Source organism: Centruroides sculpturatus, unplaced genomic scaffold (assembly GCF_000671375.1).
Source record: "Centruroides sculpturatus isolate CEXI.00-Female unplaced genomic scaffold, Cexi_2.0 scaffold98, whole genome shotgun sequence".
NCBI lineage: Eukaryota > Metazoa > Arthropoda > Arachnida > Scorpiones > Buthidae > Centruroides > Centruroides sculpturatus.
The window spans coordinates 430,236-502,324 of record NW_019384476.1 but is presented as its reverse complement, the minus strand read 5'-3'; the positions used below and the strand labels follow the sequence as shown (position 1 = coordinate 502,324).

The 72,089-nt window shown below is 31.4% G+C and overlaps 4 protein-coding genes across 8 annotated transcripts in view; 1 reads left to right on the top strand and 3 right to left on the bottom strand.

The window, feature by feature from the left end:
• Positions 1–14,413: 14,413 nt before the first annotated feature.
• Positions 14,414–46,511, top strand: LOC111621326 (heat shock 70 kDa protein 14-like). Of its 2 annotated transcripts, none has more exons than XM_023363422.1 (12): positions 14,414–14,563; positions 21,921–22,001; positions 22,077–22,302; positions 22,375–22,468; positions 30,180–30,284; positions 30,371–30,532; positions 39,076–39,231; positions 39,336–39,438; positions 39,513–39,731; positions 39,800–39,970; positions 40,051–40,109; positions 46,340–46,511. In XM_023363422.1, exons 1-12 carry the CDS (start codon positions 14,507–14,509, stop codon positions 46,413–46,415), a joined length of 1,509 nt encoding a protein of 502 aa, XP_023219190.1. In that variant the 5' UTR covers positions 14,414–14,506; the 3' UTR covers positions 46,416–46,511. The 2 variants fall into 2 exon arrangements, with proteins under 2 accessions (XP_023219190.1, XP_023219191.1); XM_023363423.1 differs by having other exon boundaries at positions 46,326–46,491.
• Positions 46,512–48,076: 1,565 nt separating this feature from the next.
• LOC111621325 (UPF0687 protein C20orf27 homolog) lies at positions 48,077–51,162 on the bottom strand. The gene is made up of 2 exons (XM_023363421.1): positions 50,816–51,162; positions 48,077–50,282 (listed from the first exon to the last, which is right to left on the bottom strand). The coding sequence occupies exon 2, from the start codon at positions 50,067–50,069 to the stop codon at positions 49,587–49,589; it is 483 nt and encodes a 160-aa protein (XP_023219189.1). The 5' UTR covers positions 50,070–50,282; positions 50,816–51,162; the 3' UTR covers positions 48,077–49,586.
• Positions 51,163–53,766: 2,604 nt separating this feature from the next.
• Positions 53,767–61,377, bottom strand: LOC111621341. The gene is made up of 3 exons (XM_023363437.1): positions 58,095–61,377; positions 56,172–58,012; positions 53,767–53,925 (listed from the first exon to the last, which is right to left on the bottom strand). Exons 2-3 carry the CDS (start codon positions 57,948–57,950, stop codon positions 53,767–53,769), a joined length of 1,938 nt encoding a protein of 645 aa, XP_023219205.1. The 5' UTR covers positions 57,951–58,012; positions 58,095–61,377.
• Positions 61,378–64,660: 3,283 nt separating this feature from the next.
• LOC111621324 (ADP-sugar pyrophosphatase-like) overlaps positions 64,661–72,089 on the bottom strand; it is a 34,128-nt gene continuing 26,699 nt past the window's right edge. For all 4 annotated transcript variants that reach the window (XM_023363420.1, XM_023363418.1, XM_023363419.1 and 1 more), the window contains exons 5-10: positions 66,993–67,100; positions 66,810–66,908; positions 65,123–65,178; positions 64,989–65,043; positions 64,868–64,921; positions 64,661–64,779 (exon numbers count right to left, since the gene is read on the bottom strand). In XM_023363420.1, the coding sequence (XP_023219188.1) occupies positions 64,664–64,779; positions 64,868–64,921; positions 64,989–65,043; positions 65,123–65,178; positions 66,810–66,908; positions 66,993–67,100 (488 nt within the window). In that variant the 3' untranslated portion in view covers positions 64,661–64,663. The remainder of the gene's footprint in view (positions 64,780–64,867; positions 64,922–64,988; positions 65,044–65,122; positions 65,179–66,809; positions 66,909–66,992; positions 67,101–72,089) is intronic.

Genomic DNA, 72,089 nt, shown 5'->3' with positions numbered 1-72,089 from the left:
GGCCACCTTCCCGTAGGAACTCCTCCCGGGGTATCTCTCCTCAGCAGATCGTTACGATATATTCGATACTTTTAATGCATTGTGTTTCTGTGTAGTTTTTAAGAAAGTGACAAAACACTACTGACAAAAATTATTTTAAAATACTTTTGAAATTTCTGTCGGGTGTACTTAGTCTGCGGAAAATATTGTCTGTAAAACTTCGATCAAATTTTCGCACATTAAGCCACAAAGCCACGTCAAGGCGACACCCATTTTGTGGTAGTTTTTAGGTTTCCAGAAACTGACCCTGATTGCTTGACAGAATAACAATCAGAAAATAAAACTGGATATTTGTTGCTATTCGATTAATTCAATAAACTCAAATCGTTCTCAAAAACTCCAATTTTTATATCATTAATCAAATGTTCTTACTGAAAAAGAAGTACAGTATTCTCGATACAGATTTGTCATTATAAATTAAATTTAGCAACGAATAAAAGATTACTTTTAAAATGTAAACAATTCATAACATATTTGCACATTTTAAAAATAGATATTGTATAGTAAAATATATAATTATAAAATATATAGACTACTACATAATTATTATATATGGTATCACCAAGTTGATGATTCATTTCCTAGTCATGATGTACCGTTACGAAGTTTGCCACCATAAATTGTTAACTTTTCCGATCACTTGCTTTTCTTTTGGATATTTGGTAGCTAGGAATGCTAACCTATCTTTGAAATCCCGAAACCAAGTTTCTCCTTGTCCTATCGCATTTAAGATCTCTTTTAGTAAAACTTTCCACTGTTAAAAGTGTGTTTTTGCAAGAAGAGCATGTTAGAACATATCCTGCAAACTCTATTTTATGCTCTTTAACAGTCCTGAGAAGACATGGAATGGCATGAGATGATCTCAACACTTTTTCATTAGTAATTTTATCAGTCCTACTAATTTTCAGAATTCTACCACAGAACTGTGATCACCAGATTTTACCGAAACTCCTCCTCATCAACCTTTTAGTTCAGAATATCAGTTTCATCAGGATTTTTGAATTAAGTATGTAATGCGGGAAATCTCAGAAAGCCTTAGGCATCGTTGATTTATTTATAAATTATTTCATTCAGAAGAAATACAGGCAGAATTATAAAAACCGGAATTAGAGACACGTGGTACAAAAATAGATTCAAATAGAATTTTTACGTAGAATTTTAGTAATACTTGACATTATGCATATATTATGAATATTTTTCTACTATTATGCCAACGTAATGAATTTCCAATTGCTTTTGTTATAGGTTATGATAGAATAACAGCAAAAAACTATAAAAAAATATTTGCAAATTCGTAATAAAATCGTTGTCTCATTTAATAAAGTTATCTTTTAATTAAGGTTGATACTGATCCGAGTATTTTAAATATAACATAGCATATCCTATATATAAAACGAGCAACTTATATGTCAGCATTATCGGCGTATTTCAGTTTTCTCCGTTTTTGGAAATTGCATTGATTATATTAACTGTTTATTTGATAAGTTATTTGTTGTAGTATGAGAATATATCCATTCTGTAAAAGTTCTTTCCGAGATATTACTGTATTTAAAAAAAGGAATTTAGGAAGTGTACTGATTTGTCAAATTATAACGTTAAATATTATACAATCTAAGCTTATATACTTATTAAATTTTACAAAAAATTATCATATTGAAGATATTAGAAATTACTTATCCCAATTCTTCCTTCTTGTATTACGACAAAGAAATGTCAAAATAAATTCTATCTTGAAGCAGTACAAACCAGATGATATTCTTATCAAATATCTGAAATTAAATGATGAACGACGTAAATATATATCAAAATTAACGAATTTAATTGTTTATATTAAAAATTTAAATATTATTTTCAGAAATTCGTTATTCTATTTATTCCCGAGAAGAAACTGATTTGAGGAAATCACGCAATATTATTTCTGAATGATTTTCTTATATCATAATTCTGAATGTTATGTTATTAATGTTGTGTGATTTAGATGTTACAATTCTATTTCTATAAGTGATAATATTCATTTTCTTGTTTATTTGACTTTTAATATCTTCAAGTTTTCTGTTTAAAACATGAAAATCTCGCTTATGTAACACAACACAATTTTGGTTTCTGTATCGATTAGGCTACAACATTTATTAAGAAATAACTTACCAGTTAAATTCTTTATGGAAAAAATAAAGAGATAGTCTCCTTTATGTATCCGCTATGGCCTATTGATATTCAAACACGAAACACTACTTACAGATATCGGAAACTTCTACGTATATAAAATTCTATTTTCCATACAATATGTTAAAAGAAATAACCGGATCTCTGAATTAATTTCTGTTAATGAAAATTCTCAATTTAAAATCGTTTGAATTTAAGCAGATTTTGCATTTTATATCGTCCGTTGATTTTCGATTGCAACCCTCGCCTGTCAATAGTTAAGCATTAATATAATATCGAATTTTTTAAATAAATTAATCATATAACCGTAGTTTATTACCTATATGTCCAACATCGCCTGATTTTAATTTCGTCCTTCACTTTTCTAAAACATAAAAAATGTGATTAATAGTGAGATATTCTAAATAGATTAATCACATACCTAAATTCATTTCGAATCCTCCAACGTCCCGATTTTCGATTTAAATCCACGTCTGTTAATACATTTTGCAACAATAAAATTCTAAAATTAATCACTTTTATTGCTTCCAATTCGCCCAATGACTTGATTTTTCATTTTGTCTTTCGTTTGCTGAAATTCTAATTAATTTTAATCACAAACCAAGAAAAGAAGTAATACTTACCTTCTCGAGATATTTCTATTCAAAATAGCGTCGAAGTACAACGTTGATAAGTCGGAATTTCTGGAAAGATTCTATATTATTGCACGCCAATACAATAATAGAAAAAGGAACAATTGGAAATAATTGTTAGATAAATATGACGTCTCGATAAATGTAGCAAGCATTACTGTACGTCAAAGTATTAAATCACTACTACAAATATCCAATTTTATGTATAATATAATTTTAAAACATATCCCAGTTTACCATAAAGATTTATTCAAAAATAAATAAAAATATGAATTTAAAATGATTAAATCGATGTCAAATAACTGGCATCTCATAGCAACACGCTTATATTGAAAAAGTCACTTTATCCCCATCTCTTTTATATTAAAAAACAATTTTTATATCCAAATTTAATTCTTATAACTTTTATTAATATTTTAAATTTTTTAACCTTATTTTTAATTTCTCTATTTTAACCAAAATAACTTATTTTTGCCCAAGATGATTTTCATTGTTGAGCAAAATTTATTTGATAAATCAACATGAAATCTTTCATTTGATGTAAAATTTCAAAAATATACAAGCGAATTTCATTACAAAAATATAAAATATTAGCAATCTGAAAGTTTTTTAAGCCTGCTTTTACTTATTACACTCAATATTAAGAAAGTACCGTGATCAAAATACCTTTTAGTTTGGCCGGGCATATTCGGCGCTTTATAAGTCTCGCTTCTGTTAATTTTCAACTTCTGAATCGAACATTTTCCAACAACAAAATACGAACAATAAAGTTCAACAGCGTTATTCTCTGTTATGTTGTTTGATTAATTTTTAAAATAATTTTTGACGTCGATTTTTTTATGCCGAATAGTACAGTAGAAAGATTGTGTGACGTAAGTCACGCCACAAAAAAAAACAAATAACGCTTAATAATACGCGATCTTTAAGTGGGAGAATAATAAACCCTATAAATTACATAAAACGAAGTATATTTAATAAATTTTCGTTATCTGTAATTTCTTTTATTCCAATTAATATAGGCCTAATTGTAGAAATATTTTGTTTGTAGATTTTATGTAGAACGAACGGTTTGTAAGTTACAGGCATATACAGTAATTGCTGCACAAAAAGAAATAGAAACCATAATATTTTAAGTGCTTTTGAATAGTTATTCCCAACGAGCTAGAATACATACATCACCTTTTTTTTTCTTTATAAATAAATAAACCCACTACATAGAGTGGCTGTAGCGACGCAATGTTAAAAAAAAAAAAGTGAATACACGTTCGCCATTTCCCTTTAGTGAAGGAGCATGTCATTAGTGTTGTGTAAAGGCAACGAGTTAGAATATTCTAACTTGTTTAAAAGTGTGCAAAGGAAAGGGAGTTTTAACCTTTAACTGCAATGGTGAAAGCCAATGACATCACTTAGTTTTTTTTTTTTTTTTTTAATTTTGAAAGTAAATAATAAGACATTTCTTTCTTTAACTTTTTATTTAAATGTTTCTGAACAAGATAAAATATTCTGTATCGATAAGTTAAATGCATTTCTAAACATTCTTAGAAATCTTTGGTAGAATTTTATCTATGTGCGCCAGGGCTGTGAGGTCGGAGTCGGGAGGAATTTCTGGCCAGAGGAGTCGGAGTAGGAGTCGGAAAAAAATGTGTCGACTCCGACTCCCGCATTTTAACTTTACTTTAGTTTTTTTATTTAAATGAAAAAAAATTTATTATATATTTATTAATTTTTAAAAATCTTTTTATATTTTGTAATAATTCATTTATTTTAAATACAAAATATATCAATTTAATTTATTGAATATGTAGTGTTCTTTGTAATATTTGTGTTTAGTAATAAAATTATTTTGACCCAATTGAATTTAAATATTTTGGATCATTCCTTTATTATCCCTGCTCTAAATAAGTAATCCATTTTTTTGAATGAGCCAGACTAATCGATCAGAATTCATATTTTTCTTTGCTGAACAGGGGGCTGAAGTAGCTAGATCGCACACTTTTTAATTGAACTAACTATTCTGGAAGGGTAAAATTGAAGTGCAAATGCTGTCGAATATATGTAGATGTAGAATTTTATCTCCCGCTTTCTCCTCTTATTAAATATTTGTTAAAAATTAATTTTTTTATATAAATAACTTTTCTGACCAAGGGGCTGAAGTAGCTAGATCGCACACTTTTTAATTGAACTAACTATTCTGGAAGGGTAAACTTGAAGTGCAAATGATGCCGAATATATGTAGATGTAGAATTTTATCTCCCGCTTTCTCCTCTTATTAAATATTTGTTAAAAATTAATTTTTTATTATAAATAAATATTAAAAATACTAACTACGAGGGCGGTTTTTCTCAAGCTCAGATGGTCCATAAAACAAGGACAAGTGTAAATAACAAAATAAATTTATTACCTAAAGTTAGCTACAAACATTGTTATTTTTCGACAAAATCACCGCGAAGATTGAGGCATTTGTCATATCTGTGGACGAGCTTTTCCATCCCTTGTCATAGAATGTTGCCGCCAGTGAATTGAGATGGCCTTAACGTTGTTTTGAAGATCGTCATTAATTCATTAGTCTCAAACCACTGCCCTGCTAGCCACGTTTTCAGTTCAGGAAAGAGGTGGAAGTCTTCAACACCTTCAAATACCCAGCGTATAACCCCAATTTAGCGCCGAGCGACTTCCACATATTTCCTGAACAGGAAAGGTGGCTTGGAGAGCAAAGGTTCGAGACTAATGACAATCTTCAAAACAACATTATGGTCCATCTCGAGTCATTGGCGGCAACATTCTATGACAAGGGAATGGAAAAGCTCTTCCACAGATATAACAAATTTGAGGAATTTGTTATATCTTCACGGTGATTATGTCGAAAAGTAACCACGTCTGTACCTAACTTTTGGTAATGAATTCANCTTTATTGCAATATGATTACTATAAAAAAAATCAGAAAATTTTTCATTATAATGGGAAATGAACTTATTTGATGATAACTTTACTTGAATTAATTTTAAATTCTAAAATCTAAAAAACTTGTTTTGAACATTATATTTCCAATTCAATATTTCGAATTTTCGAATTTAGAACAAATTCAAATAGTCGTTCGAATTCGTTTATTTTGGATTTATTGTTTTGGGATTACTTGAAAGGTGAAAATGATTAAAATATTTATTAATTGGCAAAATGTATACTATATTTGGCATCATTTTATTATCTTCTTTGTTATTTACACTTTATACTGACTAAAAGTAACTCTCTCTTCTTTCCTCGAGATGGAATTTTCAAAAATATTTCCTTAGTATAAATTCTCATGGCGTATCCTAACTGTGTACTAAATTTCAATTTTCATCTCCTAACCGTTTGGGCTCTGCGCTTATCGGTGACCACCAGTGGCCAAGCGATCTTCATACCCTGAACATTGAGAGTTCGGTCGTGGGTTCGCGCGTCGCTCGGACGGGCTGGCCACGTGGAATTATTCGGGTTTTCTCCACGTCTGTAACCCCTAAACGGGCCAGTTTCTCTTAAAAAGATCTCCCGGAAGGCACCCCCTAGGCAAATCAAATGTTGTGTTGCCATAACTCAAACTAAACTCTGCACTTATTATTATTATCAGCCCATCTCGATTATATTATAAGATATTTAACCAAATTCTCATTAGAGGGAAATCTGCGAAACTCACGCAATGCAATACGGCCCTCTTTTATTGCAATTTTAGTCTTTGTCAAACCATCCAAGACCAACTCTGCTTTTTATCCCAAATTTTATTACTAATCCACATTGCCTAGCAGATTTTCAAGTAAAGTAGTGATTAGTGAATAAGTTAATTCAATATTGTCACACCTGTATTAATTATGCAGCATTATAAATTTTAGAGAAAAGTTTGTAATACTGTTAAATACTTTGACCATTATTACTTTTATACAAGTACAGTACTTCCATGGTTCCATTCGTTCTGATTGGCTGTGCCTAAGAGTTTCGCCACGAGTCTCTCGTAACCAAACTTGTTTATTTATCCCATTTTTAAGGCTATTCATTTCTCTGGGATCATTTTTCTACTGGTCTGTTCGGAATATGGGCTGTGTGGAACAATCTCTACATGAAGATTTTCTACATTTTAAACGCATTTGTAACGGTTACTTTTATAATATATAAATATTTGTTTTATTTGTGTATATTTTTTATCATATGTTTTGATTTTTAATTTTTTTAATTTGTATTTTAATTTTTTGTTATGGGTATTGTTTTCGGTGGAGGATATCAATTGTCGTATGACATTTCCTATTGTATATGCAATAAATAAATAAATAAACAAATTTCTATATATTTTTATTATATTATTTATTGAATTTAATTTAAAGTTATTTTAAATTAATAATTATGGTTTTTTATCAAAATTTTTCACAATCGTTAGTATTATTTTTTAAAGCTTTTATTTATGTAAGGAAGTTTCTGGCCTTTTGCATCAGGTGGCGTAAATACTTATTCTTCATTTTTACCGAAGCACGTGGGTTTTGTTACTTTGACGTTTAGGTAATTTTTCGATACATGTAAATGACTACTTTCGGATTATATTTCGGCACGACAAATACCTGTTTAGCAGCTTGCAAGGTTAGAAGATTCGTTAATTATTTTTAATGTAAATGACTACTTTCGGATTATNAACCCCAGTCCCCAATTGAGTCGGATAATCGAGGCTCTACTGTACTGAATATAAATGGGGTTTGTTTGCAAAACCTCCGCGGGCGAAGTCGCGGGTAACAGCTAGTAAATAATAGAATTAGAATTATGTAAACATGACAGATTAGAATTGTCAGTGGCCGAGTGAATGAAGTTACTGAATACTGGTTGCAGGTTCGCTCCTCATCAATGGGCGAGTTACGAGGAGTTTTGCGTGTTTCTTCACTTGTCTTACACCTAAATAGGGGCCACCTTCCCGTAGGAACTCCTCCCGGGGTATCTCTCCTCAGCAGATCGTTACGATATATTCGATACTTTTAATGCATTGTGTTTCTGTGTAGTTTTTAAGAAAGTGACAAAACACTACTGACAAAAATTATTTTAAAATACTTTTGAAATTTCTGTCGGGTGTACTTAGTCTGCGGAAAATATTGTCTGTAAAACTTCGATCAAATTTTCGCACATTAAGCCACAAAGCCACGTCAAGGCGACACCCATTTTGTGGTAGTTTTTAGGTTTCCAGAAACTGACCCTGATTGCTTGACAGAATAACAATCAGAAAATAAAACTGGATATTTGTTGCTATTCGATTAATTCAATAAACTCAAATCGTTCTCAAAAACTCCAATTTTTATATCATTAATCAAATGTTCTTACTGAAAAAGAAGTACAGTATTCTCGATACAGATTTGTCATTATAAATTAAATTTAGCAACGAATAAAAGATTACTTTTAAAATGTAAACAATTCATAACATATTTGCACATTTTAAAAATAGATATTGTATAGTAAAATATATAATTATAAAATATATAGACTACTACATAATTATTATATATGGTATCACCAAGTTGATGATTCATTTCCTAGTCATGATGTACCGTTACGAAGTTTGCCACCATAAATTGTTAACTTTTCCGATCACTTGCTTTTCTTTTGGATATTTGGTAGCTAGGAATGCTAACCTATCTTTGAAATCCCGAAACCAAGTTTCTCCTTGTCCTATCGCATTTAAGATCTCTTTTAGTAAAACTTTCCACTGTTAAAAGTGTGTTTTTGCAAGAAGAGCATGTTAGAACATATCCTGCAAACTCTATTTTATGCTCTTTAACAGTCCTGAGAAGACATGGAATGGCATGAGATGATCTCAACACTTTTTCATTAGTAATTTTATCAGTCCTACTAATTTTCAGAATTCTACCACAGAACTGTGATCACCAGATTTTACCGAAACTCCTCCTCATCAACCTTTTAGTTCAGAATATCAGTTTCATCAGGATTTTTGAATTAAGTATGTAATGCGGGAAATCTCAGAAAGCCTTAGGCATCGTTGATTTATTTATAAATTATTTCATTCAGAAGAAATACAGGCAGAATTATAAAAACCGGAATTAGAGACACGTGGTACAAAAATAGATTCAAATAGAATTTTTACGTAGAATTTTAGTAATACTTGACATTATGCATATATTATGAATATTTTTCTACTATTATGCCAACGTAATGAATTTCCAATTGCTTTTGTTATAGGTTATGATAGAATAACAGCAAAAAACTATAAAAAAATATTTGCAAATTCGTAATAAAATCGTTGTCTCATTTAATAAAGTTATCTTTTAATTAAGGTTGATACTGATCCGAGTATTTTAAATATAACATAGCATATCCTATATATAAAACGAGCAACTTATATGTCAGCATTATCGGCGTATTTCAGTTTTTTCCGTTTTTGGAAATTGCATTGATTATATTAACTGTTTATTTGATAAGTTATTTGTTGTAGTATGAGAATATATCCATTCTGTAAAAGTTTCTCCGAGATATTACTGTATTTAAAAAAAGGAATTTAGGAAGTATACTGATTTGTCAAATTATAACGTTAAATATTATACAATCTAAGCTTATATACTTATTAAATTTTACAAAAAAATTATCATATTGAAGATATTAGAAATTACTTATCCCAATTCTTCCTTCTTGTATTACGACAAAGAAATGTCAAAATAAATTCTATCTTGAAGCAGTACAAACCAGATGATATTCTTATCAAATATCTGAAATTAAATGATGAACGACGTAAATATATATCAAAATTAACGAATTTAATTGTTTATATTAAAAATTTAAATATTATTTTCAGAAATTCGTTATTCTATTTATTCCCGAGAAGAAACTGATTTGAGGAAATCATGCAATATTATTTCTGAATGATTTTCTTATATCATAATTCTGAATGTTATGTTATTAATGTTGTGTGATTTAGATGTTACAATTCTATTTCTATAAGTGATAATATTCATTTTCTTGTTTATTTGACTTTTAATATCTTCAAGTTTTCTGTTTAAAACATGAAAATCTCGCTTATGTAACACAACACAATTTTGGTTTCTGTATCGATTAGGCTACAACATTTATTAAGAAATAACTTACCAGTTAAATTCTTTATGGAAAAAATAAAGAGATAGTCTCCTTTATGTATCCGCTATGGCCTATTGATATTCAAACACGAAACACTACTTACAGATATCGGAAACTTCTACGTATATAAAATTCTATTTTCCATACAATATGTTAAAAGAAATAACCGGATCTCTGAATTAATTTCTGTTAATGAAAATTCTCAATTTAAAATCGTTTGAATTTAAGCAGATTTTGCATTTTATATCGTCCGTTGATTTTCGATTGCAACCCTCGCCTGTCAATAGTTAAGCATTAATATAATATCGAATTTTTTAAATAAATTAATCATATAACCGTAGTTTATTACCTATATGTCCAACATCGCCTGATTTTAATTTCGTCCTTCACTTTTCTAAAACATAAAAAATGTGATTAATAGTGAGATATTCTAAATAGATTAATCACATACCTAAATTCATTTCGAATCCTCCAACGTCCCGATTTTCGATTTAAATCCACGTCTGTTAATACATTTTGCAACAATAAAATTCTAAAATTAATCACTTTTATTGCTTCCAATTCGCCCAATGACTTGATTTTTCATTTTGTCTTTCGTTTGCTGAAATTCTAATTAATTTTAATCACAAACCAAGAAAAGAAGTAATACTTACCTTCTCGAGATATTTCTATTCAAAATAGCGTCGAAGTACAACGTTGATAAGTCGGAATTTCTGGAAAGATTCTATATTATTGCACGCCAATACAATAATAGAAAAAGGAACAATTGGAAATAATTGTTAGATAAATATGACGTCTCGATAAATGTAGCAAGCATTACTGTACGTCAAAGTATTAAATCACTACTACAAATATCCAATTTTATGTATAATATAATTTTAAAACATATCCCAGTTTACCATAAAGATTTATTCAAAAATAAATAAAAATATGAATTTAAAATGATTAAATCGATGTCAAATAACTGGCATCTCATAGCAACACGCTTATATTGAAAAAGTCACTTTATCCCCATCTCTTTTATATTAAAAAACAATTTTTATATCCAAATTTAATTCTTATAACTTTTATTAATATTTTAAATTTTTTAACCTTATTTTTAATTTCTCTATTTTAACCAAAATAACTTATTTTTGCCCAAGATGATTTTCATTGTTGAGCAAAATTTATTTGATAAATCAACATGAAATCTTTCATTTGATGTAAAATTTCAAAAATATACAAGCGAATTTCATTACAAAAATATAAAATATTAGCAATCTGAAAGTTTTTTAAGCCTGCTTTTACTTATTACACTCAATATTAAGAAAGTACCGTGATCAAAATACCTTTTAGTTTGGCCGGGCATATTCGGCGCTTTATAAGTCTCGCTTCTGTTAATTTTCAACTTCTGAATCGAACATTTTCCAACAACAAAATACGAACAATAAAGTTCAACAGCGTTATTCTCTGTTGTGTTGTTTGATTAATTTTTAAAATAATTTTTGACGTCGATTTTTTTATGCCGAATAGTACAGTAGAAAGATTGTGTGACGTAAGTCACGCCACAAAAAAAACAAATAACGCTTAATAATACGCGATCTTTAAGTGGGAGAATAATAAACCCTATAAATTACATAAAACGAAGTATATTTAATAAATTTTCGTTATCTGTAATTTCTTTTATTCCAATTAATATAGGCCTAATTGTAGAAATATTTTGTTTGTAGATTTTATGTAGAACGAACGGTTTGTAAATTACAGGCATATACAGTAATTGCTGCACAAAAAGAAATAGAAACCATAATATTTTAAGTGCTTTTGAATAGTTATTCCCAACGAGCTAGAATACATACATCACCTTTTTTTTTCTTTATAAATAAATAAACCCACTACATAGAGTGGCTGTAGCGACGCAATGTTAAAAAAAAAAGTGAATACACGTTCGCCATTTCCCTTTAGTGAAGGAGCATGTCATTAGTGTTGTGTAAAGGCAACGAGTTAGAATATTCTAACTTGTTTAAAAGTGTGCAAAGGAAAGGGAGTTTTAACCTTTAACTGCAATGGTGAAAGCCAATGACATCACTTAGTTTTTTTTTTTTTTTTTTTAATTTTGAAAGTAAATAATAAGACATTTCTTTCTTTAACTTTTTATTTAAATGTTTCTGAACAAGATAAAATATTCTGTATCGATAAGTTAAATGCATTTCTAAACATTCTTAGAAATCTTTGGTAGAATTTTATCTATGTGCGCCAGGGCTGTGAGGTCGGAGTCGGGAGGAATTTCTGGCCAGAGGAGTCGGAGTAGGAGTCGGAAAAAAATGTGTCGACTCCGACTCCCGCATTTTAACTTTACTTTAGTTTTTTTATTTAAATGAAAAAAAATTTATTATATATTTATTAATTTTTAAAAATCTTTTTATATTTTGTAATAATTCATTTATTTTAAATACAAAATATATCAATTTAATTTATTGAATATGTAGTGTTCTTTGTAATATTTGTGTTTAGTAATAAAATTATTTTGACCCAATTGAATTTAAATATTTTGGATCATTCCTTTATTATCCCTGCTCTAAATAAGTAATCCATTTTTTTGAATGAGCCAGACTAATCGATCAGAATTCATATTTTTCTTTGCTGAACAGGGGGCTGAAGTAGCTAGATCGCACACTTTTTAATTGAACTAACTATTCTGGAAGGGTAAAATTGAAGTGCAAATGCTGTCGAATATATGTAGATGTAGAATTTTATCTCCCGCTTTCTCCTCTTATTAAATATTTGTTAAAAATTAATTTTTTTATATAAATAAATATTAAAAATACTAACTACGAGGGCGGTTTTTCTCAAGCTCAGATGGTCCATAAAACAAGGACAAGTGTAAATAACAAAATAAATTTATTACCTAAAGTTAGCTACAAACATTGTTATTTTTCGACAAAATCACCGCGAAGATTGAGGCATTTGTCATATCTGTGGACGAGCTTTTCCATCCCTTGTCATAGAATGTTGCCGCCAGTGAATTGAGATGGCCTTAACGTTGTTTTGAAGATCGTCATTAATTCATTAGTCTCAAACCACTGCCCTGCTAGCCACGTTTTCAGTTCAGGAAAGAGGTGGAAGTCTTCAACACCTTCAAATACCCAGCGTATAACCCCAATTTAGCGCCGAGCGACTTCCACATATTTCCTGAACAGGAAAAGTGGCTTGGAGAGCAAAGGTTCGAGACTAATGACAATCTTCAAAACAACATTATGGTCCATCTCGAGTCATTGGCGGCAACATTCTATGACAAGGGAATGGAAAAGCTCTTCCACAGATATAACAAATTTGAGGAATTTGTTATATCTTCACGGTGATTATGTCGAAAAGTAACCACGTCTGTACCTAACTTTTGGTAATGAATTCATTTTGTTATTTACACTTGTCTTTTTTTTTTTTTATGGGTCATCGAATTTGGCAACTGGGTTGTGAAGGACGGGGCCCGACATATCCGGACGGACCACCCCCAAAAAAGTTCTTGGGACTGTTCGAGCCTTCTGGATTTGATCACAGGTCCCCCAGAGCGGTAGACTGCCACCTTGACTGAGCGGGCATCCGGCCGTCGACCATCAGGGTTTGAAAAACAGCCTACGTATAAAAGTATTTGGGTAAATGCCCGGAGCTCCTTTTAGAGGTCAGAGTAGGATATCCCCATGAGAGCCTCTGCCCCCCATAAAATAACTTGGTATTTAATTTTGCCGGAGTCGGGAGTCGGAGTCGGAGTCTGCCTACTAAAATTATCAGAAGTCGGAGTCGGGTGTTTTTTTACCGACTCCGCAGCTCTGATGTGCACCGTCATGGAGGCGGGCGCGACTGTTTGTGCTCCCAACGAACTCCTCTTGGAGGGAAGCCGACGTTACTAGTTATTTTGTTTAGTTATACTAGTTATACGTGTGTTTAAGAACTACCGTGAATCAATAACTAGTGACGTTAAATAATCGGCGGCCTGCCGGCGGCTCCCCTCCAAGAGGAGTTCGTTGAGCACAAACAATCGCGCCCGCCGCCATGACGGTGCACATAGATAAAANCCATTTTTAAGGCTATTCATTTCTCTGGGATCATTTTTCTACTGGTCTGTTCGGAATATGGGCTGTGTGGAACAATCTCTACATGAAGATTTTCTACATTTTAAACGCATTTGTAACGGTTACTTTTATAATATATAAATATTTGTTTTATTTGTGTATATTTTTTATCATATGTTTTGATTTTTAATTTTTTTAATTTGTATTTTAATTTTTTGTTATGGGTATTGTTTTCGGTGGAGGATATCAATTGTCGTATGACATTTCCTATTGTATATGCAATAAATAAATAAATAAACAAATTTCTATATATTTTTATTATATTATTTATTGAATTTAATTTAAAGTTATTTTAAATTAATAATTATGGTTTTTTATCAAAATTTTTCACAATCGTTAGTATTATTTTTTAAAGCTTTTATTTATGTAAGGAAGTTTCTGGCCTTTTGCATCAGGTGGCGTAAATACTTATTCTTCATTTTTACCGAAGCACGTGGGTTTTGTTACTTTGACGTTTAGGTAATTTTTCGATACATGTAAATGACTACTTTCGGATTATATTTCGGCACGACAAATACCTGTTTAGCAGCTTGCAAGGTTAGAAGATTCGTTAATTATTTTTAAATATAATTATTACACTTTGTATTTACTTTTAGTTCGTGGGATAAAGTTAATAATCGATCAAATGTAAATCTGTTGGATCTATATAATTATTTGAACGCTTTTGTTTACTGTAACTTGCTTTGTATCGTACTCAAATCTTGCGACTCATATTTCATTCACTTACAGTCCTACTTGCCAACCATCAGCGTTTGTATGCTCCGTCAGTGGACAGGCCGCTTTTCCCTTTTGTCTGTGCTTTTAAAGAATTTGATATTATCACGTAAACACTTCATTTAATGAGTCTAATGCCAATATATAGTATATGCTGAAAAGTACTATATATTTTTTTCCGACTTTCTACAACGATTATCGACACGACTGTGCCGGAAATAGCCGTTCCCTAATGGGTACTTTACGCGGATTCGCGTTAGGCCCTGTACACACTAGGTGTTTTTCAACGTGCTTTTAAACGCGCGTTTTAAAGAACCAAGAGTTCTATGTAGCCGTACACACTCAAACGCCAAGCGCGCGTTAAACGCGCGTTTATAGATTTTTGTTAAAACGCGCGTTTTGCGGGCACTTTACGGGCGCTTTGAGATATATGTGCTGCCTTATAGCGACGATGGAGGAGCACACACAATCAATTACTTTCTCGTCCATTTCCAAACTGAGCCAGTGCTAAACGCCGAACTAACGCTCGTCGCGCGTTAGCTCGGCGTTAAACGCGCGTTGAAAAACGCCTAGTGTGTACAGGGCCTTAGGGTGCGACTATGCAGATGCGAGCAAGCGAATTTTCCGAGCGAGCGAAAATATGTGGCGAGAAGAGGCGAGACGCGATAAATGTCAAAACCTGTCAGATACGTGCGAGAACCAGAAATTCGCTCTCGCCAGCGTTATTTCTCGCTTCTCGTTTGTGCATGGTTTTCCTTTGCAAAAACTAAATCGCTCGCAACCTCTCGCTCGCTCTAACTTTGTGTCTGCATAGTCGCACCCTTAGTGTGCCAGGCCTGGACTTTAAGCGTGCACCGAGTTAAATAATGACAAAGTTTGTCAAAAACAAATCAAATATTTAATAAATATTCTAGTAATAAATTATATACAATATTTAGTAAAAATTAAGTAACAATTTATTCAATGAAACTCAATAAGAATCAACCCGACAAAACTCAAATCAATCTATTTTCTAACTTAATTCTATTCCCCTTTAGAATTTGACAAAATTTCAAAGACTTAACTTATATACAATAATTCTTATGAATTAAAGATCCTAATCGTCACCTCAATATACTAGGAACCCTTTTCCTCAACTCTCAAGACTTTCTCTAATCTTCGGTCCACAAATCAAATAACTTCACAATTGCCTTGGAACTATTTTATCCTATCGGACACCTCTCTCTCGTTTGCTGCTACAAAGCTCACCAAGCTCGTTGCTAACAGAAGCTCACCTCACTTGTCTTCACTTGAGGTTTGGACTTTATACTGTGAGGTGACGTCACAATTCTGAATGCGATCACTCCCTTCATTTACATACTTATTTGCTAACAATAAACTTTTTCTATTTGTCTGGCAGCCTATTTTCCAACAATACTCGCTAACCTTTTACATTATTCTTTTTGATAATTTTCGGGATGTTTTTATTCTTTATGGTTTAGCAAGGTCATAAGTTATGCTTGCGGGGTCTCCCCCTTTTCTCGGTGTGGACTTACTTTTTTCCACTCAGGAGCGCAAGTGTGCATGAGTTTTTCCTATGGCTCTTTTCTCTCGTCGGTGAGTTGGTTTCTCTTCTATTTTTAAGTTTCTAAGGTGAATGGTGAGGAAACCTTTGTCCTAACAAAACATAAGCCCCAAACAAAAATATAATCAAAAGCAAAAATAAAAGTAAATAAAAATAATGCTCGGACTTGGTTCCTTACAATGCTGAGGATATTGAATGTATTCTGTTACGAGTGACTGAAGTGAATCAGATTCATTCAATTTGGGAAGAACCAAGACTGATATTTTTATAAAAGTGTGAGAATTTTAGCTCAAATATCATTTTAAATGGCAGATGTGATAAATTGCATCTTCAAGTCTGGCAATGTTAGTGTCCTTCCATTGGTACTTTGCGTTTCTTTATGCAGCGTTCGAGAAGCGCTTTACAGCAAACACACTGAAACTGGTTTCTAATTGGCCAACACTACTCGTGATGTCATTTCGCTACACTCTCGCTGCACAAAGAAACGCGGCCGTGGTTAAATCAATTATGGACAACTCATTATCAGAAGGAAACCAGTTACTTTTAGAATTAGACCAAATTATTGAGCAGTGCTATAGTTTCTTTACCCAAAAAGAAGAAAATCTGATTCATCACTTAAAAATATACAGACCATAATGTATGAAGTTTTTCAAGAAAAGAAACCAGATGATTCTTTGAGATTTTACAAAGATTTATAATTTTTAAATAGGCTGATGATGGTCTTGTCACAGCATTGCAGTGGCAAATGAAAAAGTAAGACAGAGATAGGAAATAAATCACAACCAGAAAAATCATTGTCCTAATAATTGCTGTGAAAGTAAATAAACTGACTGATAGCAACCATTATGAGTACACTGTAACGCTAACAAATCAAATCATAGCACAAATGCATACAGCCGGAGGCACTCATCGTGCAACGATATCAAGACTTCTGACATATCAAGATGGAACACATCATAAATCTACACCTAGGTTTATGATGTGTCCTGTAAAATTCTTAACCTTTTTAAAATGGTGATGTTAAAGAGTATAAAGCTTTTGCATTACTCTTGACAGTGTTTATGGCAATAGCTTTATAAAATATACACAGAGATAAATTAAATTTTGTTTATTAAAAGTATTTAATTTAAGTCTTGTGCAATATTAATGTTAATAAAGAATTTTTCGTTTTTTACAAGGTCTGGTCGGCAAAAATAAATTTATTGACTTTGAGGTACAAAACCCTAATCCCCTTCAAAGTAGTCTCCTTGGTAATGTATACACTTTTCCCAGCGTTCCTGCCATTGCTGGAAACACTGCTGGAACGCATTTTTTGGAATGGTTATCAGCCGGTCCGTCGCATTTCGCATGATGTCTTTTCTCGACTAAATTTGGGTTCCTTTTAGCGGCATTTTCAGCTTGAGAAATAGCCAAAGGTTACATGGAGCCATGTGGGGAGAGTACGGAGCGTGACGAACCACAGGAGTATTGTGTTTGGCGACGAAAGCCCGAATCAGATGCGCAGAATGGGCGGATGCGTTATCATGATGGAGCTGCCAAGTTTTGATCGACCACAGATCCAATCGTTTGCGTCGCACTGTATCGGAAAGATAACAAAGGACCTCCTCGTAGTACTCCTTTGCGATGGTTTTGCCTTTTGGTGCGTACTCACAACACACCACCCCACGAGAGTCGAAAAAACTGTCAACATGACCTTTGACATTGCTACGGACCTGCCACGCTTTTTTTGGCCTCGAGGATCGTCCCTGAAAGCCTGCTGAATCTTGCGAATGGTTTACGTTCGGGTATCGCCAAGGTTTTTGGCAAAATTTGATGTAATATCGCTGCTCACGTTGTTCAGTCATTTTCCAGCTTAGTGGAATCCGACGAGAGCGCACTACATGACCTCACTCATAGGCCGATTGCCAACGACTGACGCTTCCTGCAAGCGGGAAAAAATTCAGGGCTGTGCATGACTGTCCCCTCCACAACTCCACCAAAGGAGGCCTCTCGCGCATCATTGGTTTACGCGGAAAAAAAACAGGTCCGATACTTTTTGAACAGACCTTGTATACTGTTAGAATTTTTCTACTAACGTCCCAACTATTCTCCATACTAAAGATTGGCAAGTATGTATAATTGAGATAGAAGGCCGAAACTTTGAGGACATAACTGCAATAAGTTTAATGACAATGCATTCTACTGATGTTTTAGAGGGGGGAGAGGATGGTGAGAAGAGTATTACAGTAGAATCCTGTTTTATCAGATGTTTTGGGTCACTGAAAATCATTTGATGTTTTGAGAATCTGTTATATCATGAACAATAGATTTCCCTGTATACCCAGGAAAGTATTCATTATATGAAAAATCTGTTTTTAAATCCCCTTCATATAAGAAATCTCTCTACTTGAAATTATTCAGCCTCTTGAGATCTTTATCTTTTATTCCATAGAAAACGTATGTTATAAGATATACCTTACATATACAGTACATTATGCCTTATGCTCATGGGCATCTTTTGGATACATCATCAGTATGAAATGTTACTGTTAAGTGAGCAGGATGATGTGATTTCAAGTTGTGATATCCCCAATTTGCCACACACCTTGCAGACATACATTTCTGGAAGCATCAAGTCAGAAGTATCTTCCCACTATTAATTGATGTGCTACTAGAGGACACTAACAATCACTCTTTCTCTTAACTCATGTTGATATGGTGATGCCATTTATTCCCTCACTTTTAGTTTTTATCTTTTATTTTACAACATGCAGCTATAACATTAGCAATGTGAACCATGCTGATTACACACATATTTTGCTCCGTGTGTAATGTATTTTTTTAAAATTCAGTACCTGGAAACACCCAAATATTAATTAAACATTGAAAAATGTGATGTTTACAGAAGATGGGGATAGAAAAAAAAATTTGTTATTCTGAGTTACAGATATGTTAAAAGGAGGTAAAATTACTTTAATTTGGTGGGACCTGGGGGAAAAAATCATTATTCTGAAAATCCATTGTTACATGATCTGTTAAAACAAGATTCTACTGTATATCCCATAACTTGATAAATAATTGGATTTTAGGAAATACTACATTATTTTATTTAACTGTTTTGGCCAATGAATGAGTGAATACAATGAATCAAATTAGTAGAAGTGTTGGTGAGTCAAGTCTTCGTATTCAGCCTTTTACAAACATCAATCCAATTCAAGCATGTTCCTGTAAACTGTTAAATCTTAATTTATCTTACAAAGAGTTGATAATTGAATTTTCATACACTAATAAAATATTACATTTAACCATCCTGATATGTTTTAATATCTAAATTTCATTTTTAATTTGCTCATTTACCCATCATGAATTTTTTATTTAGTCTAAGTTATGAATCTAAAAACAACAGTAAAAACTGAACATTTGCAATATCTATCAAGAGCCATGAGTTTTCATGTATCAAATGAGGCCTGCATTACACTCATTGGTTGAGTTTCAATTTGGTGTGTGTGTGCGTGGTTTTGTCAATGAGTCAACTCATCTGAGAATATAGCAATACCTTGGTTTTCATTGACTTCAGTTATTGTCGATTTTTTTCACGAAAAATTTATCTTGGTTTTTGTCAGTTGCCCCAGATTTCGTCAGAGTGCCCATGTGATCTGCTAATTTTGCGAAAACATAGGGTAACACACGTGTTTTGCTCAATGTGACCTGCTCAATGTGACGTTTCTCGTTGTGTGAGTATTACCCCGCACATCTAGCCAAATAATTCCATTACTTTCCTATCCTTTTAGCTTCATCATAGGACCAAAGAGTTTCTAGAGCCAGCAGCCCTTCAAATGCCATGTTAAATGCTATGTTAAATGTTTATTTATTCTTTCCATTACTTTTTTATATTCATTTTATATTTCTTATTCTTGTATATGAAATGTCTCTTTAATCCAAAACTTGTTCTGTAGACTGCCTCACAGCATTGCATACATAACACTTCAGTATTAATTTTATTTCCAAACACTCAAAGTAGGCCTATACCAGTATACTTTAGTGAAACATTATGGATGTTACAACAATAAGTTTTATCCGGTATTTCTAATACATTACTTGAAATGCATTTGTAATCCAATTTCATAAAATAAAGATGTTTCTAACTGCAATGCTGTGAGGCAGTCTCCGAACAAGTTTTGGATTAAAGAGATGTTTCATATACAAGAACCAATAGACAGCAACCATATATTATAGTGTAATTTCTTATTGTTTTTAGTATTAAACACAATATTTATTTTCTGTAAAATGTGTTTTTGGTATGTATTTTGGAGTGTCTGCAACGAATTAATTGGATTTACATTGATTCATATGGAAATGATTGCCTCGGATTTTGCTGATTGTTTTCGGACGGATTATTGACGAAAACCGAGGTATCACTGTATATTATATCTCACAGACCAAAACTTTTGTTGATAGGTTTGTATGTACTTCAGTAACCTACAGAATAACAAAAGTTTTGGCCCAAGTTTTCATGATGAATTTTACAAGGTGGCCCATTAGGCAGTCTGTTCACACAATCAAAATCCATTATGGTTACAGCTAAGATGTTGAAAATGCTATATCTGATGATGGCAACAAAGATTCTTATCATGTTTTGGAGAAAAGATCATTAAAAAATATTCTGCATATTTTAATAAAAGTTTCAGAACTTTTATGTTGGTATTTGCAGTACAGTCTTGGTAATCTGGTCATTTGATAGTTTGACACCCAGTAATCCAACACTAGTCTATTCTCAGGTTTTACCAGAACTATTGCCAAGTCATAGACAAGATTTCCACTAAATTTGAGCATCTTTCCAGTAAACATGACAGGATATTGAGCCTGAACTTGGCTTGATATTAAAGATTGTTAGGTTTGTTATCTTAGGATGTTCAAAAAAAAGTATCTTAAAACGTGTTACTTTATAAATATAAAAATTGGTCTCTGAAATTTTTCACCAAAAATACCTTACCTTTCAGTAAAATCATGCAGTCACTTTGATTTCCCACTAAATCAGTGTTGCCAAGTTGGTGGATTCCCATCAACTTGGAAACACTGATTATTGGCAATGGCAGTATGCTCAGATGACAAAATGACAGAAGCAATTAAAAATTGTTTTAAAAGAATCAATAATTAATTTGAGAACTCTAAAATGATTCTTCTCCTTTCATATTATCTTGCTAGTTTATGTATGTTTTGATTAATACAATGTACTAATATGTAAATAAATGTTCCCACCTAAATAATTAAACCATTAAATTCATCTTACCTTCAATAATCAAGCAATCTGCTTAATTTGATACTCTTCCAATCCCGTCTATATCAGATTACCAAGTACTGTATAGAAACAGTATTAAAGATCATTTTAGAACAGCCAAAATCTTTCTGATTTCTAAAGGAAATTTGATGTTTGGTATGATCATTCAGATCTTAATTGCTCTAGAATCAAATTATAGTTTGTTTCATCATAATGTGACAATATGATCTTGTTGAAGCTACCAAATTAATATATGATTCTAGCTACTTGTTTTCTATAACCAAATGGTCTCATAATTTGTTTCAATTTTTCAGTAATGTAAAAATTCAAGAAAACCAAATATTACATTAATTTTTCAGGATGGAAATCTTAAAGTTCTTGCTAATGATGCTGGAGATAGAGTGACACCAGCAATTGTTTCATTTGCAGGTGGAGAAAAAGTAAGTTATATGTATCTTTAATTAATTATTTAATTCCAATGTTTTTCAAATAACTTTCTCACATTTTTTCATTAGAATGTAGGTTTACCTGCCAAACTCCATTTATCCAGAAATGCTCAGGTTACTATATGTTGTGTAAAACAGCTCTTAATCAATGAAGATTCTATAAATGTTGATAAAATAGATACAGAATACAAAATTGTGAATGAAAATGGTCTAAAATATGAAATTGAAGAAGGTGGAAAAATACATTATTATTCTCCACAAGATGTCCTATTATTAATTTTTCAGAAATTACTAGGTGAGTTTATTTATGGAATGTGAATTGGCTCATTATATATATATATATCAATGTGAATTTAAAATTTTACAGAGATAGCAAAGAGCCACAGTGATGGAGAGGAAGAATATTGTACTGTATTAACTGTTCCATTGCATACATCAAAAAATCAAAAGAGAGTGATTAGGTAATATTTTATAATTACTTGTTAAGTCTTGATATAAACAAGTATGCACCACTTAATAATGGACCATGTATTTGACAGAGGTCCCATAAGATTATAATGGAGCTGAAAAATTTGTAACTGTCTGTATTTCATCTATATTTAATTATATAAATACTTATTATTGTGTTACATTTATCTATATGAACTAGTAAACTATATCATATGGATTTTTCTAAGAATATTTGATGTTCTCTCAATATATTTCTCAGAATATATCTCATTGTTAAGTGGTGCATACTTGCAGAAGATAGTTTCAGCAGTGAATTAAATTTTTGACATATTGGCAAGTGAACTATTATGTTACTTAATTTTTGTAGTAGAGATTTGTCCATCAGAATTCCTTAACTAAATTTATTTATTTATTTATTTATGAAGATATCTTACTTTCAATTTCATAAATTACAAAAAGTTAGAATTTGGAATAGATTTGTGTGATAAGTCAATGTCATTACTGGAAAATTAAATAACTAAATACAAACAGTTTCTGTCAACCCTTTACACCTTGTTTTCAACCAGTTTTTATTGGTCAAATTTTTATATGTTTTAACCAAAATAATTTTTAACAACCACTCCCCACACTAGGATATAGATAATCACGTACTTCAAACCATTACGGTGTGCACATAAAAGAAAAGCTTTTACGAAGATCCATTGGGGAATCATTACAAAACCTGATGAAGAACTTGTATGGAGTTCAAAAGCATTTGTTTTTGTTTGTTTTATGTGCACACCATAATCGATTTGGAGTATGTAATCAAAATCATTTTATTTCTACAATCTTAATTGTTCTACCTTGCAGTTTTAATAATTAGTTATTCCAGTTGTCACTACAATTATTTTTAGTTTTACCGATTTACATAATAATATAAGGACTGAAGAGGGGCATAGAACCTGAAATGCATATCTGTTGTTAATCGTAGAAAATAGATCTATTTTTTCCATCAAAAGGAGTGTTCCAGTATGATTTATTCTCAATAGCAACTTTATGCTAAGTTCCAAAGAACATACAAAGTTTCTGCCAGTTGGTCCAGGCTGTTCAAATAGGATAATTTTGATATGCCTCACAGATAAGAACTGTAGGTTATAATCTTGCACTATTCCATTTTCAGATTTCTAAATTATTGAATAATTAATTTATCGTGTTTTTATCTTTTTGAAGATAAATTTACATATTATGTGACCGCAGGGTCGGCACCTCTTTAGCGCCCTGTCAGGATGACACCACTGTGTCTTGTGAACAGACACAGAAAAAGAATAGTGGCCGTTAATTTACATTATGTGAACGATCGCATGTACGGACCTTTGGTTCCAGGATGGAGGCAGAAGGAGAGAATCAGAGGAACACTACAGATTTCTACAGAGACTCTACAGATTTTCTGTATATACATGATACCCGTTTATTATTCTACTTTAGCTATATACAATTCATGTTGGATTACAATTAACGTAGCTATTATTTTCCCAATAACAAGTACTAATGAGAGAGAGAGAGTTTACATTTGCTTCGCACGAGGATAAATACCTTGATATAAGTTGTAGAATAGTTGGAAATTTAGTCCTTGAGTCTCAAGAAGGCACACAGTTCTTTCCAACGATGAGGATTCTTAGGCGATTGTCTTCCCGCATGGTCACTGGCAGTGGCTAATCCACACATGTAATCCTACCGTTCACTCAACTCTGGAGACTGTCTTTGATGCATCGACCCCTCCTTTTTATAAAGGGGGTCATCATTGGGTTTTTTCCACTGCCTTATTAGGATTATTTTCCACCACTGACCAATAGTGTTTTCTTTCTTCTTTTTGTAGATTCCGGGTGACACATTCGATGTATCATTTTCAACCAGGAAATAAGTCCGTGGGAAAACAATTTTATTATTCTTAAAATGTCAGTTTGTTGTTTATCTCTCTAAACTAAAAAAAAAAAATTTTTTTCAACAAAAAAATTTAAACAAACCATTTCACCAAGTTCGGCTCTCACAATTATATGAGTAACTGTATTTCCTTGAATTGGTGCCCAGGAAGTTATTTGCATGGATCACAATCCCTAGCACAAATTTAAGGCCTAGTGTTAATTTGAGGAAATATAGTAAATTATCTATTAAAGAAATCTAGATTCTAATTTATTTTACAATAATTGATATTAAAGAGACTTCTTTAATTGGTAATTTGTGTATTAACATATATATATAACATATGCAAACCAACCCAGCAATAATTAATTTAAATATCAAACAGCTAGATTCTTTTTAGATTACTTAACTAATTAATTATTAAGTTGGCTAGAGGTAGGCAGTTAAGTTGTCATCTTGTATATATAATAATTAGAAACAAAAAAAATTTAATTTAGAATATTCAAGAAGAAAAGATTAGCCCAAAGTGGGACAACTCATACAGATTCATTATTGCTTACACAACCCAGACCATCATCCAGTCTTTGCTTCCAACTCAATTAATTAATTTAGATATTAACCATACAGATTACTTGTGGTACCAACTGACATTAGAAACAGAAGCTTAACCAACTACTTCCAGCCAAATTACTTAATAATTAATTAGCCTGATAAATTATCTGGCTGTTTGTTTGATAACTAGTGTTAAATCCATCTGATCTTTACATAATCTTTGACTGAAACTACACAAGAATAATGAAGCTGTCACCTTAATAATTTAGCATGAAAATTTCATCAAATTAACATTTTCAGCTTTTTCAAAGTTGCAGGAAATACTCATTAGTTTGAAATTCAAGGTAGAAAATAATCATGACTTTGAATTATTGAGTTTCAAATTGTTCAAAATTTACATATTTTTGTACAATATGCCAAATGCCATGTAATTAAGGAAACAGAATATGGTTACATATACAGAATGTTATTTTCATTAATTAATAATAATATAAATAAACTGTAGGTAAACAGCATGTGTCCAGTTAGAACCTCACAAATAGGTTTTTATAAAAAATAAAGCAGAATTCCTTGAAATATAGCCCACATTATTTTTAAAATGGCTCAAAAATTATTAAATTAACCAAATGTAGTAGCCTGGAGCATGCAGATATCTCAATCTGCTACTTGTAGTCTAATCTTGCAATCCCAAAAACCAGCCATATTTTATGAGATAAGAGAAAAAAGTGTAGTCCATGGATAAGGTGACATCTGAAAATGTGTTACTGTATAGGCAAAGCTATAATGACCAGATTACAGTTGTTATTGTTGTATTGTTCTCTTATAGTATGGAGGCATTTCAATCTAAGTGATTAAGTTAAAATTGGCCTGTTACAGTTTGGGAAGAATTTTCACTTTAAACTTTGAAGTATCTGTATTTCGAACTAACCGAATATCTTAACATGTAAATTTCCATATCCCTGCCAGAACAACAGTTATGAACTAATATCTCATTAGTTCGTAACTGTTGAACTTTTGAACTATCCAAATTTGAATTAATGAGGATTTCCTATATTTTATTATGCTCACTAGTCTGAACATTAATGTAATCAATTTAATCAACAGTCAGATTGCTGCAGCAATTAGGACATTGACCTGTTGTTCTAAGGATTACAAATAAATACATAAACATGTATTTATTTGCATTTGTAATTTGTTTGAATTAGTGAGAGTATAGTATAGTAAAAGTTGGATTTTTAATGTCAAAAATATGGTTTAAATTGTAAAAATTATGTCAAAAATATCAAAAGCTTGGGCTTCCAATATTATATCTTTTAAACAAAAAAAGAAAACAGAATAGTAGTCTAAGGATGTAAACAGTATGCTCACAGTGTTAATTGAGTGCTTGAAACAAATTGTACATGATGATAACTGCAGCATATACACATATTGATATTGATTACCATTCTATGTCAGTTCTTCCTTTACATTATATAACAAAATACAAGCTTTGTATCTTTATGCCAAGGCAGTTACAGAGCTTATTGTGAATGTTACCAAATGTTGAAAGCACACATTTTATTGATGCTGAATTACGAGTATGTGGCAGTCTATGTAATTTTACTATTAGTTGGACAAATGACAGGAATATCTGAATTTGTTAGTCCCTTCTACCAAACTTTTGATTTTATTCCTGTTGCTTTGAAGAAAGTTTGTGAATAAGGGTATGCTTCTTCCTCAAAAAGAGTTGCAAGAACAAGCATCACAGTCACTTACTTTCTATGCAGCCATTCATGCCATTTCTCTTTGTTCTACATTTAACACATTTGTTCTTGTATGATATACTTAATTTGTAAGTCGAATAGTGGAATGGGTGTAAAATACTTTATTCTCTTTTTATGATTTGTCTATAATGTTGTAAGGGTTCATTTGCAAGTAGAATCAACCATTCTTGCATTTCATCTGTTAGTGTAGCAATGTTACTCTGCATTCAGTCTAGAAATTGGTTTTTAGAATTGGTTAAAGAAAGTTTTAAATTCTTTTCTGGTGGTACATATTGTAATTATTAACAAAACAAAAAAACAGAGCACTATTGTAAAGCAAAACAAAATGGCTGCCAACCATATATACTTCATGCAGTCTCTATTGGAAAAAATTTGTACAATTTAGATGTCACAAATGATGATTACACTTAAACTTATAAATTATTCCTGTAATTTGTGTAAAATCAAACCTGTAGTTTCTAAAAGTTCAATAAGAGTGGGAAAGAAGCTATTTTCAGTTGAGATACTTCTGCTTTTGTAGAGCTTAGTATATGAAAGATAGAAGAGAGAATCCCATTTTGCTTTGAATCACATTCTGTAATTCTTTTTAATTTTGATAAATATCTTTGAATGTATTTTTGTTTTTTCTTTATCCTTCCATATAGAGATGATGATAGGGTTTTGTATTTTGTTACTCAGTCAGTAGAAGATATAAATGAATATCCATATATAATCTGAAGATTTAAATTTAAGAAGAAATATTGACATGTCATATAAAGTTCAAGGATCAAATTCTTTTCTCCTAGACAATCATTGCATAAAATAGTTTACCAAAGAGGTAATAATCTAGTTAATATTGTTTTTGATGAGCAACCTTACATTTTAAATGGTTTAATGAGATAGGATTATTCTGGTAATTTTTACATGTTCAAATTATAGAGCGAATGGTTGTTTGACTTCAGATTATGTTTTAGTGACCTGTGATTTGGAGTATTCTTTTTATTTTGTAATAACAAAAGAGTTATCTTTGGACTCAGTGAATTTACTCTTAAACTTTTAATAACTAATCTACTGTATATACATAGAATTTACATCTGTCTTTTTGTCTGTCCATTTGTTCAAATATTGCATGAGAACAGTTGAATCAATTTCTTAGAAACTTTGTACGTGTATTGAGAATAGTACTGGGAAGGCTACTTTTGAATTCACATCACTGTGTCTGTTTGTTCAAGTATCATATGAGCAACAGCAAAATCCTTCTTGGGTCATAGAATGTATTTAGAGTAAATTTCTATGTAAAATTGTTTTTGTTTGGTTCTATTATATTATAAGTCTGTATTGTTTTTCCCATATATGCATTTTCATTTGTGTGTATTTCATATGAGTACTGTTAATATCATTTGCCTGAGCAAAGCCTCAGCTAGTTAATATTTAATAACAAGATATACAAACATTCTTTATAAAATGTTTTTGTAATTGGGCTGCAATTTGAAGAAATTGTAGACCTATAAATTTCCACTGTTGTCTGTCCTTCTTTAATCTTGAGAACAGAGTTAGATACATGAAAGCCAAGATCAGATATAGAAAGCTTAGGGGCAGGAGGCCCCAATTAACTATATATGAAATTCCGAAGCAAGCTGAAAGTCACATTGTTTCAATTCAAAATTTTTCCGCTGAAAGGAGTTAGATGACCAGCATGACTCTATTACTAATGAAAAAGTATGATGTACAGGGACAAGACACTACAGTTCTAATTTTAGATGGAAAGTATATATTTTAAATTAAATAAATTAAAAATATGATTAAAAATTGCAACCTGGCATTTGATGATGTCACAATAAATAGTTGCTTGTTATCTATATGTTATGTATCCCAGACTATAGGAGTTTTCATAAATGGTCATATAACAAACTGATTGATTGATTGATTATATAAATTTTAATGACTCTAAATATTTTTATGTAAAATGGCAGTTATAACAATAGTACTATAGTTACTACTGTATCTGTGCTATGCCAAGTTATTATGTAATATTAATATTTATCTAAATATTTTCAAATTTCCATCATTAAAGAGATTTTTAATATTTAAATACTCAGCAATATTCTGTTTTCTTAACATTTTTTGAATGATTAATAATTAGAAACTAACATCTACCTCTAGTATCAAATTACTTAGTTTCTAATTATTAATTATGGCGTAATAATAACCTGATTAATTAGGGTGATCAGAGTAATTAGGGCTTAACAGATATTTTGATATTTATGTAAAAAATCATTCAAAAAATGTTAAGAAAACAGAATATTGCTGAGTATTTAAATATTAAAAATCTCTTGTAATGATGGAAATTTGAAAATATTTAGATAAATATTAGTATTACGTAATAACTTGGCATAGCACAGATACAGCAGTAACTATAATACTATTGTTATAACTGCCATTTTACATAAAAATATTTAGAGCCATTCAAATTTATTTAATCAATCAATCAATCAATTTGTTATGACCATTTATGAAAACTCTTATAGTCTGGAGTATTATATACACCCAATTCTGGTTTTACACAAACTTCTTTTACATGATTTTGATTTAACACAAATTAGAAAAAAAATTAATTCTTTTTTTACACAACTTATTTTGATTTAACACAATTGACCCAAATTCAAGGAAAAAATATTTTTTCCTTGCATGTGCGGTCCAGCTTAAAAGGTTTTTTTTATATTTGTTAATAGTTTGTGTTACTTTTTTTCCAAAATAAATGTTTGTTTAGTTAATTAAAAAAATGAATGAGTTTTTAAAATTTTTTGTTGTCTGTTGTATTCAGAATCGCAAAAACTTTATTGCAGAAGATGTCCCCCTTGAGCATAAAATCGACCTGTCTGAGTGATTTGCTTGGACAAACACAATAACTCTGCCGTTTCGTTTTCATTGGTCCACCCTGTATATCTGTTAAGATTCAGATGATAGATATATGAAAATAGTTACATAAACACTACTCTAAATACAATCAGACATTCAGATAGATACAAACAGAGAAATACCTGATCACACAAACCAAAAATATTATTGGAAGTAAAGATTGCCATGCAAAGATTATCCTATTTTGATCATGTGCCAGCTAACATGCCAGAAGACAGAGCACTAGTATGGGTTGGCAAGTTATAAAGAATACTAAAAAAGAACTTGGTGATTGGATGCTGTCAAAGTCAACACAAGCATTGCCATGAGTAAACTGAAGGAAGGAGGCTGTACTAGATGAGTAATTGGTGTAGGATGACCCATGAGATGACTGCGAGTTAGCAACGACTCAGTTACTCTGTGGATCATCTTAGTCAATAAAGCTTTGTAGCACAGGCTGTTTAGTACAAAAGATTTTTCTTGTAACAGAGCCATTAAAATTTGTTTTATTTGATTTTTGATACAAGATGTAACATTTTAAGATAATTTATTTTCTTTTTTTAAGTTATAACAGATCAGTATTTTATAGTTTTATACCTTATAATTTTAAATTTTATTTATGCTTTTACAGAGATATTGCTGTTAAAGCTGGTTTCAAGATTCTTAGGATCATTAGCGAACCTTCTGCTGCTTTACTTGCTTACACTATTACTCAGAAACCTTTAAATATTGTTTGGTAATATAACTTTAATGTTTTAAATTTATTTTATTGTTTTTAAGATTGTTTTTCTAAGAATAATTTAGAGTTGCATGTTTTGACAGCCACTACCTCATTTATCGAGCAGGTGGAACCTCCGTCGATGTCACTGTAATTGCAGTCATGAATGGATTATATCAAGTTTTGTCTTATGTAAGAAAGAATTCTATTGGTGGAAATCATTTCACAAATGAACTGGTGGAATATTGCATACAAGAATTTCTAAGGTTTTTTTCACATAATAATAAATAGTTATGAATTTTAGATGGTTTAATTACCTTTTCTTATAATTAAAAACATCAGAGCCAAAAAATTTGTATTATTTTAGATTAAAGCATATATTAATTCAAGTACAGTGGAACCTTGCTTAATGAGCATAATTCATTCCAGAATCTTACTCATAGTGCAAAACACTTGTTAAGTGAAACAATTTTTTCCATATAAGTTAATGTAAAATACGTTCCATGCCGAAAAAAATACTCAAATATTTTTTGTATAACATTTATTCAAAGAAAAGTACAGTAGAGCATCGATTATCCGACTCAATTGGGGACTGGGGTTGGTCGGATAACTGAAAAGTATGTAAAATACATTATTAGTATAGTATATTAGTATATCCCATGTAATTAGTATATGCTATTAACCTACTTCGCATTGAATTTTCATCAATGTTAAGCCTAACAAAATTTTATTTTAAATAATAATCATTGCTATTGTGTCGTTAAAAATTATTTTTAAATTATTTTATTGCTCACAAAACAAACAACCACTCATAATTAGAAAATTAAGCCTTGTTTAAATACTGGCTTCCCTTTCATGGTTGAGCCAGTGTTGCCAGCTAAAACCACCAAAAATTTAATGAAAATAATATTAAAGTAACCAAGACATAGCCAAATATAGCGCCGCATCACCAGCGCACATTTGAATTTGCTGACTAGAACGTGGCCAGTTAACCAATGTGACGGTTGATCGGGATCGGATAATCGATGCTCTACTGTATATAATATACATTATTAAGGAGTGTGAATCATCATTATCTTTTCTTCTAGCATGGAATGAACCAAGCTGAAATGCAAATTTGATGTCCAGAAAACAAACAAAAAAAAAAAAATGGAAATTTGATTTGGAATCATTCATTAAATTTAATATGAGATGGCAGAATAATTGCCTACCTCTAGTCAAATTATTTAATTTCTAATATTCAATTATAGCCTTTGCATAGCCCAAGAATTTGGCATATTGTTTGGCATGTTTATTATATAATGAACTATGATTGTAGATATTTATATGTAATATGTCTGAACACAAGTTTGGAAACATGTATGATCACAAGCAACACTAAAGTACTAAACACAGACTGATGTAGCATGTGCACAATCCAGGACTTCCCCTCTCCTTGTCAGTCGTTATGTGAAACGTTGCTCATTAAGCAAATCATTTTTTTACAATGTTTTGCTCATTATGCAAATTACTCATTATGAGATGTGCTCATTAAGTGAGGTTCCACTGAATCAGTTTAAAATAATACATTTATTACATTTTGTTTTAATTTTGAAGCATTACTATTGTTATAAGTGAAGAAAGATTTTTGTTCTTGTAACTAAACTGAAATTTATTTAAAAGCAATTTTGGTAAATTTAGCATCTTCTAATTGAACTGAATAATTTGAATTAGAAAAATAAGGCTACAGTAAATGGAAATTTTGGTTTTATTGACTTTGACATTAAAAGGACATGTTAAAACAATTGAAGATTATTATTGAATATTATTTTATTAAATGGTAATTAATACATTATTGCTTTCCTGCTTGTTTTACTTTCCTGGCTCTGTTATATATATCAGAGGCAAAGTATGGTAATTGGTCAAAAAATGACCTCACCAAGATTTTTGGCCTCGGGCCCTTGAAGCTTTGAGAAATGAAAAAAAAATTGGAAGTTTTTTTCTCTGTATATGGATGGCAGTGTGTATGTGTGGGGGGGCACTGTTTTGTTCACCCTCTTTAAAACTTAATAACTCCTGTACTTTTTGTCAAAAATTTCTAAAATTTTTCAAAGATGTTTGTGTATTAGGGGTTGATGCTAATTTTGATGGTTAAATGTCGATGGGCTGGAGAGAGAAAGGGTGTCATGTATCATACCATATTTTCACAGATTGTCCAGTATGTTGGTCTACGAGGGTCGTTCAATAAGTCCTTAGAAAAAGATAGAAAAACAAATTATTTTAGGTGGATTTTTTTTAATTTTTCAACATAATCTCCTTTAAGCTCTATACACTTTTCCAAGCATTTCTCCATCTTTTTTAAGCCATCTAAAAAGTAAGATTTCGGAAGGTCCTCAAAATAGGCATCTGTTTGGGTGATGACCATCTCGTTTGTCGTGAATCGTTGTCCACCAAGCCATTTTTTTAAGTTTGGAAATAAAAAAAGTCACAGGGCCAAATCTGGTGGATGTGGTAATAATTCGAACTTTAATTCCATGATTTTGGCCATCGAAACTGCACAGGTGTGCATCCGTGCATTGTCTTGATAGAAGAGGATCTTTTTCTTTTTCAAATGAGGACATTTTTCTTGATTTCTTCGCTCAACCGGTGCAATAATGATGCATAATACTCTCCAGTTATTGTTCAGTTATTGTTTTTCCTTTTTTCAAGTAATCAGTGTAGATGATTCCGCGTGTATCCCAAAAAACTGTGGCCATCACCTTCCCAGCCGATTTCACTGTCTTTGCCTTCTTTGGAGCCCTTTTGCCTTCAAAAACCCACTGTTTTGACTGTTCTTTGGTCTCTGGAGTATAATAGTGTATCCATGTTTCGTCCACAGGTATGTATCGACGCAGAAACTCGTCAGGATTGCGACGAAAAAGTGCCAAAATTGCCTCAGAGTCGACCACACGATTACGTTTATTCTCCACTGAGAGCAAACGCGGCACCCATCTTGCCGAGATTATTTTCACACCAAATTTTTTGTGCAAAATTGAAAATACTGTACCTTGTGATATGCCTGTGGCCTCAACTATTTCACGCACTTTGACTTGTCAATCACTCAAAACCATATTGTGGATTTTGTCAATCATTTCAGGAATAGTCACTTCCACTGGACGTCCCGAACGACATTCATCTTTTGTGGATGTATGACCACATTTGAACTCATTTATCCAATTGTAAACAGTTGCAAACACAGGAGCAGATGTGCCATGAACTTCATCCAACTCAGCTTTGATCTCTTTTGGTGTAAGCCTTTTAAATATAAGTGTTTAATAACCGCTTGAAACTCACTTTTTTTCATTTTTCTAAATAAACAAAAGTTTCTTGCTTCAATCCACAATAAAAATTAAACCATGTGATGGATATGACTGAGACTTTTACAACTGTCTAGTGAGACAAGATGCTTACAAAAAATGTGCCATTTTTGAGGCTACGAACACCATCTATTGGATTTTCTAAGGACTTATTGAACAATCCTCTTATCTGGGAGACTATGAAATCATATATTTTTGTATGATGGAAACCACCATGCTGGTTTAACTGAGGTTGTACATCACTTTCTAGAGTGCACATGAAAAAACAAACAAGTTAAGTCACATAAAAAGGAAAGAATTTTTATTGCAAAACTATAAAACTGTCAGTATTACATCAAAAACTACAATTATATGTTTAATTTCTGCATTTCATAGTCTTCCTAAAGATGTAAAATACTTGTGGAATGCCAAAAGTGCTTTTCTTAGGTTTATTTTATTGTAATTTGATCCAAAAGTGCAAAAATAAACATATTAAATTTCAGAAATCTCAACTTATACTGATTAACATCTTTGTGTGAAATTTGAGAGGAAGGTGTTATTTTTAAGGTCAAGGTAGATTGTTAGTGCAGCCTACACTAACTTACTACTACTAATGTCAATAAGCCATTAATTGTCATTAATTGTTTTATTGTCCTGTAAATGAAAACTCTCATCCTGATTTTAAGTCATTCAAATTATACAAATTATTTTATTGTACTTGGAAGAATGTTTTATTTAACATTTATCTAACAGCTAATTTTGTTAATCTTATTACTTTTACTTTTTAGTCACAGTTTAACCAGCATGCTGTTAATTCCAGAATTTCTGGCATGCTGGTCTCTCCCAGGTCTATGTATTGGGCTGGTCAATCCACAAAAATACACTCAAAAATATGGCATCTTGAGTAGGGTTGGATATAATGACAATTTTACTCATTATTAGCATTTACAATTTTTTATAAAACTCATTCTTACCCTCAAAATTAATCTTTTTGCCATTTTATGATAATTAAAAATATAAAAATGTTTTTTAATAAAACAACATAACAGATGGCAGTACCAAATTTTTAAATGTTGCCAAGAAAGTTAAGCAACTCATTGGAATTTTTTAAATAGGTTATGGATAGGCACTAAAAGGCCTTTTTCCTTGAACCTTATTGGTTTGGCCAAGCCTACAGGCTTGAGAGGGACAGGCCTAACATATCTGGATCACCCATGAAAATTTCTGAGCAGGCCAAGATTCAAACTTGGTCCCTGGAGCGGCAGGCTGGTAGCTTTATTGCCTCAGTCATTTGGCCATCAACTTTCTAATAACAATAATAAAGACATGAACTTGCCAAAGGTGCTTACATTCCTCAAAAGTGAAATCACAACACCACAAAGGAATGTGTGTAGCCAAATGCAAATTGCAAGACTGATAGAGGTAACAAAGAAATGCAAATGATTAAGTTTATGCATGCATCAGGTCATGTGGTACCCAGTTTCAGTCCAAGATCCTAGATTATAAGGTTGCTTCATAGAGAAGAAACGCTTCTCATTGGTTGCTTATTTGATGTCATTCATAGTCGAAAACGAAACATCTTACTATGTCCTTATGGTAAAAACATTACCGATCAGAGGCTCATAGCTTTAATTACATGCTAAAATTTTATTAATTACAATTCTTACTTAATTAAATATAAATAAAAATGGATTATAAATAAGGAAAATCTGGAATATTGAGCAAATCTTCGTAATTTTTACGTGTAAAGTTGAAATTAAAATGCATTTTTCTACTTTGTAAATGAAATCGATTTTATCTATTTTATGATGATATAACAATAATAGTTTCTTAAAAGATTAATTTTGGTAAATCCTAAGTAGGTGATTTATATATAAATGAATTAATTTATTTTATATCATCAAATGACTTCTTTTTTAAAACTAAAAATTATATTGGTCTATTTTTTTAATTTTTAATATTCATGTACCAAAAATGATATTATTTACTCATACATATACAAAAATAACTTTGTCAAAAGAACAATTTTTTATGTTATAAACATATTTTTAATATCAATATATACAAATTAAGTGTTACATAGAAACAAAATTAAAAGAAATCAGGTACAAACTTTTTAAAATTTTCTATTGTTATTACAGTTTTAAATTAAGATCTAAAGTTTTACAGTCATTACATTTAAGAGATTCTTCTGGTTTATCTCGTTTATTTACATCTAAAAGTTTTCCTGTTGGTTTTTTTCTATTTCTTTTTAATAAATGATTCTTTCTTTAATTTCACTGATTAATATTTTCATTTTCTATATTTCCTAAATTTACTGTCGGTAGTAAAGTTTTCTTTAGTTTAGGTTTTGCCAATAAACTTAATAACTCAGCTTTTAAATTTCTTTCAAAATTGTTTTCTGTGAAATGATCATGGTGAATATGACAAGAATCAAGATTGAATTTATCTTTTCTTTTACAATTATGAATCCATTTTCTTCTTATTATTTTTAGATGCCAGGAGCATCATGTGTTGTTGCAACTTGTAATAACAGCTATCATAACACAAAGTTATTAAACAGGACAGTTGGTTATTTTAGATTTCCTAAAGATCCAATAAAAATAATGATGATAATAAAATTTAGCTATTTATTTTTAATTTTCCCAAATAAATCTAATCAAGATATAATATTCTGAAGTAGAAAAAAGTAGTATTAACATTTCTTACATAAAAATTATTAAACAAATAAATAATGATGATAATAAAATTTAGCTATTTATTTTTTATTTTCCCAAATATATCTAATCAAGATATAATATTCTGAAATAGAAAAAGTAGTTTAATAAAAAGTAAAATACATCTGGATACGAGTCCAATTTTGCTTGCCATGTTCAATCACCAGGAACAACTATTTCCATTGCAGACATTTCTTTAGAGGCTATGCCTCTGCACAAATATGCAAAACAGTTTAAAATGTCCTCAGGTGACAATGCAACGGAAATAGTTGAAAATGGTGATTGGACATGGCAAGCAAAATTGGACTCGTATCCGGATGTATTTTACTTTTTATTAAATTGTAATTCTGCCAGCCCTTTTCTACAAAGAAAAAGTAGTATTAACACTTCTTACATAAAAATTATTATANATGTAAATATGCATATTTTTAAAAAGTTATATTAATTACTAATAAACAATATTTTTCTTTTACTTCTCATCTTAAAAGTGTTACTGTCCTGTTAAGGAGCCAGCTTGTTATTTGTAGTCATCATTTCATCATGCAGATACTATTTTTATCCATGTAAAAAACTATCCTTAGTATTTTAAAATATTTTAGTAAAAAATATGTATTATCCGTAATCATATTTTGTAATTTCTACAGAACCAAGTGTAAAGATTACAACAGAATATCAAACGTTTCTAGGAACACTTTTGTTACTTTTGTACAATTTATTGATATAATTATCAACATAATTATTTTTAATAATAGTAATAATGATAGATATATTTACCTTTGAAGAGTAAGAGTCTAAAAATTCTCAACAAAGTAACAAAAATAGTGAAATTCCAAAACTTTCTTTCCTCGCTAACTGTTTTGAAGTAGTTGCTTGACTACAGATGACATATATCTGGAATCTGGCAGGGAGTGGCTAAACCAGCTTTATGGGGTAACCTTATATTCTAGGACCTTCATTTCAGGCTATAAAGACCAGCAGCCAGCTCAGGCCATAAATGCTATCAGTAACGGTTTACAACAGAAGCATAGAAAATGCCTCAGAGATGACAGCGAATTGAATACTGCCAGTTAACAGCTGGGGAATGAGATCATATCATGGAGCTGCATGACCTCAGTTTGTCAATGCATGCAGTTGCCATGTGTGATGGGCACGATGTGCGTACCATCCAGCAATGTGTGACACAATGGATGCAGGAACATCTGCGAACACATCAAAGAGGGAGTGGATCAGACCAGTGCACAGAGTGTACAGACTAGAGATTTGCTGAATGGCCCTTCGGGATCCATTTGCCATAATATGTGACATCTGAAACTGCCTGTTGCCATCAATAGTCCACACAAACCATTTGCAACAGGTTGCATGAAGTTGGGCTATATACACAGCATCCAGCAACCATGGTGTTGGTGTCATTACAACTGGACTACAAAATGGCATCGGGTATTGTTTACAGATGAATCTGACTTCTGTCTGTGGGGGAATGGTAGCCGTGATGGATGTGGCGGTATTCCAAGGAATGCTAAGTGCCAGACCTTTTCACCAAGCATCACACCAGCCCACATCAGACATTGTGGTTTGAGGAGGCATCATGTTCAATCAACAGACAGCCCTGGTGTACATTTCTGGTACCCTAACATTGGACCAGTACGTCACACAAATTGTTCAGCCACTGATGCAGGCCAGACCCAACACAGTGTTCCAGCAAGACAATGCCTGATTGCATGTTGTATGGTGAACTGTCACCAGCCTGAACAGAACTCACATCTTTCCCAGGTTGGCAGCCTCACTGGATAGCTCCCATTGAACACCTGCGGGACCTCATCTGATATGATGTGCACCAGGGTCCACCACCATATACTGTTATGGGGTATAACTTCATAGGCTTCGGACAGCCCTCACTACCACATACACAACAAAAAAGGTTGAGAACCACTATAGACCAGTGGTTCTCAACCTTTTTTGTTGATGTACCATATTAGCCCATTAGTTTTTTCTCAAGTACCCCTTATATTTTTGTATGTAAATTTTATAATTACTGTGTTAGATGTATACAGCCCTAGTCTAGTTAGAGTCACTGGTCTAGTTAGAGTTTTTTATGGCACTCAGTTTATAACTGAGTGCCATAAAAAACTCTAACTAACTAGAATAGTGGTATAAATAAATACATTTCAGCTATCTATATAAAATATACTTATTAAATAATAACACAAGAAGTGTTAATAATTTACAGCAAATTGATTAACATATGCCATTTTATAATGAAAGTTAGATGTACCCCTTCGATTTATGCTCGTACAGCAGTGGTTCTCAACATGTACCCCTAGTTGAGAACCACTGCTGTAGACAATATGCTTGTCACAGTAGACACAGCTTGGTAGAGATACCTCAGGCAACCATTAATTGCCTTATTGATATAGATTATTGATAATAGCCTTATTGATATGATCCTTTGCTATATAGCTGCCCAAGGGGACCATATTCATTACTGTATAAACAGGTGTCTTTTGCATATCTTTGTTATTTTAATCATTTGCATATCTCTGTCACCTCTATAGTCCTGAAATTGCATTTGGCTATATGCATTCCTTTGTTGTGGTGTGATTTCACTTCTGAGGAATATATAAATAAATTTCAGGTTTACTTTTAAGTATGCTCTTCTTATATATATATTTTTATTCTGTGATTTTTGAATGCTTTTTACATATTAATAGTATAGTACTGTTAATTTAAATGATTCTAAATATCTTTTTTAACATTTATTTTGTTAATCTTATTTTGTAGACAATACAAAGTTAACATCAAAGAAAGTAAACGTTCAGTATACAAGCTGCATTCTGCTGCCGAAACATGCAAAAATATTTTGACAAACATGACCTCAGCTCAGTGCTCTGTCGAATCTTTATATGATGGAATTGATTTTACTGTAAATATAGGAAGGTAGTAACAAGATATTTATATATCAATATTATTGAAAGAATGATAAAATTAAGTTATTTTATTTAAAATCTGGATCATTTTAAAATAAATTAATTTTTTATAAGAGGACGATTTGAATCTCTTATTAACAACAAGTTACAAGAATGTATTGAACCTATTCAAGATGCTCTTGACAAAGCAAAATTGAATAAAGAAGATATTCACAAAGTATGTATTTGGTAAAAAAAAATTAATATTTTTAATAAAAACTTTTCTTTAACATATTTCTTGACTTTTAACAGGTAATTTTAGTTGGAGGTACTTCTAAAACTCCTCGTCTCATACAGATAATTGGCAACATGTTTAGTTCGGCAGAAATTCTAAATTCTATCTCATCTGATGAAGCCATTGCTTTGGGAGCAGCGGCTGAGGCAGCTCTTCTGGTATCAGAAGACAAATTAGAATTTGAAACAGAACCAGAATCTGAAATAGAGACTTTAAGTGAAACTATTTATATGAAAGTTAGTATAAAAATATTTTTTGTTAAATATAAGTAAACTATACTTACATCAATATGTTTTGTAAACAGGATCCAAATAATGATGATTTAATTCCATTAATTTCAAAGAGTACGCCTATTCCTGCTAAACAAGAAAAAATCTTTACCTTATCTAATTTGCAGAATTTTATTCATTTGAAATTTTATGAAGGACCAGTTGGTTGCTCTATAAATAGCAATGAACTTAAACTATTGGCAAAGGTACTAAATTTAACAGAAAAAAAAATTTTATATATATATATATATCTTTATTGAATGTATAATAATTCTATAATTTTTAGTTAATTTTGAAGGAAGTGCCTAATAATGCTGAAGTCATCATTAATACGCTAATCAAAACGTAAGTTATTAAAACTATTTTTTAAATTGATATTAACCTTTCCTGCATAAGGACAAATTTTATCCCAAATACAGTCGACCCCCCTATAAGATCATTGATTTTTCCGTTTTATCTGAATTACATGTTGTACGAGTCACTTAGATTTTACAAATATGTGAGCCATTCACAGCCTGGCACACATATTTGTAAAATCTAAGTGACTCGTACAACATGTAATTCAGATAAAACAGAAAAATCAATGATCTTATAGGGGGGTCGACTGTATGTCAAAGATTTTGTGACATTTCTTATGTTTATGCACATTTAAAGATATATTTTAATTATATGCAGGAAATGTCTTTTTGATGGTGGCTAGAAGCAATTTAGTTTTAAAATTGTTTCTATGCTGAATATACAATATAACAGAGGTGCACAAGGTTTTTTGTTATGCCACCATTACAACTGCTTTGATACTCTCATCTTCCATAATTTGCATGAACAAAACCAAATGTTTCAATGTTAATAGGAATATAACAAGAATAATAGTATTTTTCTACAAATAAACAGTAAAATCTGGAAAACATATATTTATTTTGCTATGCACATTTTTTACATCCCTTTTTTATGAACATGCTTCCAGATGGCTCATCAATATATGCTCATTAGACAGCCGGATGGCTGAGCAGTCAAGGTGGTAACCTACCACCCTGGGGAACCCGGAATCAAATCTAGATGGGTTGAAAAAGTCCCAGGAATTTTTCAGGTGGTGATTTGTCTGGAAATGTCATGCCCCGCCCTCATCACCAGCTGTCCCATTGTGGGTCTGCCAAACCATAATGGGCTTGATAAAAGAGGACTTCGCCCACAGAGTGGAGAGTTAAAAATATATACGAGTATATATAAATTAAAACTTGGCCAACTGTATTTAATTTTAAAAAATATAAAAATATCACAAATATACAAAGAAAAAAATACAGAAAATGTGTGTGTGTGTGTGTGTGTGTGTGTATATATATATATTATATATATATATATATATACACACACACACATACATTCATTGACAAAAAAAGCTATAAACCCAGATAACAGTATGAATTGTCTGATTACTGCAATACTGGGTCTGGTAGTACTGGGTCGTAATACTGGTAGTACTGGGTCGTAATTTAGAAGTTTGGTGACATTTTTGTTACTGGAAATATGTGGAACATTTTTAACGTTTATGTCAATTAGTCCACAGTAAAATTGGTTTGTTGTGTGGTGTTTTGTTTAAAATCACAAAATAAATGTCACATTTTGTCATATCGTAACAGTTTCTGCAATGTTATCATTATCCTTTACAGTCAGAGACTATTTTTATGTTATGCTAAAACATTTTAAATTGATTCCCATTGGTTATTTTAGCACTGGAGAAAGCATGCACTTATGCAATGCTGGAAAGATGTCTTTTGTTTTAAGCTGACGTTTAATCATACTGCAATTGGAAGAGTAGCTTGTTATGTATCAGAATCCTGCTTTCCAAATCTTTCCTTTACAGAATCTGTCTTTAAATCATTTTCAAAATTTTTGATGCAACCATAGTGATATTGGACACTATAGTATGATTCTTATATTTGTCTTGATTGTTGATATAATTATTTGAGAATAAATTTATTTTATAATTGTTTACATAGGAAAAGTATACATTTTGGAGTCAATCACTTTCCGAGACCTTCATCAGGTTATTCTTTTGATTTATGGAAATGTATAAGTGCAGAAGGTCTGTGAGTTGTTATATTATATTCCAGCTTTTAGTAGTGTTTTAATTGTTATCTTACCATTAAAAGTTAGTGTCCCATAATAACAATAGCATAGAAAAATAAATTATTATTATAATCGTACTTATTCTGAAGTTTATAATCATAATTCATTTCCAACAGTATATAATCTATTTCTACAAACACTGGAAGAAAAAATAGTAGTCTCTGCTCTTCTACTTCCAGTGTGTTGCAAATCAATATTTCCCAAAATCAGGAGAACCAAAACTTTTTCATTTTTTAACTCTCTGCCCTATTGGCACCAATGGAGTTTGTTTTCTCTTATCCATCACAGGTTTGCTGAGGGACAGGCCCAGTATATCCAGAACAGACTGCCCATGACAAATTTTTGGGGTTGTTCCCCAGAGTGATAATTGAGGTTTTTCTGAGATTTGTAGACTTGTCAAGATAATAACTATAGATAAATTAATTACTAAGGAGTATTTAATAAGAAACAAATAAGCATGGTAACTAAGTATCTGGATAACAAATAAATAGCTGACTTTATAATTGTAGAGTGGCAAAGCTATGAATACCTATGCAAAAATGTACACAGTTTTTTTGCACAAAAATGATCTGTGTGACAAGGCCAATGCAGTGCTACCTGACTCAAGTGTATTGTTTTAATTTTAATAAGTATGAACAGATGGGAATCATGGAATGTCCAGAGGCTCTCTATGCATCCAACCAGAATTGCACTTGTAAGATTTTTAAAATATTTTGTATTTAAATGAGTTCTAAATAAAAAGCACTGTAGCTACAAATGGCCAAAACCCAGTTGGTTTTTCTACAAAAAGAACTTTAGCAAATTAATAGGATGGGAGAAATGCCATGTGTTCAAAACCAGAATAACTCTCCAAAATTGTCAAGTCTGTAGAACTATTGTGCTTAGCAGGTGTACAACAACTGACTGACAACAAGAAGAAAGTTGTTCTCTGCTGGAATTTATCTATCTATAAACTCCAGATAAAATGGCATTAAAAAAGTTTGTTCTCTTTAAGTAAATAATTTTGTATTATGTGGACTTGATCTTCTTTGTGACTAAGTTTAAATAATCTTTGTCTAAATATGATAGAAAACAAACTCCTCTTTGAACAGTTGTCTTACATATTTCTAAAAAGCTTCATGCTTATAGAAATAAACATTTCCTCTATTTGCCATGGACAAACAGTTTTTTCCTTCCCCCCAAAAAAAATGTTCTAAAAAGTATTTTTTCTTTTAGATTGGAAAGTATATGACCTACTTTTCTTGAAATATGGCCAAACATAAATGAAAACATAAATTTACACTTATGTTTTCATTCTTTTCTAGCTATATCAAAGTTAATTTAATTTTACAAGTAGACCCTACGGCTTTGGGGAAACGGATTTTGATGATCTTTGGTGTAGCGGTAGTACACCATGTGAATGTACTACCTGTAAAATACTAAAGTGCAACACTTTAGTATTTTTAAGTGCAACACTTAAAAATAATCGAGAAAAACGAACTTAAAGTTTTCTTTAACACTTTATGTATAAGTTACATGTACTTCCACTTGAGTGTGCTGTGGCGTGAGCGGTAACACTTCTGACTCATACGCTTGCATCCTCAGGTTCGATTCTCTTGTGTATACTGTTTTTCCTTTTTTTCTTATTCATAAATACTTATAATGTATTTATTTACTCATTCATTCATTTATATTTATTTATTTTAATATATTATATAACTTAAGCCCATAACCCGAGAAAACTCGGGCAAGTTACATAGCTCCAAGTCTAATATTTTTACTTTGAAAACCCACCTTTGTCAAGTTGAGAGGGAGCTACTTATGCCAGGTTTGAACATGGGTCTATAGTCTTTTTCACTCACTCTTTAACAGTTCGTTTCTGAATTTCGACATAAATAGATGTATTTGTGCAGTGAAATTTATTTTGAATAATTATTTTATAATTAAAAAAATGTCATCAAAAGAAGCAAGTTCTTCACGTTGTGACAAAAAAACTGTTGATGATAACTCATATACAGTGATGTATTGAAGCAGCGTAGTGATGTAAAATACTAAAGTGCAAGACTCAAACATAATTGAAAAAAGCGAATTTAATATATTGAAGCAATATTGTATAATTACATATCATTGTCAGATGTACTGTACAGTACATGATCCTGAATGATACTTATGGTAAAAACATTCAAAACAAAAATTCAAAAATCAATAAATAATAATAAATAAATGAATGAGTAAATAAATAAAAACATTATAAGTATTTATGAATAAAAAAAAAGGAAAAAGTATACACAAGAGAATCGAACCAAGCACGCAAGCATATGAGTCAGGAGTGTTACCACTCGTGCCACAGCACACTCAAGTGAAAGTACGCGTAACTTATATATAAAGTGTTAAAGAAAACTTTAAGTTCGTTTTTCTCAATTATATTTGAGTGTTGCACTTTAGTATTTTACAGTTAGTACACTCACATGGTGTACTACCTCTACACCAAAGATCATCAAAATCCATTTCCCCAAAGTCATAGGGTCTCCTTGTTAGTCTAACTCAATGCAAAGTACAGTAACCAGAAGTAGAACAGTTTGGATTATGGTCCATAGTATATACATATAAAATGTAGCACTGTAATTTTGTGCCTTGATGAATTTCTTTCAGAAGATGCTTTGTCTCAACTCAGTTACTCTAAATATTCATTTAGAAGGTCAATTTAGAAAGCACTAGTAACATTATAAGCCAGTCTGTACTTCATGAGAACAGCAAACAGGAGGAAAAACAATATTAAATAGGTTTAGTGCACAACACTGCACATAACTAAATGGAAGTATGTGATTAGTAAATGAGAAAAGTTTGTCTGCTTTTCTCTTTTGCTTTAATTATAATCATTTCAGTTTTATCTTTTGATAAGTTAATCAAATCTGAATGATGAATTGTAATTTATTGCTTAAAATTATATAAAATCTTTACACGTGTATTTAAAACTTTCCTAAAATTTTTAAAAAGAATTTTGAGGTCATCTTTCTTGATTTCTGTATAAGATGATAATAGTTTATTCTCTTCTCAAATTAATTAAATTCTTATAAACAAGAATGTATATAGTTAAAGTAAAACTTTGAAGTTATCTTCAGTTATAAACTGCAGGTACAGAAAGTGCAAGCATGTTTTGAAGTACGAATGCTTATGGGAAGAATGGAAAAGAGAAGAGAGAGAATTTCTCTTTTCTCTTGTTATACGAACAATGATTGTCCTCTATAATACAGAATATTTTTATCTTAGAAACCAGAAAATTTTTCTCAGTTTAAATTTTTCTTTTTTTTTTGTTGTTGTTGTTGTTGTTAAGGGTATCCTCAATGGGAAGCTTTTCTTGCTTTTAAAAGAATGGCACTCTGTGAAAGCCATGAACTGTGAACAGGCATTTCGACAGAACAGTTTGTAATCCTTATTTTATCTTTGTCACACCATTTTATTTGTGGGCATTGTGCTTTTTTGATTACAAATACATACATCTTCACAAAGTGATTCTGATCTCTCTGTTGGTAAATTTCAATAAATGGCAAATGTAGCTCTAATGAAGCTCTTTGTTAAGCTGTTGTTTTTGACATAAAACCTGTACTAAGTAAACAGAATTGAGGAAAGCAATGCTTTTGTGACCTCTAAGAAAGCACAAAAGCCAATTTAGCAAAAAAAGCTACAGATTAATACATATGTAATGTAGATGTTCATTTTCAATATTTTCATTAAAGTTAATTAAAAACATTTCTGTATATTTCAATAAGTTTTTTAATAACAGTTCAAATTTCATAATGATTTGTTTTATCTATTATTTGACATTACATATATTGTTCTCATGTAGCTGCAGTAAAGTATTTTTTCTTTAATTTTTCATCTTTAACTTTTAATCATTCAACAATAAATGTACAGTACTGAACACTAAATCTAAATTCAAAACCAAAGTTTTGTATAGTAGTTATTTATCGACATTCAGATTTCACTTTTGATACTGAGAGTCAAATCCAAACATTAAACAAACCCATTCTAGTATATGCAAAGAATGCAAAAGACCTATCTTGTCAGACTGGCATTGGCATTCAGAGAGCCTGTTATAATTGGTGCAATTTAAGAATGAAATGTTAGTCTTTTGTTGATAAAGTGGTGATAATTGGTGATAACTCTTAATTTGCCATTGCTGATATCAGCAGTTTTTAAAATGAAAATTTATTAATTGAAAGTTTAAAAATTTTATTTAATATGTTCTAAATAAACCTGTTATTTGTAAAAAAAGAAAAAGTTGTTCTTTTCCATATTTACTGAAAGATGAATTGATTGCTTCAGAAACTTCTGCAGCATTTACATCTTATTTGGTTATAAAATATTATTAGAAACAGGAAACTGCAAGAAATGTTTCTTATCTCTTATATTAGCATAATATTTAATTATTATGGTTAATTATAATAATAATAGTTTTTACATTTCAGTGACGGTTCTGTACATTTGACCTGTACAGAGAAAACTCTTAACAAATCTGAAAGTATTTTGATAGGAGGAACTTGAGTTCTCGTGTCCATCAGTCAGTTGGTTTATTAAAACTGTTATCTATTATAATTAAATGTACGAATTTACAGAGATTGTAAATAAAATAATTAATAACCTATAAATTTGTATTAAAAATTCTGTGTAAATTGTTCTAATTTCAATTTGCATAAAATGATTTATGCAAATTTGAAGGGTAAATTAAATAGAATTTAAATATTATTTTCCTTTATTAGGATTTAAAAATGTTTATTTAAATGTTCACTTTACATCAATAGTACAAAAAGTTTCCTCTTTACATGTCACGTTACATCAATGTACAAAAAGTTTCCTCTTAATCTGGCCAAATATAAAACAAATTAACTTAGACTTAAAGTAGCTTTAATATAGCCAAAAAAGTAAGCCTTTCAGGCTTGCATTTGGCAATAGATTTATTTAGCTTATGTTTCTCAGCTGTTACATTTAAAGCTAATTTTCACAAAATCTCTTTTTATAATAGACAATTTTGTTTGGTTCCCAAGTGACCATTATAGAGAGGTTTACTTAAAATATGTATATATAGTAATAATTAATTTAGTACAGTATTTTAGGATATAGATTCTTACATAAATACATTTATTTAGGTGATATTTCAACGATTTTGTAAGTAAGGACTTAGTGTATATTTTTTAGAGACAAATTCTAAGCTGAACATATGTAATATGAGCATTGTCTTCATCAACAGATGAAAAGATTTAATTTCTAATTGTATGGGATATTTTAGATTTGAAATTCTTTATGATGTTCTTTAGGAATTTAGAATACTATGCTTAAAATACTAAGAACACAGAAAAATTAGAAAAGTACAAGGTGATTCTTTTGGCACTAAACCCTTATTATGTGGAATATCTCTGTATAAAATGAAAAGTATGAAACACAAACAGAATGATTTTTTATTTATTTCATGATGATGCAGTCGACCAAGGTATGTTTTATATATTGTTCAAATGTGACTGTAATCGGTGTATTGAATCACCCTGTATAATAATCAATTGTACACAATATAAAATTTAATCATAAAAAATTGTATGAATTTTACAGTTTTATTTAGGTTCATTTGAATATTTTATTAAGAGAACTCTCACCTGAAATTCTTATATCCAAAATGCCCTAAAAAGTCAAGTGGTATCCAAATTTGTGTTAGCAACGTCCAACAAGCCGTTGCCAGTGGCCATACCAATAGCATTTCTCATATCTGTACATTAATTCTACATATTTTTTTATGTATAGCTCTTGCTTTTTATGCACTTTTTGATACAATAGCTTGTCAATAAATCTGCAAATAGTGTTCAACTTTTCGGCAAATAAAGGTGCTTTATTCCTCAACTCTTATAATTTACCACATTTTATTTATGCTTGTGTCTTACCTTTATACTCCAATACTAATATAATGAATTAAATTTTAGAATTTATTTTTTTTAAACACTGAAATGTTCAGTAATGAATCAAATTCAAATTTTATATTGATATAATTTCCCTAGATGTTATCCACGTCATCTTTGAGATATCTCCAAAAATATGCTATTTGTTTATCCTGAAAGCATTTGAATTATGTCAAATCATATTATAATACATCTATGTAATTGCTGTAACTGATGCTAAAAAAGGTCAGAGTCACTTAATATTTTTTAGCATTCCAGTAATTATGTAGATGTGTAATATGATTTAACATTTAAAAGATAAAAATATTTGTTTTCTTCATTTAAAAATTAAATTTTAATTTTTTGATATGCAAAGAACAGTTCTGAAACTACATCACAAGGTTTCTGCCAGAAGTTCAAAATAAATTATCAAAGCAAATTTCCTAAGATGTATGATACTAGTTATGAAGGTTTAATTATATGATAATTTTGTAATGCCACTGTTACTATATCATTACTCCATGCTTTCATTGGAAATTTTGAATATATTTTTTTTAATATAAACTTTAATATTAGATATTCTTCTGATAAAATTTAATAATTTGGATATTCAAGTAGATTACATTATGTTAGCAATTGTATATCATTGAGATCTCATTGATTGATACATGATTCAAGAAGGACTCCACAACATTGGAAGGCTTACAGAATCAGTCGAGGCTCCAATTTCTAGCAAAATACATCCAGCTATACCTCAAATGGTCATTTTGGTTCAATGCAAGTGTTGTTACAATAAGGTAGACATCCCACTCGAACCTGATTTCCCGTGGAACTTCAGTAACCAAAACTGCAATTTGAGTTTTAAGCACGGAAAGATTTACAGTTAGGGATAGAATAAATGCTAGGTCTTTAATGAAACTCCAGAAGGAAAAAATCAAGAAATATCAAATCTAGGAATGGGGTAGCCATTCCTCTATCACTCTGCCCAATCCAGGAAACGTTTTAAGAAATCCAGATACCCATTTAGTAGTGGGACTAGGCAAGAAAAATTTGATGTTTTGCTATAAATTAATGCACAAGTCAATTTGTAAGTCTTTGATTAAAAGTCCTTTTTGAATCACTCTGTACATTTGCTATATAGTGTATTTTTAGAATATTTGTATTAATATAATAGTCTACATTTAAAAAAAAATAGAAATGAATGCAGTGCATCAGAAGACAAAATTTGCAGTTTGAAATTTATTGTAAACATTAATAAAAACAATTTATATAAAAAATGTTATTGCAATCAATACACAACAAGATTTTGTATAAGGTTATATTGATACATCAAGGAATATATGTAATCTGAAAAGTATATATTTGGATACAGAATCAGCGAAAGGCAGATTCTCTACGAGTAAACTCTTTAGTGTATAACATTTAACATTTCCAACAACAGTCTAAGACGTACCTATGATTCAAAACTCGGCAGGTGCTCTCGGCGTGGTCGTTCCAGCCGGACGGAGGTACTCCAAATCGATCCATTCCCGTATAATTTCCAAGGTGAAATGGCTTAAGAATTAATGGATGAATTTGTTTATTGAATTGACTGTGTAAATGAATATCAAGATATTATAAAATGCACAGAGAAAGTGATTACATCCTGTGTTAACAATATAGAAATAACATTTTTAAAAATTTAAATACAAGAAAACTCTTATTAGAAAACCTAATTTCAAACAAAGCTGACGAGAAATATATTAGGATCCAAAAAAACGAACGGACTCCGACGCGAAGGCAGGATTCAAATTCAAAATCCCTGCCAGTCGGACAGCTCCGACTCATCTTCAGTCTCCACTCCTATGCAGCGGATCCCAGTCTTTAAGAACGGGGTGCCCTTTCCTCTACCCAGAACCCTGGCATGCAGGACCAGTGTGACCGTTTCCACTGGATCGTCGCAGGACTCCAACAGGATCTGCTCCTTCAGAAGTTTTTCTTTATGTGCCAGCATCTCTAGAACTATTTCGTAGGAAGTTCCGGATGGACAGAGGGGCCTCAATTCGTTGACACGCAAGTTAATGTTGGGAGGATTCATGTTTCTGACGGCAAGGGGGCCTGTTTGCTTGGTGCTATCGAATCCGAACTTTATCTCGTACTTGTGCTGCAGCTGAAGAAAACCAAGATGAACGTGTATAGTCGAGTCTTTCATAGGAGAGACAAGAATATCGGCATCGTGTCGGAAGACGTCTTCCGATTCTGGAAAATGAACGCGATGTACACTTGTACCTTCCATTACTGATTCATTTTCCGAGATTCCGTACCTCGAATAGTTTGACAATCGATCCTAACGCTGATACAAAACCGTAAACTACGACGCTCAAAAACACACGACTTCCGCCATTACTGTTTACAGTAATTTTTCAAGCATCCTAGCGCCATCTCTTGGCATAAGCAATAATTTATCTTTAACATAAATCCAACGAAACTAATGATTTTCTTAAAATATCTATTCAATAAAAATAAATAAAATAATTATTTAATACATTATTAGAAATTCTATAGTTTAGAATATTTAAATTTTATAAACGAATTTATGTAATTTCTTCTTTCTTCGATAGATGGCAGCATTACGAATCTTATTATTTTATTAATGCGGATGTGACGTAACGAGAGAGGTAACTAACGATAACTTGCGTCATAAAATTTGATTACGTCAGTAAAATTTAAATAGAATTTCCAATTGTTATGTCACTTTTAAAGTATTTTATTTCATAAACCAAAGATTTCTTAATAACGTATGAAGTAATAAAAGTAGATTTCTATTTATGGAGAATGTATTGAACAGTTATGAAATTGATCTATTTGACTATTTTTATTTTATTTTATTTTAAAAATTAACAGGTCATAATTTTCTAATTTAGAAAAAATAAATAAATAAATTATGGTTAAGCGATCGCTTTAAATTTCAGGTGGCATTAATTATTGATATATTTTACGTAATTACTTAAATTTTAAAATAAAAATAATAAAAGAAGTTACCTTTTAAACGAAGGAATAAGAGTGGCTGATTCGATCTTTGTTGCTACCTTAAGTTTGATCGGAATTGTTTTAGTTCCAGACGAATTGTTAAAATTATTTATTAACCTGTCTCATTTGAAATGGGTTTTGTCATTGGCTTGCTTGACCAGCTATATTAGGATTTAATATAGCTTTATCTTTACCATTATAGATACAGTGAGATCCATAATGAGGACAGACACGGCTCTGGAAATCGAATCCGGATCCTCAGATTAGCAGGCCAGTACTGTTACTACCTGTTCATCCGCCCTTAAATAATAATTTTTTTTATTGCGATGTCGTTTATCTACAACAACTTAAGACCATCGAGAATTAGTTTTTGAGCTAGTTAACTTCTTATTTAAATGATCTTTTGGTTAATTCTGACGAATCCCGACTTTCCAGCCGTATAACATGATAATGAAATGTTTATAATTTTTGAATTTCATTAATAACTCGGATAAGGATGAGTGACTTTAAATTATATTAATTGTGAAAGATAGATAATTCTAATTACGATAAACATCCTGTTTTTTACGTTATTCTAAGCGCGATAAAGTCTTGTCGCTCTTGATAAGCTTATCATCCTTAGAAAATCGTAAAACGATGGATTTATCAATGAGGATAACTAATGTAATTTGATAAGCTGAATATAGCAATTACCTATATTCCTAATTAACTTGTAATGATTTAATTATATGAAAAATCGCTTTAAAGTTTATCAATAGTGTATTGATTTTGTTTACTAACCTCTTCGTAGTGAAGATGTATTAATATGTCAGTTCTGAAGAATACATCAAACGAGAATTGAACCAGGAGTCTCCGGAAATACACCTCTATTTTCGCCTTTTAATAGTCAATTATTGATGTAAAGCCTCAGATAATACATATGTTTAGACATCTATCTAATATTTATTTCAGAAATGTGTGTATGTGTATATATATATATATATACATATATACAAGAATTTATTTCAAAGTAAAGGAGTAATGTAAAATAAACGCGTTTCTTAATAGATTAACGCTTCGTCCATCCGGCCGTTCTTTTGGATAAAAGTACTTGTCTGAATATTTGCCCACCAATGGTCGAGTTCATAAAACCACTGAACATTGATAGTTGGTCGTGGTTTAGCGCCCAACGAGATGGTCGCATGGAATGAGTTTTCTTCACGTGTCATATCCAAATAGCGACGATTTCTCCTAAAAAATCCTCCCGGAAAGCATTCTCCTTGATATATCACGGATATGTTGCGTTGCCTTATCCCACAAACCAACCAATTCTGAGGTATCGGGATCGATCTGCATAAATTCAAATATTCATCAATGGATTGACTCGAATATATCGACCGTCATCTTTCTCACTGTGAGCTTAATCAAATCTATGTATCACGCACAGAGAGCTCTTTTCCTCTAGGTTGGTTCACAATATAACGCAGCACAAGAGGCTTATTAACATTATAGACCCCCCCCCCCTATTCACACTACAGTGGTGTGATGGCTGGATGGCTGAGCAGTGAAGTTTTCAACCTTCCTCTTAAGGGGACTGAGGAACGAATCCCCAGAGCGGAAGGTTCGAAAAACCCCGGGAAATTTTTCAGTTAGTCCATCATGTATATGCCAGGCTCCATCTCTCACCGGTCGTCCCATTAATGGCCTCACCGAACCAGATGAGCTTGATAAACTGCCCTTTTAGTCCCATGGAACCAATGTTACAGGAATTATCGGGGTTCTAGAGCGAGGAATACACCTGTTTCTGGAAGCGGACAAAGACGCCACTGTAATTGTGCTTGGCGGGGGTGTCCGGGGCCTGGCTATCGTGTATGTGCTCTGAAGTATCGATGATCCCCAACACCACCTGTGTCTTAGGGTGCGACTATGCAGACGCGAACGAGCGAGAATATGTGGCAAGAGGCGAGACGCTATAAATATCAAAACCTGTCAGATATGTGCGAGAACCAGAAATTCGCTCTCGCTAGCGTTATTTCTCGCTTCTCGTTTGTGCATGGTTTTCCTTTGCGAAAACTAAATCGCTCGCTCTAAATTCGCGTCTGCATAGTCGCACCTTTAGTCTCGAGTTTTTCGTGTTGTACTCGAATTCACGTCATCGAACTCACTCGTGTTACTGTGATTCGCATAATCGGTAGTCTCGAGTTAGACCCATCGAGCGAACTCGAAAGGCGAGCGGAAGTAGGTCATATTCATTAGTTTACGTGTGTCGTTAAGCACGATGGGATTATTTACAATGCATCTGGGTTTGCGACTATATGGATTCGACCAATCAACTTTACTGTAACAAGTTGTAAACAAATACACGTGAATTAGTTTACACGTGTTATAGTTAAAAGTTTTGTCTTATAGCAAAATGGAAACCTTCAATGTTTTATTTTAAAAAAGAAACGAAGAACAAAAAGAAGTATTAGTAACATATATAGAAAATAATAAGAAAACAAACAATGGAAAATTCGACAACGAATTTACAAGAAAAAGACAATTCGATTTGTGGAGAGAAGTAGTTGAAAAATTGTGTATTGGAGCTAAAAAATCCGCTGTGCAATGGAAAAAGTATTTTAATTTAATCCTTTTTTCAAATTCTCTTCTTCCTTGATCTATTTATTAAATTGTTTTGTTTATTAAGATTATTTATTAACCAGAACTTAACACTTCTGATTAATCTTAATATAGTGTCTATGCTTTCCTTTCCGCTTCTAACACAATAGTGCTATAAATTAAGACACTTGGTGGTTTTTCTCATCTTTATTTAGTTGAGACGTGTGAAAAAATTACACGTTTCGGGCTCATAAGCCCCGCCTCAGTCAACTGTGCAAAAGTTTTATAAATTAAAGTAACATCAGCTTATTCTTAACATTTCCAGCCAACTTGGATACAACTATTACTAAAGTGGTACACAATTGATTATACTTTCCACTCATAAGTCAGTTTTGTACTTCCTTTGATGCGCATCCACAATATAATATGAATTTGCATATCTGACACCTTGTATTTTCTCCTTGTATGCGCTGTTTTGATGTGGTACTACCTTCATCTTTCAATTTGATGATTTCCGCCGTTTCAATGTTATAACTTCTTGTTTTCTTTTAATTATATTTTAATAATTTATCTTTTAACTAAATAAAGATGAGAAAAACCAGTTGCACAGTTGACTGAGGCGGGGCTTATGAGCCTGAAACGTGTAATTTTTTCACACGTCTCAACTAAATAAAGATGAGAAAAACCACCAAGTGTCTTAATTTATAGCACTATTGTGTTAGAAGCGGAAAGGAAAGCATAGACACTATATTAAGATTAATCAGAAGTCATTAATTTATAGCACTTTATTGTGTTAGAAGCAGAAACGAATTTCAAAGCACGGTTTCACATAATTAGAAGAAAATAGTGTCTATGCTCTTAGTAAATTATATGTATAAATTATTATCATTATAATTCTCTTTTTTGATCAATAAGATACGTCTTTTTATTTTTGGAAAAATTTGCTGTATAATTTTATCAATTATGAATTAAAATTTTTTTTATTAGTGTTGACTTCACATAAAAAGAAATGACATCAACTCGTGTTCGAAAAATTCGTTGCTTTCTTAAACAACTCTCTAACGCTTCGATTGCCATCGAAATAGCGTATTTGTCGGCCATTTTCACTTTCGTGTAGCCAGTGCCGGCCCGAGACAAGTTTTAGAATAGAGCGAGATCCTATTATGGCGCCCCCCCTTGGTTGCCCCTAAGTTATACCCTTTAATTTTCTTTAACACTGAGGCGCTCCCTAAGACTTAGCGCCTGGAGCGGCTGCTCCGTTCGCCCTATGGTAGGGCTCTGCGTTTAGCGATCTCACATGCTCGACTCAACGTGAGTAGCAACTTGCATGGTGAGATGGGAAAGCACGTGAGACGGGAGACTACCGATTTGACATCAGAGTGTGAGATGGTACCACGTGACACCTTCAACACGTTGGGAGTTGTAACACGAAAAACTCGAGACTAAGGGCCCAGAATGGTCCAGATTAACAATTTGAGGGAAACAGAATCCTGCTTCCCTCAGCCCGATGACCCGGACTTTTTTAAACTCTGTCAACAGAACGTAATGTTTTTGACTGCGAGGTTAAGACCTGCAGTAGCCTCAAAAGCAACAAATATATTGATATTTAAAATTTTAAACACAGTGAACCTCTTCAAATTTTCTTATTGGATACTGGTGTAGCGATTTTAAGGTAGCCTTATAGCATCATCTGGTGTGCAATTGGACTACAAATTCATATATCTGTCTGAGACATTGCTGTATGCTGAATCTTGCAGTCATCGAACAAATTAAAACGTAATCAAATATGTAATCAGAATCGCTAACGTCATGAAAACTCGTTGACTTTGACGTCACGATACCTTAGCACAACTAAGTTAAGGCCGGATGGCCGAGCGGTTAAGGTTGCAGCCTAACGCTCTGGGGACTCGAGCTCGAATCCGGACGGGTCGAAAACCCCCCAGTAATTTTTCGGGGGTGGTCTGACCGAATATGTCGGCCCCGCCCGCTCCATTGTAGGTGTGGCCGAATCCATAATGGGCTTGCTAAGAGGCCCATAGGGCAGTGTTTAAAACAAAGCACAAGTTTTCATTTTCTCTCGGTTTGCCTACTAGTACAGTAGTGCAGGTCTAACTTTGTAAGTGTAAATAAAACAAATTCTGTACGCGCGCGCGCGCGCACACACACACACACACAAACCTAATCTATTATTATTGTTTTACGTGAATTATGAAATTATCGACATTTCCATATAATTAATAATTAAAATAATTTTGTATCGATTTTTATTCATCTTTGATGTATTACAATCACATATGCATTCAAAGAATGAAGCCGAGTAAATAGTTTTATTCAAATTAAAAATTTTTTAAACTAAATTTAAATAACTTCACTAAATACCTTTTGGTGACACTCATTAATTGATTAATTCAACATCATTCCTGTGTTTCCTTGGCTTTATCTAAAGTGTGTGATATTGTTATGTAGCACTTTCTATTGCTCTCTGAATTGTTAACATTCCTCACGAAGCAGTGTCTAACAAGAAATTGACGGGCACATTTATATGAATTGACAACATTTAATGAAATTTATGACTACATATCAATGTTCACAACAGTAACATAGGATGACTAAAACATTCTTTACATAATACATAAAATATATTTCACGTTAGGATCGATGAATCAGCTTCTAAAAGATTTCTTTTCAAGTTTGTGAAAACCTTTCGGTGACTTCCGTCACTTAAAGTTTTTCTTTGTCCATATTTGTTAATACTTTTATTTAAATCACATTCGGATAGGCATTTATTCACCGCATTAATTTCGTGTCTCTCTTCCATAACGACGTCGACGTTAATGGCAGAATCTGGTGTGATGTCTTCGGTACCACAAGCGACACTTACCATATCCTTACGTAAATCTAAACGAAATGGATGATTCTGTAGAGGAGAAACAGTATATCCGTTCACGTGATGCGGTTCTCTTGTCCAAAATCTGAAGAGTGTCACGTCGAAACTGTTTCCAGCACTTTCGGAACTGCAGCTACTACCTAATCTTCCTTCCGCCTGTTTGGCAGGAGTTAACTGATCTGAAGTATCGGCACTGTTATCGGTAGTTGCAAAACTGCAAGGGCTTGACTTTCGACCGTAATGACACCGAAAAATTGGTGAATAGGAATCTTCCAACGAAGGTGTTTTCGAGCCTGCACACGCTAAAATGGAATCTTGTTCTTCGCTCTTTGCTTCTGGAGAAGAATACAGGAACTCGTTCCATTTAGAAATACACATCATATTCTCTTGCAGCCCTTTATCCTCACATATTTCCGATTCTTCATTAATAGTAGTAATGAAATTGCGATTACATATCTTCGAGCGCGAAACCGGTGAATTTTTAACAGGCGCCGAGCCCGAGAACAACTCTGAAGATTGCTCGAATGAGGATGAAATTTGGCATTGATTTTGGTTCCTGTTTCGCGCGCTTCTGTCGCAACAAGAAAAATGCCCAAACATTGAATATCTATAATAGAAATGCCTAGTTTTATATACGAGAAAGCAACAGCATAGACAAATCATAACTTCCAAGCTTCTATCTACGGTGTGATAACACCACAGAGACCACGGCGAACAAGTTTTAAAATTAAAAACCAAAGCCGAAACACCATAAATATTGATAATCGCTATTAAAATAAATAAGATGGAAACTATTAAAGATATTTTAACCACCAGATAATAATTTAACTTGTCAAAATTTGTTTTATTGACACGAGAACGAGTGAAAGTCGATCTCAAATATTCGCCGTGTTTGATGATGGCAATTTTCAACAGTTCTCTGAAATTATATAAATAAATGAATGATAAATAATTAGACCACGTTATGAATATTATTTGACAGATCATAAATAAAATTATGTATCGCCCGAACCATCCAGACATAATATCAGAAGTCAAGGAGAAGAGAAAATGAAAAGTTATAATGGAGAGAACTGCGAAGGGACGTGGAAATTTCAGGTTGGTGGATTGAAAATAAATAAGAAAAATTAAACCAAAACCCGAACTAATACTCGGATAAGCGGTTTTATAAATAAAATATCTGAATAAGTTCAGATTATTCGAATTGTAAGAATCGTACAGTAAAAATATCACTCTGAATGTCGATGACATCAAGAGCATTGAATTTAAGAAGAAAAAATATTTTCGGTAACGACTATCCGATACTGTTAAGAACAATAACATATTTATAATAGAATAAATAGAAGAAATAGTAAATAGAATCGAGAATAAATAAATGTGAAAATCCCAAAATAATTTTAACAGATGATCGTCATTATGGACGATTAACGTCATCAAAAGAGTACAGCTCTGCCTAGCGTTGCCAGTTTTCATTTCATTAGAAATATTTTTCAAATTTATATTAATCGTACTAGTTTCAGATACCGAAACATCGCCGCGATCGTCGTTAAAATTAAAGTTTTTGTTGAAATAATCCAAACTGTCCTTTAAGAAAATCGTTTCGTTCGAATCGATGAAGAAATAATCGAAATTTTGAGATTTACTAATTGTTAAAATTGTATAAACAAAGATCGATTTGAACATTTTTCTATATAGAAACCGGACAAGAAACGCTTATACAAGATTAACTATTGGAGAGATATTACCTAAAAAAATATAAAAGAAACCACTAAGATACTTTTTTAAAATACTGCTATTTTTAAAATATAATTTTAAAATTATACTCACTCCCGTTGAAAAAAATATAATAAATTTAAAAAAGCCTCCTTTCTGTTGTCTTCGATCAGCAAGAAGCGCTCCAGTCGGTCACGTGGTTATTAAAGAAAATCTTCCAATAGCAAAGTCGCCCTCTTGCGGCATATTTTTCCAAACTCCCTCGGGATTTCAGCAATTTGAGACTCACATCTTGCCCAGTTTTTGCTTACGTTTGACAAAAATAAATTCGGCCCGACAAACTTTACGAGCTTAACTTATATCCTTTGAGTATTTTAGGCTTAATCGATATATATATATATATTTCCCCTCCGACCAAGCGACCTATTTTTAACCTTTACAAACTTTATTCCAGTTAGTAATTTAATTTTAAAATAAATAAAGCTAAAATATTTGAAAAATAAACAGCAGAAACACTAAGTTTTTATGTAAAACATTATGAAGCTATTAAGAAATTTTCTCAGAGAAACGCGTTTAAATGCTGACATGCAGTCATTTATAGCGCGGTTCTCGTTTTTATAACGCTAAACCTCTAATTATTCTATTATTAACTACGAAAACTTCTTCGTAAAATAAAAAAGTAATTCTTCCACTTAAACATCAAAAGACCAAATATTTCGATACAAACTACAAGAAAACAGAAAAACTGATTTTATACCATAAAGAAGTCGGCGTATCAGAGATGTTACTGAATTTCCCTTGAGGGATATTTAAGGGAGCCCTCTTCCCGATATATTCTCTGAGGAGGAGATATTTATACGAATTTGTCACGATTATATCGTTGCATTACGATCTGTAAATCGATAGCAAGGTCGGGATTTATATACAGAAAACAATCCGTGGAGAACGATAGTTTAATCGGTAGCGAAAATGAGGGGAGAGAATCGTACCGTCTCCGTTGTAAGTGCACGTGCACTTAGCTGCTTCATGTTATGGGTAGGTATTGCAGCCGTTTTTCTTGCTTCTACTGTCGTTAATTGGCTGATTAGCTGATTCGGAGTGACTATCTCATTCCTTTTTCCTACTCATTACGTCATAACTCAATTTCTTTTGAAGCAAAGAGGAAGAAAAAAAACCTACTTCTCCTCCAGAATTGCCTAATATTAGTAAAATGGACATCGAATTATTAAAATACACACTTATAGGGTCTCTCGGATTCTAGAAATGCCCGTGCCAAATACCGTCTTGAGGTCCTCGATATATTTTTAAAATTGGTTTTTATGTAATAAACCTTGAAAAACCGAGTTCCCTCTAATATGCAAGAATTATTCAAAATATTAATGAAAATAAAAAAGAAAAATTTTCTCGTTTAAAATTAAATTTAAACGAGAAAGACGGGGATTATGATTGATTGAATGTGACGGATTTTCTATGAAATTTATTTTTTGGATTTGAATTCGAAAGCGGTTGACAAGTCGGGCGCCTCTTACGTGACGTCACGTCTGTCATGCATGCTCTTTAATCGAGTTTCATTTAAATAAGAGTAAATAATCGTACTATTATAGAACTCAACATAGAAAGTTTAGGACAATTTCTAGTGCCGTAAAACCCGTCTAAAACGGACAAATTAATTTTGTATCGTGCATTTCTTGTTTACATGGGTTTTACTGCGTTAACGCAACTATTTTATACGACAATTAGCTATATTTATGAAGAAATTTTTACTATGGATGAAAGAAAGATACATATTTCAAAGAAAGGCTTTATTTGTTTAAAAAGAAAACAAATCTGTGAGCTTCACACAACTTAGCCCACGTGTGTACACGCGACACGAGAGCAAATACAAGTAAAGAAAGGAAAGGAAAAAGTACTAATCATTCCGAAAATCAATAGGTGCAACCGCGCGAAATAACGAATCGCCTCCATCAAACTTGGTCCCCCTTTCTTACCAAAGACACGCACATCCACACAGTATCAAAAAGAGAGTAAAAATCGTGTTCGGAACATCAAAACACTTGAAAATTACGTTTATAAGCACGTACAGAATGTTTTGGCTTCGGGTGGATCGAACCCACGACCTTCAGTAGGTCTTAATTAGCTTCTCTCTCTAGTCACGGTTACTTTTTATTGTTTTTATACTGAGAAGTGTTAATAAAATAACCAATACACCTGAAACCTATTAGTTTATAAATCCATTATCCGCAGCACTTTTCTGCAAATTTATATAAAGTTCAGCTGTTATTTCGAATTAATTAACAAGTTATGTCAACTCGGCTAGTACGAGGCACGCTTGAAAATACTGAATTTTCTAAATAAAAATTCAGACATTTTTAATAGTGTTATACAAATCAAACCTCGATATAACGCAAGCACTTGTTCGATTCTGAAATTGGCACTAAATTGAGTACTTGTTTTAGTGAGATCTAAACACGAGTCACATAATTTGGTGATGCTTTTTGCAATGTAAAATCCTACATTTTATAATTTAGAGATATCGAAGGATAGTAGTTATGAGGAAGATCCATTCTTGGGCACTGATGGCTATACCGGGGTGACGCTATATCGAGGTTCAACTGTGTTATATTATAAAATCCGTCGTGTAAAACCATTTTCCTCATCATTTATTTTGTAGTATGCTTATTAATATCAATACTAATGTCATTGATCTCAGTCACAGTAAAATTTTATTTAATTAAACGATAATAATTTAAGAGGTCGAACCGTAAATAAGTACTATTTTCTACTACATAAAACCGATAATTGACCTACTATCGCACTAATTTCGGGGAATAAACCACTTTACTAAAGTAACGTCGCGTTATTTCAGACTCGGTGTAATAAGATTTCTGTCTTTAAGAATGGACTCTACCCGAGGAACTAAAGTGGGTCTTTCTTCCGAATGCCTGCCAAAATTTCGGATCGATAACGATCGAAGCAGTTTCCCTTCGTATCGGCAATTACGGGCAGAGTATAGCCACAGTAATTGCTTTAATTTATTAAATTCAAACGAACGAAATTCATATGAAAAGCTACTCGACGATTCGGCAGTTAGAATTAGCAAATTTGGAGAAAAGTGGGGTGTTGAGATGAAAGAGAACACTTGTTAGAGATTATATGCGGTGATAGACTATCGGATCTTTATGGAAAAAGTGGAAGTTGTTACTGATACAATCGTCCAGTCGACTAACAAGACCCTAGAGGACTGTTGTTGATGTGCAACCGACAAAGTGGCTCGTTGAAGACGACAATTAACACTCCCTATGACAAATCATCTCGTTCGATCTCGTTCTGAGCATTTTTCACGAGATGCAAGTAAATTAAGAGAGATTTTACGACTAGATTTCCCGTATAACGCGTGTAAAACTCTGCTACTCGTTTAAAAATCGGTTTAATTAATAAATTTAAGAATTTTTACTAAAATAATACATAAATTCTCTTCCGACACTCTTTGCTCTACGTGTTAAACTTTGTAAACTTAATTTTAAGAGTTTCTAGATTTATAAATTATAATAAAATGTAACGGAATTTTGAGCATTTTTCATTAAAAAACAAAACTTAAGAACTAAAATGAGCAAAAAAGATTTTTAAAAATGTAAGATAAATCAAATTTTATTAGTTCTATTACCGAAAAAATTCATTTACTAGAATTTAATTACAATTATGGAAAATTTATTCACTAAAAAAGACATCACATCCTATGTCTAACAGTTTTAAAATAATAATAATTCAATTTTATTCTAATGTAACTCATCTCCAATAAACTCACAAAACTTAAGATTGATGTTTAGCCACTACTGGAAGTTATAGCTATGATTAATGAGTCCACTAGCATGTCTGTCCATCATATAAACTCCAATTCTCAACGATAACGGAGAATCACAACATTAAAATACGACAAAGTTCAGCAAATACTAAGCTAAGCATTTTCTAGGCTTCAATAATTGACAATTAACATTGTTTTTTGCCTTTTACTTCAATTCAATAAAATAAAATTTGTGTTAAAAGAGAGGTTCAATTTCGAAACCTACTTGTGATTATTATATAATATCAAAACACAATGGATTCTCGAAGACATTTACTACATCAACAGTTAATTGAATCCCAGAAAGAAATATCAACGAAATTTATCGATCTACTGAAGGATAATTTAATAAAAGTTAAACAAGTTAAAGTACGACAAAAATAATTGTTTAATTAGAGGTGGACCAGTCGCAGTTATTAGGAACGAGTTGTAGCAATTGGCAATCCTTTGATAGAAACAAAAGGGCTACAAAAGCTAAAATTGAGTAAATATCAAAAGAAAATGTTTTGCGCAACTGATATAAAATCCAACGTCATTTTAAAGGACGATTATAGGATAAAGAAAATGGAGAGAGGGTATCCATATTATAGGAACGAATTCCTTTGTAAAAGTCATTTGTTTCTTATCTGTTTCAATTAAAATAAGAGATTCGATCAAATAAATTGGCTGATCATACCATAATATATGTAAAGTGCAAAGCCAAAAGTCAGTTTATCATACTGTGTGCATGCCAACTGTGCTTTGCAACATAAACGGTAAACAATTTAGAATAACGTGTTTTTCCTTTTGTAATATCTCGGGAAAACACAGTCGAATTAACTGAATTTTCTAGTTAATTTAGTTAGTTAATTGCAATTGATCGTTTACAACAGTTAACTGACTTCTTAGCATTCTGTAACACGTGTAGATAGGAAGGATGAAGTTTAATGGGTCTAAGAGACACGAAATTAAATTTTGGAGTTCTCTGAGAGAAAAAAAAATAATAATAAAGATAAATTAAGTGGATAAGTGGAGAAGAATTTTTGATTCTTTTATTGATTTTATTCATATTCGTTTATGGCAGTGTTTCTCAACGCGGGTTTTTCCATGTTGAGGGGCGATTAGTAACAATTTATATTTTGGGGGGCGAAAAACAATTCTCTGGGAGATATAGTAAAACATTATATTAAGAATAATTAGATATTTTAATCGTTATATCGTACAATAATTAAACAAACAACATTATACTAGTCACTAGTCTATTCAATGCAGTACGAATTTGGCGTTAATCTTGGTTCTCGGCATAGGAATTTTGAAGTGAAGGGGGCGACGATTCGTTAGAGGTTGAGAAACACTGGTTTATGGCATTAGGTGAGTAGGGCCTACGTGCTCCGTAAATTACAAATCCTATCTCATATAGATGATTTTATATAGTTTACATATATTATTTTAAATTATTTTATTTTTCTATAAAGATGTAAAGCATCCATATTTAATTACTGTCATTTTACTATGGAAAAATCAATCATAGATGACTCGACCTTGAGGGTTCCACGGACAAAAAGAATATAAACAGGAATTCATGTTATAAAAGTATTAAAGTGTTAAATTTAATAAAAATTTATAGAAAATACGCGCGAAAAAACACGTTTATAAATAATCAGAGGCGTAAAAAATTGGAAAAATCACTGGCGTGTCACCTAATAATAAAAAAAGGGAGCTATCCTAGTAATAAATGGGATTACCTCGATTCGATCTACGTAATACTCCAGCATCCATTTGAAAATAAAACAGGATCCGAACAAAATTTGGGATCATCCTCAAATCGATGGAGAGGGGTGGTAAATCATTATTGGAAGCCGACAAGGGTGAAGTAAAGCGATACAGCTCCAGTCACGGATGTAGAGAACTATAAAACCGGAGATAATGCGCACTCGAGTGCAAACACTAAAGTCTAAAACCACTAGAAAATTACTGAAAAACTATTCTAGTCTACAGAAAAAGATTGCTTTTTTCCTCTTTTCTTCCATCCTTTCCTACTAATTTAACGATACTTTATTGATAAACAGTGTTGATAATTTAACGAACAATTATCAACACTTTCTCTCCATCTTCCATCCAAATAAGAAGGAAAGAAAAAGAAAAAATTAACATCTGTTGATCCATCTCTTCCTGTCTCCTTCACTTGGTAAGGAAGTCCTCCTCTTTTGAGAAGATCAATCCTTATAAATTTAAAAATAACGGCTATTTTATGGACCTCCTTCACATTAATTCGTTATAGAAAAAAATTCAACTCCGTACCACTTAAATTCAACGACGCACTCGAATAAAAATTGTAATTTAAATCGATTAGCATTCATTATTCAATTAGCTTAAATGCAATCAACTTATGAATCGACGAGCTGCGTAATCCAAGTGATAGGTCGGAGAGAGATTTGAAATTGGTTTGAAAACTGGAAAAATTCAAATTTTGGATAAATTTATGTAATTTATCGCGCGATTCTATGTATATGATGCTTTATATTTTACAGAAATTGTTTTTTGAATTATTTAATCCTCAACTTTTGTCGGAAATTAAAAATAAAAAGGAAATCCCGTGTTTTCCTGCTTATTTAACATACGCAAAAGGTCAAATCTATGGACCGATAAGCAAACATGGTGCCATCTGCTATCAATATGGTAAGTTATTATTAAAAGAAAACATTCAATATATAAAATTAAAAGCAATTATTGTTGATATTTATTAAATTATTTTTAAAAAATCATAAAATATTTTCACATAAAAATATGATTTATCTGAAAAGTTTATACAAAATTTCAATTCAAGGACTTATTTTGGCATCTATAGATGAGGTCAATGAGTTTATTGAGCATCTATGGTCATTCGATTGCAATTTAAACTGTGTTTGGACCCCACGGCATGACCGATGGCAAAACAATATACTCTAGAGTCAATAATAATACCCTGTTCGCTATATTCTGAAAATAAAGGGGGGTGGGTTTTTTGTTGCATTAACATTGAATTTAACTACTTATTTTTAAAAATCCGTGTATTGCAAGGACTTACCATTCAATCTCTGAAGAAGATCGTCGATTGGAATGTGAACAACCTCAATGTGGTCTGCAATAATTAAAATTTTCATATAAACATGTTATTTCTTTAATAAAATGTAAATGAATATACAAACCTTCATCTGCAGGCTTTTGTATGGGAATTTTATTTAAAGGATTATCTCCATCAATCTAAAATAAAGAAGAATTTACTTATACTTTATTTATTTTGTTATATTATTAATTAAATTAAAAAACTTAATGAACCTACCTCCACACTTACAACTTTCATAGTACAATTAGATAATCCAGGATCTAAGGCAGTTGCTGGAAAATTTTGAAATAAATTTCATTTTCTATTCTTTCTGAATTTTCAATTATAATTAAGGTAATATATTAATAGTACCAAACCAAATACCCAAATTCCAAAAATATGGATTTACCAGAAAATTAGCTATTTTTGTATCTTGCCAGTTTTAAATTTGGGAAGCTATAGTATGGTGGTAGTTTGTCACATGGCCACTTTGTTTTCCATGATGTATGCATTGCACAGTGCCATATCCAGTGAGAATGCTAACATACATGTTAAAAAACAGTATCATTCTCTACTTTCTGCTGTCTATTCTATACTTTAAGTATATAACTAGCCTGTGTCCAGAAATCCAGACCCTATCTAGTCCCAAGCTTGCCAGATATTTGGCCTGATACTGTATGTTTTTGGTCAATTACATCTTCAACATACAAACATAAGAGTATCCACATAAAACTACCAGACCTCCTTAAATAATGAAGCATTAGTTATAGTTATGCAAGTTTTGTGAATGAAACTAAATTTTCAAATAGTTTCTCTGTCCAATTTTATTTTATCCCTCTTTTTTCCAATATGAAAATTACAATAATTTACTCAATCAATGATTTGGGCTAGCTTCACTCAGAATAGCCCATATCTTCAATGGAGCAGAATGACACAGTACAACTGAATTCTTCCTTTTTGAACAAATTTAAATAAATTTTATTTTTTATTGTGTTCTAAATCATTCTATTGTGCTTTATTCAATGAAGATGTTTTGAGATGATAAACTTGTATTCTGTGTCTGTACATTAAATATAAATTTTACAACTTTTTTTTTATTAAAGTTTTTCATTAAAAATTACAAAAACTAAAAAATTTATAATGTGATAAAATTATAACCTTATTCTTTCCAGCAGATAATTTCAGTCTTGTCCTAATATTTTTCTCTTCCTTAGATCTTTATTGTTATAAATTTGAATAGTCAAAGAGGTTCTAGTTCTGGAACTCTTAAGAATTCTTTTTCTACTAAAAAATTATTTGAAGGAAGGCATACCCAATGATGTATCATAATACAAATATGTAAACAGTTGAACATTATAATCCATGTGTTGTTTTATGATTTGAGCCATGTGCATTGATTTTACCTCTAAGGCTACAAAGAGAATTTGTACAGCAAAATCATCAAACAAGTTTCTCTTCGGCCAATTTCGTCTCTTAAGGCTATTTCAGTTAATCTTACTAATTGAAGTTAAGATGATCTTCTCAATATAATAAAGATTATATAATAATACATAACATATTGTCACAATGAAACAGTATTTCTTTTAATATCTATATAATGTTGTCCCCACACTTTTGCAAAATTTGAATTATTTTATATCCAAATTATTTACAACTTTATTAACCAAATAATTAGATTTTCCACAATGTAACTATTCCTTAATAAACAAGTATGTTAAGAATTATAAAAACAAAAATAAAACTGTTATAATTCTAGGATACAGGATTTTTAAAATTCCTTTCAAAAAGTTTACTTTTTATAATTTATTAATACATATGTAATAATACTCTTCTTTGTGTATATTTTACATCTAGAAATTATTTTTTTAAAATGAAAATAATGTAGTGTAGTGTATAAAATCATTTATGACAATTATATAACTACCTGGACTCTCATGTTTAATTGAAGTAAATGTATAGCCTGTTTCTTCTTTCAATTCTCTTACAGCTGTTTCTTCAGCAGATTCGGAAGATTGAACTAAACCTAAAGAAACAATATTTTGCTTCATGTAAATCTTCATTTCAGATAAAATTTACTAATTAAAATTTATAAACACATATAGCCCACCTGCAGGGAATTCCAAAGTGAATGCTTTCAGGGCTGGTCGATATTGTTTGACTAAAACTAAACAGTCATATTTCAACATTCTTCTTAAGACAGCCAAAGTTCCAACACCTGAAAAACAAAATTTATTAACCTTTAAATTTATTAAACAAAATATCATTAATCTAGCTAGTGTCATTACATTTATATATTTCCATTTCCTGCAGGTTTTTTTTAAATACTTAAAACGTAATTACATACAAAACAAAACCCCATGTACGAGGGCAGGCTGAAAAGTAATGCACACATGCTTGTAGAGCACAAACGAAATGATTTTCAGAAGCGTGCCAGGTGGCATATGGAAGTAACATTCCCCCTCTATGTGCATGCGCAGTCTGAGGTTGTTGCATTCATTCAGTATATTTTGAGAAGCAGAAATATGGAGATGTGTTCTGGTGCTATGTCAACGTGAGTTAAACAGAATGCTGTTATCGAATTTTTAACTGCTGAAAAAATTACGTTTAAAGGCTGTTTATGGTGACAATGCTGTTGATAGGTCTATTGTAAATTGATGGATAATAAAATTTTGTGGTTGCAAGCCTGGAAAAGCCATAATTGTTGATGAAACACGCAGCGGAAGTCCAATCACTGCCACAGACAATTACCGTTGCACCTTGTTGCAATATTTAATTCTTCTCAGTACATACAGACTCTAAAACACCTCTGACGTCGAGTTTGACATGTTAGAGGCAGACTGGCACCAATAATCTTGCAACATGACAATGCTCGTCCACACACCTCGTGCACAACTGGAGAGGCTCTGCGAAACCTGAAGTTTGAACCGATTCCACACCCTTCTTATTCCCCCCAATCTTGCGTCTTGTGATTTTTATTTGTTTCCTCTACTTAAGAGAGACCTCAAGGGTAATCATTACACCTCAGACAATGAGGTGAAGGCAGCTGTCAAGTCCTGGATTCGAGAAAAGTCAGAAGAATTTTTCATTGATGGAATGAAAAAACTTGTTACATGTTGGGAGAAATGTATTAGCCTTAACGGTGACTATGTTGAAAAATAAATATATGATTTTGAAGCTTAAGAATTGTACTTTAATGTACTTTTTGCCCGATCTTGCTATTTGTTTTTGTTCATGTTCTACAAGCATGTGTTCATTACTTTTCAGCCTGCCTTCGTATGTTAATAATCAGAAGGATGACTGCTAAATACTGGTTAATATCACACTATTAACTCCTAACTCAATAACCCAAAAACCAACAAAAGTACCACCACTCACTTGAAAAGAAAACATTTTCATCTATTTGAAATAGATATCCTCAGGTAAAGTTCTAAAATAGAATGGCATGATTTTCTTACAAACTGGACCCATCTCCACCACTCAGCAGACAATGACATACAGTATATGAAAATGTTTGCTTTTCAAGTGATTCTTTTGCTGGATTTTTAGGTTATTGAGTTAGGTGTTCTTAGTTAATAATCAAATTATACAACTAGATTCTTATTGGGCTACAGTATGGCTAATAGGGTTATATCTTCTAAATTAATTGGTCTGGATAGGGCCTGGAGAGATTGAATGGAGGCCCTGATAACATAAAATGTAATGCAAGCAAGAGTTGCAAGTTTGAATTATGCTCCAGATAAATCTTTTCTTCCAAAATATTTTAAATTAATTTACATATTTCTAATGATTACATTTAACACGAGATGGTTGCATATCCATCTACTTCTAGTCCAAATTATTTAGTATCTTAATAATTAATCAGCCATAATATAGCCTGATAAGATTCAGGCCATATAATTAATACTTAATACAAATGGTTGATTGAGCAATGTGAAGCATAAAACAGACTATATGATTGACCATAACTTTACTTATTATAGCACATCTAATCCATAATAATATAAGTTAACATGGTGCAACTTTTAATGGATACACTAACCATTAAAAGTATAGATTTGAATAAAATTCAAAACCAATCCCCCACAGAAAGAGGGGGCCATAACTACCAGCCAAATGGCCAAGGTGGTTAGTTAAGGCAGTCTACAACTCTGAGGGACTCGGAATTGAAGCTGGACAAACTGCTCTGGAAATTAATTGTTCCATGGGTGGTCCGTCCTGGATACACCAGACCCATCCTTCTGCCACTCAGTTGCTCCATCCAGCCAAACCCCAAAAGACTCAAAAAAATGGGCTCTTAGTGCCGACAAAGGAGAGAGTTAAAAAAATCATTACATGTTAACAATAAATCTGCATAAGAAAGTATCACTAATAGTGTTTAGGAGGAAAAGCAACTCTTAGATTTAATTTTAATTACAAAATTCATTTAAATTTTAAGCATAATTTATAGAAATTCTTAAATTTCTATAAATTATGCTTATTTTAATATCATCTATTCAATTTGCATAAATTTTACAATTTATTATGCTATTAGCAATTTAAAATAGTGTATATTATTTTTAAAATGCAAATCTAATATAATTTTGAATGTTGTTAATGCCAACAACAGAGAGAATTTTATTAATTACAATTTTCTTGATCACTAAATGAACTTTATATTATTTGAAGATAAAAAAATTTTTTAACAATGCTATCTTTATGGATTAAAAGTATTAATTATTTCACTTGATTAATATAAATGCATATCTCTGTCACTTTATAAATATCTCATAATTACATCAAAAGGTGCTGTGAGAATTCAAATCTGTTCATACTAATTTTTTAATGTTTACAAAATGTTTAGTTAAAGTTGTTTGAAATCACTTAATTATTATTAAAATTTAGAGAATAAATATATGTAAATTTTACTATAAAAATATTAAAAACACACATTTAAACATATTATAAGTGCTAAATTTAAACTTGAAACAAATTTAACAGAAAAATTTTAATTTCAGCTTGAAAAAGTCAGTTTCTCAGAATCTAAACAGTTCTGTAAGTTTTTATAGAGAAAATGGTCATCTTTTACATAGAAGTTCAAGTAGGAGTATAATAATAATAAAACACAGATTGATGCATGAAAATGAAACAGAACTAAAAGGGGAAGGCATATACATGTATCTGGTGATTTTGGAAAAAAAATCATGGCAACAGAGAAACATCTGTGGTATGTAAAGGACTTTCTGCATTTTCTAAAGATGCTCCTATTGACTTTACACAAAAAGGTAAGGTTATATGAAAATTTCATAATTGCAAGTTAAAATTAGCAGGTAACTCTCATTGTTGTATAACTTGCACCCATTTTTAAATACAGATATTCTGCAGGTTATCCATACAAAATTATGTGACATAATTGCTAATATCTTTTCATATTTCATTAGGAAACAATATTTTTAGAGTATTTATACACTGTATATTGTTATTCATAATTGAATTTTTAAAGAAACATTCATAAAGTATACATTACAAAATCAGAAATAATAATAAATTTTTATTAATTATCAAAGAAAACACTTATAATTTTGTTATATGTATTGAAAAAAAATTAAACAGAAACATTGTGTATCAAGATTAGGATTTAATCATTTAAATACTTATATATTGTCAAAACTCAATATTAAATAAAGTAGTTCATTCATTTTACTGAAAATAAAAAACAGCATGGAAAGGAAGTATCAAATGACTGAATTTATAAAAAAATTATTTCTGGGAAATATCAATGTGTCTAGTTTTTCTGGCAATATTCCAGTAATTAATAATACAGCTGTAGTGCATGTATAAAGATTTCATTCATTTTGATAAGATATGAAAAATGTTTAATCTAAACAGTTTAGTAAATGCAATTAATATCAAAATTAAATTCTTAATATGCGAATAATTTGGCACAATAATATATATAAAATTACTAATAATATGGAATTAATTAAAAGTTTATAAAAAATTTACATTGAAAACAATAAAACATTTTTATAATTCAAATGAAGTTAATGGAAGATAATATTCAATTTCAATCTTAAATAAATCACTAACTAGACTTGATTATATATTGATTATATATTTTTAAACTTGATGATTTCATCACATTTAATGGAAAAGTACTGTAGTAGCCATGGAAATTGCATATGATATATATCAAAAGAGTATTCAACAGATGTGAAAATTAACATATTTTAGTTATGATTGCAATTTGTATAATTGCTTTTATAGTTTTTGTCAAAACTTCTACCTTTAATTCTTACTCAACCATTTGTTATCCAATTAATTAACTTTTTTCCTTCTTTTATAGCAAAAACACATCCACATTTTAAACAATCTTTAAAGTCCAGTAACAAAAATTTTTTCAATAAAAAATTTTTTTGTTACTGGACTTTAAAAGTGATTCGTTCTAGTATTAAGGAAGTAATTTAAAACACACTCTATTTGAAAGTATTCAAGTAGATTGGTTTCTCTTATTTTTCAAGTTAATATGCAATGTTTTAAATTATAGTTATATCACTAAAGCATAAATATTTAAGTAAGTTTTGAAGATTTTATAGTGAAATAACAACATGACACACACATTTTACTGTAAATGAATGAATCATAGTGCTTGTAAATCAAAATCAACAATTTCAGAGTCACATGTTCTCAGTAGGTGATATGTGGTACAGAGAAGAAACCAAAAATAAAATAAAAATGAAATTTATTACATATAAAGCCAAGTGTAATTAAGTGTTATTTCACCACACCAACAATACTGTCAATGAGCACTGTTGCAAGCAGTGCAGTGGAGTCGGTAAATGAAAAATCCAATTCCAATAAATTTGTGATATGCAACTCCGACCTTACCCTTTTTTAAAATGTCACACTACAATTCCTTTTATAAGAAAGATACCACTGAGTATCTAAATATTTTTATGTAAAATTTCTCTATAAAGTCATACTAAAATTGATGGAGAGAATCAAAAATATGGATATAATGAATTTACCTCAGGGAAAATTTCAAGTACATAAAGAAACACATTATATTGTTTAAGTATTTATTTGTACAGTGGAACCTCACTTAACAAGCATAATTCATTCCAGAATCATACTTGTAGTGCAAAACATTCATTAAGCAAAACAATTTTCCCCATATAAATTAATGTAAAATATGATAATGCGTTCCACGCCGAAAAATACTCAAATA

Excerpts from the sequence above, each read along its gene's own strand:
- LOC111621325 (XM_023363421.1), bottom strand. The coding sequence starts at position 50,069 with ATGGAAGGTACAAGTGTACATCGCGTTCATTTTCCAGAATCGGAAGAC.
- LOC111621341 (XM_023363437.1), bottom strand. The coding sequence starts at position 57,950 with ATGTTCAAATCGATCTTTGTTTATACAATTTTAACAATTAGTAAATCT. Across the intron at positions 53,926-56,171 it reads AGAGACACGAAATTAATGCG|AAAACAAGAAGTTATAACAT; the intron begins GTGAATAAATGC and ends TATAATTAAAAG.
- LOC111621326 (XM_023363422.1), top strand. The coding sequence starts at position 14,507 with ATGACTACTTTCGGATTATATTTCGGCACGACAAATACCTGTTTAGCA. Across the intron at positions 22,002-22,076 it reads CATTTGCAGGTGGAGAAAAA|AATGTAGGTTTACCTGCCAA; the intron begins GTAAGTTATATG and ends TTTTTTCATTAG. Across the intron at positions 22,469-30,179 it reads AATCAAAAGAGAGTGATTAG|AGATATTGCTGTTAAAGCTG; the intron begins GTAATATTTTAT and ends ATGCTTTTACAG.